The 60,948-nt window shown below is 39.2% G+C and overlaps 2 protein-coding genes across 3 annotated transcripts; one reads left to right on the plus strand and one right to left on the minus strand.

Moving 5' to 3' along the window:
• Positions 1-1,373: 1,373 nt before the first annotated feature.
• On the minus strand, positions 1,374-43,978 carry tspan15 (tetraspanin 15). The gene is made up of 8 exons (XM_037752682.1): positions 43,749-43,978; positions 32,675-32,860; positions 29,869-29,943; positions 24,400-24,495; positions 13,207-13,323; positions 9,585-9,635; positions 7,692-7,808; positions 1,374-4,193 (listed from the first exon to the last, which is right to left on the minus strand). Exons 1-8 carry the CDS (start codon positions 43,836-43,838, stop codon positions 4,032-4,034), a joined length of 894 nt encoding a protein of 297 aa, XP_037608610.1. The 5' UTR covers positions 43,839-43,978; the 3' UTR covers positions 1,374-4,031.
• Positions 43,979-49,213: 5,235 nt separating this feature from the next.
• tacr2 (tachykinin receptor 2) lies at positions 49,214-60,154 on the plus strand. 2 transcript variants are annotated; one of them, XM_037794570.1, is made up of 8 exons: positions 49,214-49,356; positions 50,069-50,224; positions 51,527-51,822; positions 57,143-57,337; positions 58,385-58,535; positions 58,771-58,890; positions 58,977-59,053; positions 59,129-60,154. In XM_037794570.1, exons 1-8 carry the CDS (start codon positions 49,327-49,329, stop codon positions 59,442-59,444), a joined length of 1,341 nt encoding a protein of 446 aa, XP_037650498.1. In that variant the 5' UTR covers positions 49,214-49,326; the 3' UTR covers positions 59,445-60,154. The 2 variants fall into 2 exon arrangements, with proteins under 2 accessions (XP_037650498.1, XP_037650506.1); XM_037794578.1 differs by having other exon boundaries at positions 49,220-49,356; positions 50,055-50,224.
• The last annotated feature ends 794 nt before the right edge of the window (positions 60,155-60,948 follow it).

A 60,948-nucleotide genomic window follows, 5' to 3' on the forward strand; every position in this document is an offset into this window, starting at 1 on the left:
AGGAGTAAAATATTAATAGGCTCCATCCAGCAGGAAGTCCTCAAAGCAGCAGGAGAAGCAGATACGAGTAGGAAAGACATAACACAACAGATAAACACCAAACCGCTGTACAAGCCCCAATCGTCAGAGTTCCCTCTTCTTTGCAACACAAGCTCCTCTAATGTGTGAAAGAGTTGAAGAACAGCGGCCAAGTAACGCTGAGACGACACACAGATAATGCCCGCGTATGAGAAGCACATGTTTTGCATGGTTTCTAAAGGAATCATATCAAAGCATAATCCGCCATAATTCAAGTGAAAATTCAAATCAGCAACTTGATTTGTTTCACATTTTTAATTCCCTGAATGGTCAAATTCTCATTCGCATAACGGATTGATTATTGAACACTGTTCACTTATGTTTTCAATGTGAAGTAGCAATGACATTTTGTTCTGATTTAACCCTTTGAACACTGCAATAGAAATAGTCCGCCAGTGCCTACATTGGTATTTTTGCTTATTGTGATCTTCAAATTCTTCATATCTCTAAAATATGTACAACCTTAACTAAAATGTTATATAGCCTAATTCAATAAACCATAATAATTGAAAAAAGTATAGAAACTGTGTAAAAAAAAACCAAAAAGAAAATTCTGATTTTTTTGTTCATAACATTTTACTTAATAAACACACAAACACATTGATCCAAAAGATTTCTAAATGTGGAAACATGAACAAATATTTCTTAACACTCCATAAGTTATTTGAACTATGCACACTTTTTAGTTTTTGAGATATGCTCATTTTTATGAGCAGATTGAGTGCAAAGGCGTTTAGTTTTGTTATGTTCTGCATGTAATGTAATTTGACGTCATCACGAGCGTACAACGTGATGACGTAAAAGACAGAAGCTTCAGTTTTCTGCTGCAAAAAGAACGAATGTTCTAGCTGTTATGGTTTTTATTTTACATTGATTTAAAGCTACCGTGCATTTCAAGATTTGTTTTATTCATAAAACTATGTTTTTCTGTTTCCTAACCTTTGTCTTTTTTGCCTTTGATGAACTTGACTTCACTGAATTATTTTACCATTAAAAACAAGAAGAGATCTTTAGCATTATAGACATGAGCTAGTAGAAATCTCTGAACAAATTAATTCCCTTTCTCTATTTTTTCATCTGTACTGTATTCATACTCTGACCTTTCACATATAAATTTACATACGTTTGCATGAAAGATTTAGAGACTGCGTGTGACTCCAGCCTGCTCTAGAAAATACTCAGTGTGATACTGTATCAGCCATCATTTATTTAACAGCCTCCCAACCCCCAAATATCCCTTTACAATAGGAAGCTCTATGTGCTTCAGTCAACTCAAAGATAAACAACACAACTCATTAAACAGCATTAAATCATTTTATTTTACACCCTGAACCAGGCAAAACAACTTGACAACATACTTCTTTCAATAAATGTGGTTTTGTGCGACTCAATGAACTGAAATGCATCAAACTTTGAAAAATCAAACTTTTAAAAACAGATGATGCAATTCCCAGTGAGGCCATTCATGTACTAAATGTATGCACTCATGTATAGCCCACGACAAATGATGGTTTACAGACGGGTGGTGTACTGAATGTCCTTGCAAACTAATAAAATAACTTTACATCTGTGTCCACATCTTATTCCTTTAAAGTGACACCATTGGCACTTGGTTGTAGATTATAGTGATAATTACAGAAAGATCATCATTTCAATCACTGAAATATTCTTTATATCATGTAACACTTCCATGCTGTACACTTTAAAGGCGTCACTGTATGGGATTTTTTTCTTTTGGTTATAAGTATTATATTTTATTAATGAGAAAACAGGCCATAAAATGTAAAGAGCACTTGTGTTTTCTATCAGAGCTGGGTCAATTCATTTCTAGCTTAAGAAAAAAAAAGATGAAACAAATTTATACTGCCAATTCCCCTGATAACCTGCTAAATGTGTGATGTCTCGTTAATTAGCCAGTCGTTTTAATTCGTCACTATTAGATATGTCTGATTTAATGAGGCGGACAAATTAAGGGACCTGGGTGGAAACAAAAAAGTCTTTACTTCCAAATCCATTACGCCATAAAACACAAAAACTCAGACATTTAACCAGCTAGAAACGGTCATACTTTATGTTGAATCTGACGTTTCCTGTTTACTGACACCAATAGAGATGCCTCAAAAAGCCTTAAAATCAGATGCTATGTGAATGCAGCCATACTGTAGGAGTGACGTAGGTAGTAACTGTAGCACATATTAAATAAACCCTTAACTAACGGATTATATACACATAACATAAACATGAAAAGACTCTTTTCTAATCGAGGCCTAACAGAACGAATCAGGGTGAGGAACAACCCAACAAGTTAGTAACGCTTTTCTGCAGCAAGATGAACATGAGCTGAATTCATTTAATCTGGATTATTAGATATTTGGCTCTGATATGTGACTAATGAGGATAAAGTCCTGGCGATCTCTATTCGACCCTTCAGTGCAAACAAGACGTGTAAACCTTGGTAAATTCTGTTTGGCCTTGCATCCTGTTGAATAGCGGTGATGACTGAAAAGAACCAACTTGAAATGTTTGAAAACATGTTTTAGCAGTGTTGTAAGTACAGTATAAACTAATATCATTAAGAACATAAGGCCACATAAAGACACAAATAAAGGGAGATTTGAATTAAAACATATCTACTTCAAAAAGAATACGTATTTGGTCTCAGTTTTAAACTTCATATCAAATCAAACAAAGTTCAGAAGCACATTAAATTCACATTATGCACTTGTGCAAGGGTTTTCTCTGTAAAACTAAAAACCACACTGGATTAAATGTTATAGGATGCTCTAATTTTATGGGTGGATAGAGGACGTACAAAGCACAGGACTGTATAGGTTGTGCTTCAAGTCACAAAGTTTTGTAACTTGAGGTATGCTCAGTGTTGAAAACATTTTGTCAGATTGATTAAAAAAAATAATGAAATCAGGTGGAATTGCATTGCGATGTTTTGTAGTTAGTAGTACATATATGTATAGGAGACAGGGTTGCTGTACTTAACAATAACCCTGCAGACATCCTCTTGTAGTGGCAGTGGCACAGCATTAGCATTCATCTTTCAAATCAATATAAAACTGATCATCTTGAAGCAGACTCTGGCTTTTTTCTCCTTAATTTTCTCTCTAGACCAGTAAATTGACTGAAGGCTCTGATGAAGAAAATGTGAGCATCATAGACACAAACACTTGTTGTGCTGGACACATCATGAAGGTTCAGCGAGCACTTGTGGTCATAAGGGGATGTGCAGGGTAGTACTATATAGAAACATATTATACAGGCTCAAATTTCAAAATAATATTTAGTCTCAAAGTATTTCCAGTTCTATATACAAATAAGGCAAAAATGTCAGATGAAAGAAAGAGTGTCTTAGCCTACAATATCTTGCATTGCAGTTTTTGGCAATAGTAGTGGTTGTATGGAGGAGCCGAGCAAAAAACAAACAATGAACACAGGTATAAAAGTAAGAAAAAAGTCAGTGCTGCATATTGTGGTCGTGTGATGGAACTGAACGGACTAATTTCATGTCATATTATAAAACCAGAAGCAAAAGTGGTTGTACTGGTTTATCCCTGAGACTCTCTTGGGCTAAAAGCTCCTCCTATCTAAACAAGCTCTTATTTCCCACTCATGCATTAGTACACTGTAGGCTAACACAGAAATTAATAATTAAGACCACAGTGGGCTCTGCAAACATTTTTTGTGTTGGTACATACAATAAAACTGAAAAAGGAACACTTGAATATCAAACTCTCAATAATCTGGTTGAACATTTCCTTCTTCCCAAAAATACAAAAAAACAAACGTTTCTTTCTCCACAGTTGAGTGAGCAGGTGGTAAACCCGCAGTTCAAATGCAGGCTCCCCATTGGCTGCAGCACTATCTGGATCGACTGGAGTGATTTAACCAACTCTGAGTGTTAGCTTGAGTCCATTTGCTGCTTTTTGTTTTTCCTCTCCCCATCAGATCTCTGGCATACACTTAAACCACTTGGCCATGTGGCTCTGCCTCTTGGCTGCTTGTTGACGTCTGCCGGAGTCCTGCGTGTCCATGTAGTGACCGTACTCACTGATGGCGTCCTCAACCCGAGTGACGTACAGCCAGCTGACTAACACACCAAAAAACTGGAGACAGAAAGAGAGAGGAAAAGCTAAGTATAGGAAGGGAGGTCACCACTGGGTGCTTCTCATTTGTCTTAATGTCTCCTTGTTTCCTTCTGTCTTGTGTCTTAATCCCTCCCACGTTAGACACGAGGAAGAGACGCAAGGAGAGGAATCGCTTTTAGAGAAATGAGATGCCTTTTCCTCTGAAGCGTTATCTGAAGTCAGTTTTTGATGACGAAGGCAGAGCTGAATCACCTGTGATCATAGACTGTATAAAATACGTACGTAGTCTCGGGGACATCACCCGTAGGTTTCTGAAGAACCGTTGTGAAGCTCAATGTGGGTGACTCCGGCCGTCGCCATCTTGGCAGTGACGACACAGCCTCAGTCACGACAAATCCAAAGAGGTGGATTGTCGGTGGAGCTGAGGCGGGCGAGCAGCTAGCGACCTGAGACGGCACCCATCTGTCATTCAAAGCGACCGTGCCCGCAATTATGCCAAACTCTAAGCCTTAATATAATTTAAACGGGTGAGTTATATAAAACTTAACCCTCCGAAAAGGGATATTAGCTATAGAGACCAAAACCGTTTTTTTCTACCAGGCTGTAAACATGTTTATTTCGGCTGTCAAGTTGGGCATTTTAACATGGGGGTCTATGGGGATTGACTCGCTTTTGGAGCCAGACTCAAGAGGCCATTTGAAGAACTGCAGTTTTTGGCTCTTCCACATTGGCTTCATTTCTCAGCACCGGAGGTTGCTGCTTGGTCTGCAGGTCTTAACAGCTCTGTATAACTTGGAGTCACCACTGAAGTGCAGTGGTGTAGTGACGTGCTCCAACATGCCAAAGGTGAATGTCAAATGTTTGCTTGTTTTCACTTAAATAACCAGCTTGACAAGCATCTGCACTATCATTAAAAACCTGTATTTTATATTTATATTGCAAAACTCAACTTGGTGGTTATATTGCACCAGAGTTGAATCTGTTATTTGTCCCGGTATAAAACTGACTACTAATAAAGTAGCGTGTCGGTCCAATAAAAGACTTCGGAGAAGGATGGTCTCTTGTGTTCTCGCTCAAGCCTCCCTGTTCCTCAATCGTCGCTCCTCCAAACAAAAATAAGTGAATTGGGACGTCCTTCACGATGGCGGGCCAGATTGATTTCCACAAAGAGTGAGGAGACATAAAATAAGGCAAATAAGAAGCACCCTACGTAAGGATGGGATGACAGCTTCTGCTTTCCTTTCCCAAACTCACAGCTCAGTGAAGTCCAACATGCTTATTAAAGTCAAGCACAATCTACATTCATAGCTGTCAGTGTGTGTCTGGAATTTGATGCAATATATGAGTTAAAATGAGATCTAAGAGAGCTTCTGCGTCCGTCACGCCCACATCCTCTAATGGATTTGTTAATAAAAAAAGCTGGCTATGGAGGGAAAGTGACAGATGTATAGTGGGAATGTATAATGTGTGTTTGGTGTCACAGTATCACAGTTTTTTAATGCAGAAAGTTTTGAAAAAAAACAAAAAAATAAGTAAAGCAAACCTAAATGAAATGGACCAGCATGTAAAGAATTTTGTGAATACTGAACTGCATATTTTATCACTGCTGATGCAGTGGAGTTGTCAGATGTACCCGAGGTGAAGCAATTTAATTTTTCCGCCACTTAGTCAACGGCATTGCTTGCCTGAATGTTTTATTTCAGGGTGCTGCTGATACTCCCGAACATACTGAAACTAAAGCTGCACTTGTTTAATCTCTGCCAGCTGTGAGAGTGTTTTTGGCAAATGTAACAAGTACAAAAGTTGTTTGGTGAAAGTCACAGGTACAAACAACACCTCTACCCTTTGAGTGTCGCAAAAAGTTCAGTTACAAGATGAAACAGGTCAGTTTTATATAACACGTGTTTGGGTAAGGAGATCAATACATTTGTGGGACAAGTGGGACATCTCAGTTGACTGTGTTGTGGGGACATAAATCTGCTTACACACTCACATTGTGGGGACTCGCCTCCCTTATGGGGACAAAATGCAAGTACCCACAATGTAAATCCTTAAATTTGGGGTTAAGACTTGGTAGGGTTGGGGTTAGGGTTGGGGTCAGCAACCTTTACTATCAAAAGAGCCATTTTACACAAAAAAATAAATATTAATCTGTCTGGAGCCGCAAAACATTTGAGCATTGTGATGAAGGTAACACAGTTTATAGTCTAGGTATATAAATTTAGTATATAAGTCCAATGCAGTGAGGGCCAAAGTGCAAATGTACGACGGAGTTTTAGGGCCACTTTGAGGGAAAAAAATCGGAGATTTCCAGAATAAAGTCGTAATATTACGAGAAAAAAGTCGTAATATTATGAGAATAAAGTCATACTATTAAGATAGAAAAGTCAGAAGTTTACGAGAAAAAAGTCGAAATATTACGAGAAAAAAGTCAAAACTTTACGAGAAAAAAGTTGTAATATTACGAGAAAAAAAATCGTAATATTACGGGGATAAAGTCATAACTTTACGAGAAAAAAAAGTCGTAATATTATGAGAATAAAGTCATACTATTACGATAGAAAAGTCAGAAGTTTACGAGAAAAAAAGTCGTAATATTACAAGAAAAAAGGAAAATAACACATAAAAATTACTACTTTAGAATATTATGACTTTATTCTCATAATATTACAACTTTGTTTCTCGTAAACCTATGACTTTATTCTTGTAATATTATGACTTTATTCTCGAAATCTGCGATTTTTTTTTCCTTCAATGTGGCCCTAATACTCCGTCGTACCATAGATCTACAACAATGATAAATAAAATTGAAAACGTAAACAAAAAAACAGTTATTAATTTCCACTAATCCACAGGAGAGGATCTAAAGAGCTGCATGTGACTCCGGAGCCGCAGGTTGGTGACCCCTGGGTTAGGGTTAGGGTTACGGTTAAGATGTAGTAGTTAAAGGGATAATTCAGGTGTTTTGAAGTGGGCTTGTATGAGGTACTTGAGGAAAACAGACAGGAGTACCGACACAGGAGCAAAGCAATGTACTGCTGTAGACGAGGACGGCAGAAAAACGTATTTTAGCCACCTAAAAGAAAGGCTCACCTAAAAAAAATTGATATCCGTTTAAAGCTGAAGTAGGCGAGATTTGAGCAAATATGACTGTTTTATTTTTATAAAACGGTCGCTATATCCTGATGTTCGTACATGAAACAGGTAACCTGAAAAAAAATCATGTGCCTCTGTGTCCTCCGGTGCTCCCTTTATAATCATCATCCAGAAGAACTCATCAGAAATGGACATTTCACTAAAAAGAGTTGTCCTTCAATCACCACATACGGAACAATAAAACTTATAAGGCTCTACAACGTAGTTGTTTTTCATCAGACTATATGTTCGTGATTTAGGTTTGAACCAAACACCAACAGACCACCTTTCCTCATATATGAGGAACAATTTGTGCTGAGCGTCAGGAATATTAAACTGCCTTAAGCAATGTTTTGTGTCTATATGTGTGTGTGTGCGTACCTGAGGTAGTAGGATCCCTAACAACAGTCCAGCCATGATCTTATAGTTGTCCATCAGCCAGTGGAAGAAAGCGTAAGTGCAGCCTCTGATATGGATGACTTGGACCAACTCCAAACGCTGCCAGACACAAATTACTGTTACTTCAGTTTTCACAGTTAGTAGTTAAAGTCAAACAAATGGTTATTAAAGTTGTTTTACTAGTTTAGTGAATTGCATGTGTCTAAAACAAGCAGCACATCATTGAACATATTCTGACTTATAATCCTACATTTCAAAATAAACATCATGTTTCACTTCATAAAATAACTGAAAAGGACCCGAACAGGGCCTGATCTCGACTCAGTCACTATAGTCGCTGTGTTGAATACACAACTATCTGACATTGCCACTTTAAAATTCAAAGCAAACTGCACTAAATATTTAAAACTGACATTAAAAGAGAGAAGCTCAGGAGATGAGAGGAGAGGAGGATCAGGAGATTTAACCTCTCTATCAACTTAATTCAGTCCAAAGGGGCTTTTTGGCATGGGAAACATACGTTTACAATACCTAGCAACTGTGACCTAAAAACAAAAATCTGATCCTCTCTCTAGGTTCCATGGTGGAAAGGAGGTCGTGTTGCTCTGGCTCTATCCATTTGGCGTGGAGAGGAGGTCGTGTAGCTCTGGCTCTATCTATTTGGCATGGAAAGTAAGTTGTGTTACTCTGGCTCTATCTATATGGCGTGGAGAGGAGGTCGTGTTGCTCTGGCTCTATCTATTTGGCATGGAGAGGAGGTCGTGTTGCTCTGGCTCTATCTATTTGGCGTGGAGAGGAGGTTGTGTTGCTCTGGGTATATCGATTTGGCGTGGAAAGGAAGTTGTGTTACTCTGGCTCTATCTATATGGCGTGGAGAGGAGGTTGTGTTGCTCTGGCTCTATCCATTTGGCGTGGAGAGGAGGTCGTGTGGCTCTGGCTCTATCTATTTGGCGTGGAGAGGAGGTTGTGTTGCTCTGGCTCTATCTGTTTGGCGTGGAGAGGAGGTTGTGTTGCTCTGGCTCTATCTATTTGGCATGGAGAGGAGGTTGTGTTGCTCTGGCTCTATCCATTTGGCGTGGAAAGGAGGTCGTGTTGCTCTGGCTCTATCTGTTTGGCGTGGAGAGGAGGTTGTGTTGCTCTGACTCTATCTATTTGGCGTGGAGAGGAGGTCGTGTTGCTCTGGCTCTATCCATTTGGCGTGGGGAGGAGGTTGTGTTGCTCTGGCTCTATCCATTTGGCGTGGAGAGGGGGTTGTGTTGCTCTGGCTCTATCCATTTGGCGTGGAGAGGAGGTTGTGTTGCTCTGACTCTATCTATATTGCATGGAGAGGAGGTTGTGTTGCTCTGGCTCTATCTGTTTGGCGTAGAGAGGAGGTTGTGTTGCTCTAGCTCTATCTGTTTGGCGTGGAGAGGAGGTTGTGTTGCTCTGGCTCTATCTGTTTGGCGACACCGGGAAGCTGCTTGACATCCTCCTGGATCCACCTTCTCACATATGTTCACATTATATGTATCATTTTTTGTCCTATGGATTGTCTATGTTGTATTTTCATTATGTTGTTACACTGTACACACAACATCCATTGCACGTCTGTCCATCCTTGAAGGGGGATCCCTCCTCTGTTGCTCTTCCTGAGGTTTCTTCCATTTTTTTCCCGGTTAAACGTTTTTTTTGAGGGGGGGAGTTTTTCTTTATCTTATGAGAAGGTCGCACTGTAACGGACAGAGGGTGTCGTATCCTGTACAGATTGTAAAGCCCCTTGAGGCAAATTTGTGATTTGGGGTTAGACAAATAAAATTAACTTGACTTGAGCTGCACTTTAATGAGACATCAGTCTTTTCTCAGTTCAGTCATGTAAGTGAGTCTTTGAGGTCTTACCGTTTTTGTCAACACCTGGTACCCACACAGAGTGTTGGCAACTTCATTAGGCTGGAGTGGAGAGAAGCAGAGAGAAGAGGTAGAAATAGTGTGTTAGAGATATAACATCCTTCAGCCTCAAGAGGAGTCAACAGCAGACAGAAGAAGGCAGATTTTTGGTCGAAATTTAATTTTAGCGGTGTAAACGTCAAATAGACCACCAGGGAAACGCACACAATGACACACATCATAACTGCCTCTGTCATGCACACAAAAACACACAGATGACTGTCCTGGACCACAAGACTCCTGACTCACCAGAGAAACTGTGGGTGTGTGACACTGAGCTAGACACTGACCACTATACTGTTGACTGTTGAAAGCTCGGCTGTAATGTGTGTGTGTGTGTGTGTGTGTGTATAAAAACTAAAAGTGTGTGTATGCGAGCAGGTGCCTTGTGACTTTGAGCTTGTGGTTTTCCATATTCAAATATTCAAATATATTCATAAATTCAAATGAGACGAGACAAACTGCCGATCTCTCGTGGCCGTCTGGCAGAGGACGAAGAGGAAGGGAGGTGTGATCACCCTTTTTTAAGTCATTACACACATTTTATTACCCGTATTAATCAAATTTGTTTTAGATTTTCAACAAGTTACCACGGTATTATGATTAGTCAAAGGAATGGGAGGGTAACTCACAATACCACACTGTCACTGACTGAAAAACGTTCTTCTATGATATATATCATCATGTGACAAAGATCAGTGTAGAGTTATGAGCTTGACTGCAGCAGTAGTTGTCTCTGCTCGATACATTTCAGGGAATCAAGGGGGAAAACTTTCAACTCTTCTGTCTGAGAAGAAACGTGATGCTCGATCAAGTGGAGTTAATTGCCGCTTCGTGTTAATATGAACATACAGACCTGCAATTACAGAGATAATTACAAAGATTATATGGTAGAAAACTGAATTTTTGAGCTACCATCGCCTGATTTTGACCAGTCGTTGGAGCCGATACTAATGAGTCATTGATAATATACAATGTATTGATGTGAACCTATATATCAACATTAGTGATGATCCGATACCATTTTTTCCACCGATTCCAATACTTGAACTTACGGTATTGGCCGACAGGAGTAACGATCAGATACCTGCGTGATTAAATAAATAGTTATTATTATTATTATTATTATTATTTAACAGCTGTTTACTACCGGCCATGTATGGATGTGATATGATTACAATCCTTTGTTTTACGGCCTGGCTCAGTTAAAACCCTTTGTAAAACATGAAGAAATACATTTTCAATTTCCGATAAAACAAATTGATTTTTTTCTGGATTAATAAATTGTCGATACCGAACAGAATTTTGGGCAGTATCGGACGCATTTCCGATATGGTGGCCTTCAGGTAACACAAAACCACGAAATGCTCTCTCTAGAGCCAGTGTTGGGTTTGTCCGTTCTGGGCTACTGTAGAAACATGTTGGACTCTGTGAAGAGGACCTGCTTCCGATGTAGATATGAAGGGCTCATTCTAAGCTAACAAAAACACAACGACTCTTATTTTCAAGTGATTATACACTAACGAAAACATAGTTATGAATATTATATTCCATTTCTGCTAATAGATCCCCCAAAATGTTACAAACTGTTCCTTTAATACTTCCAAGGCAAGAGTATTATGAATACATTTCTGTTTCAAGAGCAACCGTCCTCAGTCAGGTGCAACAAGACATGCGTTCTGCTTCGGAGAGCTTCGGTCATCTACCATGTTCAACGTCTCCGGCATACGTGGTGGTATGTTTCACCAGTCTTTCTCATTCTTCACTTAACATATGTCAAATTTAATTAATTCATTCATAAAAGAGAACCACAATAACTCTAATATGATAATTCTAGTCTCAATATAGTTATATGGATGATAATAAGTAAGGGTTAATGTACAGCGAGCCGGTCATTGTTGTGAAAGAATTCTCGACAGGGCGATGCTGCACACCGTGTTAGTGTGGGTTTTCTCTGGGTTCTCCGGCTTCCTCCCACAGTCCACAGACATGCATGTTACTGTAACTGTTGACTCTAAATTACCCGTAGGTGTGATTGTGAGCGTGTCTCTATATGTCAGCCCTGTGATAGACTGACGACCAGGGTGTACCCCGCCTTCGCCTAATGTCAGCTGGGATCGGCTCCAGCCCCCCCGCGACCCTGAATAGGATAAGCGGTTACGGATAATGGATGAATGTTTCCTTTACAGGTAACAGTAATGAGCCACACTGCAAGAACATCTTATACTATAACAGTGGAACGGATTATCAATTAACCTCGTTGTCACGAGTGACTCACAATAATGCAAAAATATAACTGAATAGCTCATAGCAATACTGTTGTGATTGAATTTAATATTGAGAACACATACATAATAAAAGGAGTATATAGGAGTAGTGGTTTCATGAGTCCAGCTATGAGACAGACTTCATCAAACTGTTGTCCGTCTGACTAAAACATTTCTGCGTGTTCTCTCTTTCCCTGTAAACTCTGGGGAGTGTAGGTGTATAAATTAAAGGGAGCACACGCTCTGTTTTGTGTGGGAGAAAATTGCCTGCGAGTGTGTCTGGCATAGCAAAGGCTTAATCACCATCATAAGGATGATGAGATGTATTTTAAACGTACCTCCACACTTATACAGCTATTACCATAATGACATACAAACTGAACCGATTGTTCAGGACTTCACAGACTCATTATAAATAAATAGAGTCAGGAACTTTAGGTAAAGTTACAGATGCTAGTATCTAACCCTGATCTTCAAAATAGTTAACACACGTATACAGTACAAGTATGAGGTGTCCCTCTCATGACAGGGTGTTAATGACAGGTGTAGTAGTTAATGATACAGGGTAGAACAAAATCAGACATTAACTATCATAATGACCGCAATACAGCACAAATTGCAGCAACTTCATAAAATATGCCACAAACATTCAATGGATTAGAATTGTGGCACTTACAGTGACAGCATGGTACTAGCAGTAATAATAAAACATGTTATAACACCTGAATTGAAGCTGTAATAGTCATATATTTGCTGCAATGTAATGCAATAGTAATAGTTTAGCAGTATTAGTGCAGAGAGGCGTAGAAATGGTTGTGATTGTTGTGGAATTTCTTTCACAGTTTAACTCATTGAGCAGGAAGGAAGAGGCACAGGAGCCCGTTGGTGTCTTATGGTGCCTTCAAATGGGGTCGTGTTTACCGCGTTTACGAGATGAGTCCATATGAACGCCCCTCTCTTGTGGTAAAGTAGAACGTTTCTGAAAGCTCCGAGTTCACGACTTGTGACGTGTTTGTTGACGTTGTCAGAAACGGAGGAGGCCATGATGATAGTTATTTTTCTGGTGCATAATAAGTCAATATATTGTAATTTTAGTTGTATATTGTTTTTCTGTGTAATTTTATAATATGTAAAATATATTGATATTCCCAACTGACTAATCTTTTCCCTCTGCCATTATGCCTTTGCATTTTCTGCATTATATTACCCACTTGCTTGCTAAATTGTTAGCCTCTGTGGCTTCTAGAGCAGGAGTCAGATTATAGTAATGATAATACTAATAGTAATGGTAATGGTTATATACCTACCTTTGTAGTAATGCAGCAGGTGTAAGGGACGCCGCAGGCCAATGGACCAGGTCCAGTACAGTTGTGGTACATGTTGACGGACCAGTCGGTGTACTGTTGACCTCCACAACACTTAAACTGCCACAGATGAGAAAGATGGCAGAGCAGAGACAAGCGCAGAAATTGGAAGAAGACAAAAAGAGAGATCAAGAGAGTGATGGAAGAGGATATGTAAGAAGAATAAGAGATAGAGAGAAGGGAGGCAGGGATGAGGGAGAGATAAAAAAGAAAGCAAACAACTTGATAAACAACATTTTTCAGATGCCAGTAATGTAACATTTTGGGATGAAATGAGCCATAATTAACAACAATTTGCATTAAATTATGAGTCTGTTTTATATGTATGTGTGTGTCTCTCTAACTTTGACAAAATCAGTGTGCAGGTGGTGGTAGAGCTGGGCGATATGGTTAAAATCAATATCATGATACTAGAATATACTGTAGTATAATATTATATTACAATATTATGATAACTTTTTTTCTGATATCAATATATCTCAATTTATTACATAACTTTGTTGAATCATCGATCGTGATTGGTCAATCACGTTTTCTTACGTCCTGTCATTTCTTTATAACAGACCCCTCCACTTTGTGTCAAAGTGCCGTATTGCCCTGTCGGGGTTTATTTCACAATAATGACCGGCTTGCTGTACATTATCCCTCACATATTATATTAAAATATCTGATATCAATATATATCTCAATATGGCAAATCAATCACAAACTTGTCACATGATAAAAAAATAATTATTATAATTTAAAACAACAACACATAATAAAACAACAGAAACAAAAATACATCTAAAAATACAGTTTTCAGAAGTTGTTATTCAGATTACATGCAAACAAATCAAGACTTTTGCAATTCAAGAAGCCTAAAGCCCCATTTGTCCTCTCACTCACATTAGAAATGAATTATTATTATTATTATTACTATTATTATTATTATTATTAATCAAATCAAAAAGTGTTCTACTAAAAAGCCTCTGCTACCGATCCTCCACAATCTCACTCTGAAAGCCTCACACACTGAAGTGTTTGCTCCTGAATCAATAACACTTGCAGCCCAAATCAACAAATTGATACCTGCACACAATAGTGTGACACCAACCAATTATTTCTCATTGCCCTCTATTTCAGCGATTACTGACAAACCCTGGAGAAAAGAAAATATTATGACTTCACGGGGAAAATAAAGGAGATTTGATAAGCTTTCTAGAGGACCTAATTATTATTGGTTTTGGCTGAGAGCTTTTGAGTCACATTGACTGAAGGCTGCTTCAGACAACTTCATTATCAGTTTTGACTAAGCGTTGCAGGGTTTGAAGGCTGTTCAGACGACTGTCCTGCAGGGTAATCGTGATAATATAAATGTTCATTTAATTATCATCAAAACATAACCTAAATAACCCTCTCATAGCAGCAGAAGCACTGGTGTAACAAATAGCATTAACGTGATGCAGCTGTTATTATTAGTCACACTTGTGTTGTGAAAAGTCTATTAATAGGATAGATATGACAACCGTCTGAGACCAAATGATTTTCAATAATTTAATAAAATAATGTCCCAATTGATATCACTCAAAATAAATTACACCGATCCTGTAATGCCCCATTCAGTAATAGATTTATATTTTCACGGGGGTAAACAGCGGCTGCATATCTGCCTCGGAGAGTAAACACTTGCAGAAACACCTGAAAGCCACACTATGAGCTCGGCTTCGTAGTCATTTACTGAGATAAATATTTGATTTGGGAGGCAGAAAGTTAGTTGGGAAGACAGTAAGAGAGAGAACAAATAGGACAAAAGGTCAGACAGTAAGAGAGGACGTGAATAAAGAGAGGATGAATAAATTAATACATATGAAGCTGCTCTTTGACATGATGCCAGTGTGCCAGGAAGTTACTTCCTCGTCTCGTTGGCGTGACTCCACAGAGCGCCGTTTATCCTGCACCGGGTCAGGACCCGAACGAGGGTCACGGGAAGGCAAAGCAATTATAATGTGATTAATGTCTGCAAGTGTTAGACGGTATAGGTCCAAAAACATCAGCCGACAACTTCACACTAAGTTGCGTGCCGCTGTACCGTATAATGCAATGCTGCAGTAAATCCCATCTTTGGGGAGATTGATTTTAAATCCTCATGAGACAAACCTAAAGGACCAATCTCTCAAAACACCTGTCAAAACCAATGAGACTGCAGGGGACGACTGAAAAGACTATAGAAATTCTCCTTGTCACTTTCAGATTTATTACTGGATTAAACAACAATTTGTTTACTGAAGTTACAACACAAATCAGATTTCATGCATTCATCTTCATCTCCGTCTCACTCAAATACGGTTTCTGTTGGATCCCAATCTGGTGCCACAGATGAACCTTTCTTTACCTTTTTATCTTTTATTTTTCCGGTGGTTTTCTATTGTCTTTTTCACTGTTGGATGACAACCATTCGTCAGAGGTCAATTACTGGGAGACAGTCCCGAGAGTCAGTCGTGTCTCTGAGTCTGAAGGAGTGACTGATTTTGAAGCCAACTGCCTAACTGACTGATGACCGGCTGTTCGCTGGCAAACTGGTTGACTGAGTGTCTAACTGGGTGGCTAATTGGCCAGCTGACTGCTCAAAGTGTGGGTCGCAATACAGAAGTCAGCTCGCCATGTGCTCCCTGCATTCATTGATACATGGCATCCATTAAGCAATGTTGCAACAGATCTTTCATGCGTGATTAGATTAACATTACTTTAATAGTTTTCCAAAGAGTGTCAAACTTCTCATTTACTACCGTTCTACATCCAACTGAAAAAAGACAATTCAACTGGAGGGCTGCATACCAGAACATTGACTTCTTCCTTCTGAGTCTCTGATTTCTGTGTTTTTCCTTTTCCAAAACAAACCTTTTAACCACTAGCTGATGCTCTCTGCAGTTATGTTGGGAGCTGTCTTCTTTCCTTCACAACCCAATCAGTCCAAAAAACAAACCACAATAAAAAGCTTACTGAAGTTACAGTGTCCAAACTGAAAAGGGCACATTTTATACAATCCTAACCTTTATTACCAGTAATACGATTGGACGGATATATCGGCTATCGGATTTTTTTTGGGCGATTTTTGTCACTTTACTTTGCTAATTTAATGGTCTGCCTCCGAAGAACAAGAGCTGTACAGCGGACAGAGAGAGAGACACAGCGGGGGTAAAAACAGCGTGTACGTTGACGATGAGTGTTAGTTGCTGCGCAGTGCTGCGTCGCTCGTGGCCAATTAGGACACGGTGTCATGGACATTATGTGCAAAAATAGATATTCAATAGTTAGAATATGTTTTTTTTTTAAGAACGAATATTCTTTCAAACAACTTTTGGTAATTTTTGACAGCCCTATAATGAACCAGCAGAAAACAAAAGAGTCTCAATGCTACAACTGATCGATCAATTGTAGGGTTGAGACCCTTTAGTTGAGGATGGAAACTATGCAGGTAATCGCAGGTTCTGGTTACAAATATATTCAAAGAGCAGGCTGTTGAATTTTATAGTAAGGAATTTGTTTTAGATAGATAGATAGATAGATAGATAGATAGATAGACAGCTTTATTGATCCCCGTGGGGAAATTCGATTGCCACTAAGTCAGTGGACACCCAGGTATTTATAGGACTGGACAATTTCAATCGACTGACCCTTGATTACCACTGGGGAGAGCTCCTCCTTCTTCCTTCTAAAATCAATAATCAGCTCTTTGGTCTTCACTTGAGCATCAGAGACTACAAAAATGTCAACATTTTGCGAAAGAAGGATTCATTTAAAAATGATTTATAATGAAAATAGCTGTTTGGTGGGCACATGACAACGTTTCTCTCAGCAGACAATACCAGCAGCGTGAGCGTACATAGAGTATCCTCTATTTCTCAAACCATCTGAACTGTAGAAAAAACACAATTCAATCTATTCCTGCAGACATTCCTCCACACGGTTTAATTTCCCTCCCTTAGGTTCATCTTTTGTCCCTCTCCTATTTCCTTTGTTTCCCCAACAGGAGTGTGGCGTTCACACATTCCCTGCTTTATTCCTTTCACAAATAAATAGTTCAGCACCTAAAAAACCCCAAAGGAACCTGTGCACTGAAACAATCACAAGGTTAATGCATTTGATAATTTGGTGGAAATGTATATTTTTGGTTGAATATGCTGACATTTGTGCATATCTACAGTGTCTCGCAATAAATAAAAATAAACATTTTTCTTGCCAGTAAATGTATTTTAACAGCTGACACCACCTTCAACATGTAAGAGTTTGAGATTGTAGTATCTGTACTGCTAAAGAAGGGCGTTGCTCCTGACTGCCTCATACTGATGAGCTAAAAAAAAATAAAAATCAGGCCAATGCTTCAGGACGGGGCATCATCATGTTCATGAGCATCACATTACCAATGAGGTCCTGTTTACACAAGGATTTATGATGTCTAAATCTATCAATTTGTGCAAACAAGATGTAATTCAAGGCTTCAATTTCATTAAATCGTTCGCATGTTGTGGTTTATTTGTGCGCACAAGATAAGTGTAAAGAGAACTAGCATGACCGACCAGCCTTTCCCCCCGAAGCAAGAAGTGAATGCAGTGCACCTGCTTCATCCACCAGTAACCATGACGTTTTCCAGGGCCCTCCAATTGATTAACTATAAAGTCGATAGCATCCTCCAAGTCATCAATATAATCCACAGGCTCTTAATATCCTCATTAATTGGCATTTACTAACAATAATCTCTTGCAAAGCAAGTTGTCAACATGTTTTGATAACTCATCCTCAAGCTAAAGTAAAGCTTAATTAAAGAGTCTATCTATAACTGCTTATCTACCACCAAGGACAAGTGTCTTAAGCAGGTGGCGGATGGAATGAATGACTTGTGCACTGCCAAAATTATCTAAATATTTAATTTAATTTAATTTAATTTCTGCCCAATTAATCAAAATGTGGGAATGATTTAATTAAATTGAGGTAACAAATGATATCTCGTGAGCATGAATTAGTAAATCATAGCCTTGATATATGTTTTTTTTCTCTTAATGGCCACTTTGTAATACTTAAATATAATAACACATTTTTTATGTATTTCTGCATATCTCTGCTTACCAAAACAGCACACATTTAATAAATGTACTAAAATACATCTCAAGTTAAATTCAAATTTAATCATATTCTCAATTAGTATGTTTAAATAATACACATTTTAGGAATGTATTTTTTAGAAATAGCACTAAAACCAACTTTACATTAGTAGAGGCATTATCTGTGGGAAATACACTTAAAGACAATTAAAAATGTTCTTAAAATTAGTGCAATTTTAGGTTAACTAAAATACAGTTTAAGTTAAATGTAGATTAAATCCTACTTGCTGTAAATATGTTGTAAAATTATATAAAATACACAAATTAAATATTACTTTTAAAAAGTAATAGAACATTTAGCAATGTATTCCACAATAGTGCACTTTTAATACAGTAAGTATGCTAATGTACTTGAGTTATATTGCTATGTTGATCTTCTTATTAGTAGTCCACTAAAAGTAGATTCACGTCATATTGATAACTTGTTGAATAAAATAATGTGGTTATAGAAATATACTGCAAGTATATCCACATAGTGGGAAAATATAGGACCAAACATTTACATGATAAGACGCCTTCAGAAGGTTTTATTAAACGCCTCCAATAACAGTCTATGTAGTTTCAACACATACTTGTCCACAAACTTGATGAATGCCAAAAATGATCATGCGACACTGAGATAGTAAGGCCCAGTAAGTATATTGTTGCAGTTCAAAAGGTACGTCATGTCTAATAAAATGGAAATGTCATGAAAATGTTTGATGTTGTATGAAATCCTTTAGGACTGGTTAGCTTACACTTTTAGCTTAACTACAGCTCTAAGTGTTAGAGATGCTCTATTGCAAAATCAATCTTCTGTTTTAAAAAGGACACAATGGACAAAATCAACCATTATGTAATCAAATCACTGACAGACTACTACTGCCACAGAATAAGTATGAACCTCATCATACAATGATACATCGCTGGAGGATAATGGTCTATTACAAGCTCTTGTGAAGAAAAGAGGCAGCAACAGTGGGTCTAATACAACCTGACCAAACAATCTATCTGTTCCCACCGATGTGAAGCCAGCCTCCTATCTGATGGGTGGACTCACTTTGAAGAACAAACGGATCAATCAGGGCTTCTGTAGGTGTAATAGCTGAAGCAGGTGTCAATAACAATCAGAGTGACTGATTTGTTCTTCACCTATCCATTTAAAGTAACTTTAATAACACCATACTTCGATTCTGTTCATTTTGTTGGTTTCACCCTTACATATACCTGTGGTTACATATTTCTACCAATTCCTGTTTCATACTCATGTGTCAGTCAGGTGGTTATACATGAATTACGAAAGAAGCCGTTGTTTTTACCCTGTGACTCATCACAGAGGCTAAATGTTTGAGTAACTGTAAACAGAAAACCAATGCATGTGTTCTAGTTTCACCCATAGATTGGGATCGGTTTTATCTGGTTCTCGGTGCGCTCTACAATGAAAAGATGTATGATTATCACATAAAACCAGTGGGCAACCTCCGGGGCTGAGAAGTGAAGCCAATGCTGAAGTGCCTTAAACTTGCATTCTTTCTAATAGCCAGCAGGGGGCGACTCCTCTGGTTGCAAAAAGATCCAGATTGTATAGAAGTTTATGAGAAACTGACCCCACTTCTCACTTTATTTATTGAGTTTACGGTCTCTGATACACGAAAATGAACTAAATGGACTTTATTTCTGTAAAAAAAAGCAAAACGACGATGGGTACGTAATGTAATCAGTGTGTGCCCATCCACCGTGTAACACCGATAACACAACTACCGCAGCAAGCCTAGTCGCTACCACGGCGTTGTCCGGTCTAAGAGTTGTCCATGTTTTCATCTTACAACTTTAATTTCATCAGTTACTGTGTGTAGGGCGTATTAATGTGTTTTGGTGTATTCTTCTACTTTCCTTTGTTTGTTTTTATTGCATTTTCTGTAAATCATCATATACACATACAACTTGTTTCTGTATGCATTTTAAGGTAAAGCACATTGAATTTACTTCTAATATTAAAAGATGTTGTGTAAATACAATTGCTTTGCCTTGCTTTGCCTAAATGCCACCAATGCCTCCTCTGATGAATCCAAAATGAACTTATAAATATGCATGATCATTTTTGTGTCAAACAACCACACAGCGCTGAGGAAATGGAGTCAGTGTCTGTCCAAATGACTGAATGGCTTTGTTGTTTGCACTGCTGCAAGACCTCTTGATAATAAACCACAAAACCCTGATGTGACGGCTGTGACAACACTGAACGCTGTAAATTCTGATAAAAAAAAAAATGGTCTGAAATATTTGAGCTGTGTGGCGTTTTTGTGGATTCCCTGAAAATAGCAGTTTCTTGCAATAAGACATCGCAGTAGTTAATATTAGGATTACCTCATAATGTAATTGTGAGCACACAGAAGGCCCTCACTATCTTCCCAGGGTTGAATAAATTGGTGGAATAAATGTCAGGTTTCTGTTAAAATATGGAGGCAAAGTGGATGGAAAGGTCAGCTTGACATGAAGTTAATAAACGGTTATAATATGACCTGTCGCTAAGCTACAGATTTGTGTTGTGGCTCCAGGATGAGATTTGGAGGTGCTCGTCAGATTGTCAATTTAGGAAAGTGTCACGGTCACAGCTTGTCTCATTGGCTGCCAGTCACAACACTAATGACTCTGTCAAGAAGGCGTGTCTTTTTGTGGAGACCATTATTGATGAGACATAATGGATGATAACGCTCATCTCTGGAGTATCTTTGTTTATTTTCTGTTTGCGTCTATTTGTTTGCCTAAATGAACTGAAACTGACTCGAGGAGAGGACTGAGCTGGTCAAACCAGGCAAGTGCGTGCAATGCTTTGTGGACAAGAGGGGGGACGGCAGAAGGCAAGTCAAGCTGACCGAGGTTCAGTTTAAAGCTGGGGACACACCAAGCTGAAGAACTAGAGGGAACGAAGGCCACCAGCTGCGTCGCCTCATGTTTACACAGATTGATTAAACTTTACTAGGACATGGAAATAAAATATTGGAATTCTTAATTTGTGTGGTGTTCCCCTTTAAAGTTGCCGGTTTGCGGGTCGAGTTTGGGTGGTTAATTAATGCATATTTCTGCGGGTTGAGTGGTGTTGATCTACTCTCATATTGGGACGGTTAGGTGCGGGTATTAAAAAACCATGACCCGCGCATCACTACTTGATAGGCTTTGAGTGTGAGCATCTCAGAATTGGCATATTTCAATATGTTTGGTTTAATAAATAGTCTAATCGTTTTGTTTGTATAACTGCTGGTGCATCCCCTTGCGACAGCTTCGACAACTCGTTCTGTTTTAGGAAATCATATGAATATGGTCAAGTGTAAGCTGGTTAGCTTTGAGTCTGCTGTTATCATTTAAATATAAAATAATATGGTTACAAATTGAATATGCTGCAAATAGCGTCAACCAAGATTTTCTTTGGGTGACTACAGCCCTAGACTGTGGCGACATTCAAGCCATTGTCTTTACAAACGCAGATAAATCCACAAAGTCCTTCATGTGTGGAAACAGCCTCAATCCCCACTAAGGTTTTCTGATTGTTTCTTCCTCCAAGTCCTCCAGGAGAACACTTAAATCATTCCTATAGCAGCACACTTGAGCCAACCAACAGCTTTACACCATGATAGGATAAATACTGTGGAAGAAGCCAAATGGCTTTCTACCATTACTGAGGCACTGTTTGTTGTTATCAGAGTAAACAGGTCAGAGAGCCAACGAGTTAAGATCTTCAAGAAATCACATCACAGGATAAACATAAAAAATCTGCTGCCAAAGCCAGCTGGCCTTCTTTTGTTTGGAGTGATAATGAAGTGGAACTGCTTATAAAGGTAATAAACTACTGCAAGTTTGCCAAAGTTGATGAGAACCTCAAAATAAATATGGCAAAGTCATTTTCTTACTGAAATTTTGAACTGTACATGAATATCTTTTGAAATCTCTCCAGCAACAACAACTATTCCTGGCAGCACTGAAACGACTGACACAGATGGCAGAGTCTCTTGATCAATCAAGGGTGCTTTCACACTTTACCTGTTTGGTTCAGTAAAACAAATTCAGCTCCATTTGTCCGTTGTTCATACTAAGAAACTAATATAAAGGCTAGAATTGGACCGCCTTTGCAGACTGGACATCAAACATCAACTGAGGCAGGTGCTTGCTAAACAACCAAATTACCTTCCACACAACAAGAGCCAAGTAACTGCTTTTGGGCCTTCAAGCAGCCAAAATATCATTCAATCAAGACACATTGCTGCTCCGCTGGTAGTGTTGCTGGTCACTCTGCACATTCCTCAATAGCATGTGGCATGTAGCCTGCAGACTGCCGGATCGTTTGTCTTTTCTCTTCTGTTAATCAGTGGGGTTTGCTGCAGGCTTCTTCTTAATTTCAATGAGAGATCAGTTTTCTGCCCCCCGGACACGGCAGTGGTTAAAAAGTTGGTAATGAGGTCTTCAGCTTCAGGCTGTGTTTGGCCTTGTTCACACCTGGTATTAACATGCGTCCTCAGTGATCGGATCACAAGTGTACAGCTTTAACTACATCTGTTCACACCTGGTATTAGAATGCGTCTCCACATGCGTCTTCAGTGGCCACCTGTGATCCGATCTCACTTCCCCGCTCTATATGCAAATAAACACGTAGTAAACACATGGCTAATACAGCAGCCGTTGTGACGTAATATTACATGAATGTCAGGAGTAATATCCTCCATATTAGTGAATTCTGGTACATTGTATTAACATCAAAATAAAAGGTTATTGTACCGGCGGTCCTCGGTGCCCTCCGCGCCGCCGATGCCGGCACCGCTGCTTTTGCCAGACAACAGCGGGACACAGCGCTCCAGAGAGCGGGGAGAAGAGAGAACAGGCGGGCGGGCGTATGTATGATAATAATGCACTTCCTGTCTACATACAGTAGAGCACAGAGGCCGTTTCCTCACTGACAAGCGCCCGTGTCTGCCTGTTTATTCACCTGAGGGGCGCGGTGATCCCACAGAACAAGGCTGGACATCAGATGAGTATGCGGTCCTTAATGTGGCCAGGATGCATTCGCGTAAACACTGCTGAGAGAATGTGGTCATATGTGGCCCAGACCACCTCTGAATGTGGTCTGAAAGATCTGATCTCAATGCATCCTCAATGTGTCTTGAGTGTGTTCACACCTGTACTTAAAGCTGTCCACTTGTGATCGGATCACTGAGGACGCATGTTAATACCAGGTGTGAACAGGGCCTGTGTGGCTGTGATGTACTCTGGGAGCAGGTGCAGTGTGAAGGTTCTGCACAGCTCTCCGATTACTTTGGAAACAACTTGTTGGGATCATCCAAGATCACTACAAATCCTGACTGGACCCAACTTGTTATGCTAAACAGGTGTGTTGTGTGTACTATATCTGATAAGCTCATACGGACCTTTCAACCCTGTCACCTGTTCAATGTGTCCTTATACAACGGTTTGAATGATATCTTACAAAAAGTTATTCCTCATTTTTCATGCGTTTTCCTACGAATACGCACATGTCAGTTTATGCTTGTTACATGCATACAGTCTTTTCCAAATAAACTTCCGTCTTCACAGGAAACATCTTGGTCAGGTTTAGGCAACAAAAATATTTAGACAGGTTTAAGAAAAGATTGTGATTTTACAATAACACAAGGGGTGGTGTAACTTAACTACAGAAGTTATGTCACAAATAAATCAACGCTGACTTCTAGTTTCACACGTGGTACTAACACCAGCCTCCTGGTTGAAAGTCTGGTGTTTTTTTGACCCACCCATCCACCCCGACCTCCTCCCCAAATGGAGTTTGTTGCTTTTTTATACTTCTACCATGGTTTGTACTTCCTGGTTCACAATTACGTGGATTACATAAAAATTGATTTCATGGGATATATATGATTACGGTGCATTACATTTCGTAGGTATAGCTACAAATGGTGTATGAGAACAGCCTTCACTTGTTCAACAGGAATGTTCAAATGACAGAAAACTATGAGTGACGTAACCTTACCTTCTCCTGCACGAAGTCCATGATGTTTTTGAAGTCCAGGTCATCGTAGTAGTTCACTATGCCTCTTCGGATGTTCTTGTTCAGTAAGTCCACCGTCTGTAAGAGAAAAACGAACACAAGAGAAACAGTTTGTGTGTGTTAATGGGATAAAAGAGAGTCATGTTACCACATTTCCACGACAGCTGATCTACAATCAATGTGTCAGACCGGCAGCTCTACAGAGGAAATGCTCTGATTAGTCAAGGTGACTGATCCACTGAACTGGAATATTAAAATATGACAGTCTGACAGCTCACATCTGTCAGTCACAATCTGGTGCAGTGGGGTCACATTAGGTTAATGCACTAGTCCATCCGGAGGCTACAATAAATATTTGCAACTTGGAACTCCACTAAGTAGACTCATGAAGGGCTTTTTAGAGAACTAATCATTTATTTCACTTCACTCTTTGTTTGGGATACATTATTTATATTTCATTGGAGATGGGGGCTTACCCCCTTCAGGCTTGTCGATGCTCCGTCATTTCTCGCTTTAAACCAACGATTATTAAGGCTTGAGACTGTTCCCTCCCTTCATGAATGTCACAGAGATTAATTTCTTTTCTTCCTCCTTTGAACGTATCAGGTTTTCAAGGTAAATCTTTAGGGACAAGGCCGCTGCCACATTTAAACCACATTACAATAAGCAGATGTATTGGAGACTTGGAGTTAATCTACTGAGGAGTTTCCCTTTGAAACAGAAGATACTGGACCATTATTAAATAAGTCATCTTAAACAAAGTGTTCATGGAAATGAGGCGCCGAAGAGAAGAAGGCGTCTTTCTAGAAATATACTTATACGGGAAATTAACTGAAATCTTATTCAAATGCATTGCCTTATCTTTTTTAATTTCAAAGTAAATGTGACACCAGTAAAATAAAGATGTGACATATTAGAAGCTTGTTTTTTTTATTATATTTTAAAAAAAAAAAACTGCCATTAACACACTGAGATGTACAACTGTTATGTTGAAAATTTGGATTTTCTTTTGGCAAAAAGGCATAAACATTAAAATGCACCACACAATATTACTGAAACAAGTTATTCCAAGACAGGCGATTATTATGTCTAATGTAATAGTCATGTAAATGAGATGATTGAAAGCATTAAAAAAGAGGTGTAAAGACAGACTGATAATCAAGCTTTTCCCCTCAGAGCCACATTAAGATATTCATGAATGACAAGACAACTGATAAAGAATGAAATGTAATGAACATCTCTGTAGAGAACTGTCATAATCATACTCATTTGGCTCTGTAATCATGGATCACGGTCGCATGACCACATTAGCACCTCCTCACTCCTCAAGGTGTGATTTTTTTTCTTTGTAAAGTCTAATGACCCAATAAATCCATTCTTTACAGAATATACATAAAAGGTTTTCATCTGACAAATGTAATATGAGGCACTTTGATGCTTCGTGCATCGTCGGTTGTAATATGATCTTCATGTAAATGAGATGAAGATAAAACCATTTAGAGAGACAAATTGCTAAATTTGGCTTTAGTTTTATTATGTTCACGACTTTTACAAATGACTTCCATAAAAAACACAAATGAAAGAGACAAAACAAGAAAAAAGTTCATGATGATGAGTAGTTATTCAACACACTGGGCTAATTTAGCTGCAGCAGGCGCATTAAAATCTGATAAAAAGTTTATGATGATGAAGGGTACAGTGGCTCTCCTACTCGTTTGGATGCAAATTAAAGTCGGTTGGTGTAGAGCAGCAGGCACAGAGTTGCCGGATTTTGAAGGATTGCAGCCAAAAGGCAGGCTGACCTCTCCCTAGTTTGAGAGCTCGGTCAAACTGACACACTGATAGCAGCACACAGCAGCCACTGCACACAACAGAGGAGAGACAGAGGAACAGGGGAACTCACAGCGATGTAACAAACCCGTTCTCATCCGTCACATACGGCCGCAAATCATCTAAAGGGGGACTTGTGCCCATTGATGTATAGCCTAATGCTTGTGCCTTGCTTGGTATCAGAAGCCGAAGGGCGTGACAAAGCGGTGATATTTGACCACCTGAACGGGCTGCACACCCTGCGCGCTGTTATTGGCCCCACGTGGGTCCTAAAGGCTGTTTGCAGACGCCCAGAAGAGTCCAGACTAAAGCAAAATAAGAAGAAATGAGAAAATACAGGCAGAGGGCTGCAGGATCTCTGAAGAAACAGACCACCACACACATCTAGTGGGGCATAAGTGATGATTGAGAGGGATTATTTTTCTATCAGTCTATACATTGTTTTTTAGGAAATGGTTGCATATTATACCTATTAAGCAGTTTCATGGAGTTATGTGTGTTAAAGAATCATGATAAGAAAAAAATCATTTGATTTCACTCCTATAAAGAATCTACTAAAGGAGGTCACCTATTATAGGCACTATTTGTCTTGTGCTTACCAACAATTTTTGACGTGTACAGCAGTTGATGATAATAAAATAACATAAAGCTGCAACGATTAACTGATCAATTTTTTTTATTAATCGCCTACTATTTTGAAAATCAATTTGTTGAATTAATTAATTTATAATTTATTTTTATTTAAATTTATTTATTTTATAATTTATTTTTATTTAAATTTATTTAATTATTTTTTGTTTGTTTTACTTTTTAATTGATTTTAATCGGTTTGAGTATTTTTTTTAAGAAAAGAAAAAGTCAAAATTCTCTGATTCTCGCTTCTTAAATGAATATATTCTGGTTTCTTTACTCCTCTATGACAGTAAACTGAATATCTTTTGAGTTGTGGACAAAACAAGACATTTGACGACGTCATCTTGGGCTTTGGGAAACACTGATCGACATTTATCACCATTTTCTGACATTTTATAGACCAAGCAACTAATCGATTAATCAAGAAAATAATCTACAGATTAATCATCAATGAAAATAATACTTAATTGCAGCCCTAAAATAATACTGGCATTATGATTTGAGAATTTTGGCCACAAAATTTTAAGTAAAGTATATTTGTATGACAGTAAGTTGGAGTTTATAACATACACACTTGCTTTGCATTAAAAGGTGAATTACTGACCAACAATCTAAAACTGATTCTCTACCAAAAAAGCACAGAAAAATGTCCATGTGTTGATATCTTTGATGAGCGGTGAGTTAGCACCGTCACTGGTGACAAAGGAAGCACCTGTGAAGAGGCAGCAGGAATAGTTTGGCTTACATTAAAAGTAGATTTACAACAACGGAGTTCATTGTAGTTCCAATAAAACGGCAAATGAGAGTGTTTTTCACTGGCAGCCGGTCTAGACTCCACATTCAATGTGTCAGTCATTTAAAATGTCTAATCAATAGATAGCTTCCAGTCTTTATACGTCAGGGTTATTTAGGGTCCCTAGGTCACGTTAAAGTCATTCATTCCTGTCTTTTTTCCCCCCAAAGCATTGTTCATGATTGCAACCTGAGGAAGCAGCTGGTCTGGTCACCACCGCATAAAAACAACCAGTCATACTGTGTTAGTATGCACGGGAACATTATTGGATATTATTGGAGGGAGGGAAATGAGATCAAAAACTGAAGACAGAGATAGGAAGCAAGACAATGGGAGAAACAAAGGAAGGATGCCAGAGGAGGATTAGGAGAAAAGAGATATTAGAAGACAGAGAAGAAAGAAAGATACAGAAACACAAAGACGGGTCAGAGAAGCAGAACGTTTCATCAGCGTACTGATATCATTTAAATGATAAACAGATCAGTTCTGTGATTATACCGTCCTTATACCATTTACTGACTAGAAATATGAGAAGATTTAAATGTGGTGTAACTGAAGTCTCCATTTAATGAAAGATATTATAGTATATCAGCTTATTAACTTGTCTAAAATATGCCATTTGGGTTTTATAAATGAGAATCATAATGACATAAATGTACTTTTATTTACTCTAACCCACTAAATCCTGCTATTTTCTATTAAGTGTAATGTAATGTAGTTGGTCATGGTTCATTCAGTCATTGTTCTGCCCTGAGTGCGTTTAAAATGCTGAAAAAAGACCAAGTTGACTGTTAAAAATGTGTTTGTATTGTTATTCTCAGAAAAGATTGTTGAGCCTGGAAAGCTGGAAAGATAGTGTAAACAGGAAGCGGGTAACAGGAAGTAGGAAGTATAGAGGAGACCTGAAAACAGAGAAAGAACATGGGTGCAGTTGTATAGCTTCTCATGTTGAATCCAGTGTAATCCTGCATATGAATCCCTCAGAAAGCAATGGCTGTAAGTGATATATGTTCTTTACATGTTTGAGAGTTGATATTGATGACTTTGATGGGCATTTTTCTAAGATTTGTACAAATGTAATAACTTTGTGTTAATGCTCATAAGACAACTTTACCGCTTATACTTACCTGTTACATACCTATTGAATTTATAAGTTAATGGTAGGTTATTTATATTTACCTGTTTTTGTAATAGCAGTTCATTAAGTACATCTTTTGTATTTTCTTTTCTAGTTTCACTCCAATTCGATGTGTCATGCTGACTTGACCTGCTGTAAAAGAAGTCATTAAAGGAGCAAGCACGCTCACTTCCTGGCTCTTGAAAAGGAGTTTGGCTGGCTGTTTATTTATGTTAACACTTTGGAAGTAAAACACATACAGAGAACAGCACAGTCATACTACCTTGTGTTGTTAAAAGAGACAATGGGCCTCATGCAGGAAACGAAACATGAGTGTCATAAAATCAAATTTAGATTATTATATGTTTTAGAGTAATTATAATGATTGGGTTATTAAATTTGTGGGCTAAATAAATACTATTTGTCCACTAATGCAAATTAAGACTATAAAACCCTTGGATGATATTGCGTGGGTTACATAGATGCTTCTTGAATTTCCTGTAAACGACAGTACTGACGCTCTAGAAAATCACATGTTTACTTTGTTTAAGTTGTTTTAAGTTTTATCTATCTATCCATCCATCCATCTTATCTTATTTGACTTTTTCTTTTTCTTCCAGCATTTTTTTCTCTCCAATTCTTGGGCATGTGCCAGAACATTTGCACACAGCACATGCCATATAATGTTTAGGGGACGTTACCTATGCTATTAATAAACAATCGGCCACACACCTCCGATGATTCATCATTCAGCACACAAGAGCAGATTTGGATGGTGGAGAACGTTCGGTGCATCTGGAGTTAACTTCTCTTATTTTTCTTTAAATTAAGAGAAAATTAAGCGGAATTTAAGAGGATGTTGCTGCATGAGGACCACTGTGATTGGTGCATGTCAATCATACTGAGACCAAACAAGAACCAAATGAAACAATACTAATCAGATTTATTTTGATAATGATAATCAGTATGTCAGTGTCAGTTTACTGCTGCATAAAGCTCTGGTTGTTATCCTGCTTCCACACTACCTGCTGTGTGTTTCTAAATGTCAGGTTATAGATCGACACCTTGGGCGACTCACCTGGTTGCGGAACGCCAGCGCCAATATTCCTCCCAGCAGCTCCAGGATCAGACACACAGCCAGGGTGTACATGAACTGTTAACAAACAGGAAACAGAAAGGAAGAGTCATTACACACTTCAAATCTAAATATGTATCCATATCTTTTTGGAGCTACAGTTATCAACAAACTTAGATACAGTGAAATCAGGCTTTCCACCACTATATCTCTGAACAGTTTGGATGCATACCAAGTCTTTTCTGCATCCGGCAACAACTGTAGTTGTTTAGTCCTAGATTTGTAGTAATGTCTGTCTTCATTTATTCACCCCCTTTTCTTTGCACCCCTGCATTTGTCATTAGCATAAAAGGGAAAGCATAATGCCGCCATGCCCCAAGTAAACTGCTGTTCAACATGAAATGATTCTTGACAGCAGAAACTATTCTATACCTGCACATAACTGTAGAGACAAATTCATATGATGGCGCAAACTTTTACCTGTGTCCTGTCTACCGTATAAACATTAAAATGCACCAGATGCAGATATTATGAAGAAAGTTATTCCAAAACAGGCGATTATTATGTCTAATGTAAAAGTCATGTAAATGAGATGATTGAAAGCATTAAAAAGAGGAGAAAAGACGGACTGATGCTCAAGCTTTTCTCCTCAGAGCCATATTAAGATATTCATGAGTGACAAGAAAACTGTAATATAATGAACATCTCAGTAGAGAACTGTCATAATCATACCCATTTGGCTCATAATCATGGATCACGGTCGCATGACCACATCAGCACCTCCTCACTCCTTTTTTTTTTAGTAAAAAGTCTAATGACCCAACAAATTAGTTCTGTGACTTCAATAACTATGAATAAAATGTTGACTTTACAGTTTAAAAGGTTTTCATCTGACAAAAACTATATGAGGCACTTTAATGCTTCATGCATTGTCAGTTGTAACATGATTTTCATGTAAATGAGATGAAGATAAAACCATTTTAAAAAAAGAGGACAAACTGCCAAATTTGGCTCTAGTTTTATTATGTTCACTACTTTTACAAATGACTTCCAGAAAAAAACACAAATGTAAAGACAAAACATGAAAAAGTTCATGATGCGTTGTTATTCAACAGACTGCACTAATTCAGCTGCAGCAGGCGCGTTAATATCTGATAATGAAAAGTTTAGCAGCAACAATGATGATGATGAGGGGTTCAGTGGCTCTCCTCACTTGGATGCAAATTTAAAGCAGTTTCATGCAGTTGTGCTTACCAACACTTTTTTATGTTTATAGCAGCTGATGATAAACATATAATACTGACATTATGATTTGAGAATTTTGGTCACAAAATTCAAACCACCCACTTTTATTCACAGATTAAACACAAATCTTGTCCCTCATAAATATTATTGTGAGCTGTAGTTCACTCATGAACCTGTTTTATTAACAGCAACAAGCAGAGTATCACTTTACACTCACACGAGGAGGAAACTGTCTCTGATAGGGCACACTCATGGTCTAAAACCTCTGCTATAATAAATGCATGTGAAACTATGGGAGCATATCAGAATACACTGTAGAACCCACTCAAACACAATGTCACTAACATCGCAGGAAGACGCGTCACCATGAGACTTTAGGTAACCAGGGGTCCACCTACAACATGGTCACTTACATGATATGCAGGTGAAACATCTCATGGCCAGTCAAGTGATTTATCACCCTCCATCTTCAACCTCTAATATACTGTTTCATTTTAAATGTTGCCAGGAAACAGCTTATCATTTTCTATCAGGTACTGCTATTAGCCAACAAGACAACAGGAAATTAACCCATTTAGTATATTTGAGTTTGCAGCATTGAAGTGGTCCATAGGAATCTGTTCACAGTGGGCTACCTCCGGGTCTGAGAAGTGAAGTCAATGCTTAAGTGCCTTAAACTTGCATTATTTCTAATAGCCAGCAGGGGGCGACTCCTCTGGCTGCAAAAAGAAGTCAGATTGTATAGAAGTCTATGAGAAAATCTCAATCGCTAGTTTCAAGTCTTCTTCAATACAGCATGATGTTCATTTAGTAAATTATGGTCCCATTTAGAGTCAAACAGACCATAAAGGAGGGTATGCTTTAGGGCGTGGCTACCTTGTGATTGACAGGTCGCTGCCACGACGTTGTCCGGTCTGGGAGTTGTCCGTGTTTTCGTCTTAAAACTTTAACCCTTTCACAGTGTGTTTTCAGTTCATGAAAGTTAATTATAACCTTTTTGGTCGCTTAAAAATGTCTTATTCAGCGTTCGGATGTACTTAACTCCACCTTCTCGTGTCACTGACGGTTGCAAATAACCAAGATGGCAACGGCCAAATGCCAAGATGGCACAAACCAATGGGTGACATCACGGTGACTGCGTCCACTTCTTATATACAGTCTGTGGTTCTTCATTTGCACATTATCAGCCTTTTCCCATTTACAACACTTTCACACCTTGTTTTATAGTGAAGCAACTATAACTAGTCTGAAGAACTGGCCATTAATACCAATTCACACCAGAGAAGCACTGTTATACTGCAGCTACAGGTTTATGTTTTTTACAGATTTTATATTGTTTCAAACAGGGCTTTATTGGAACAAAAAATATTATAAATATTAACATAACTAATGCTGCTTTGTTAATTAGAAAATGAACACAGTGAAAGCACACATTGTTCTTAAAGTATGTCATTATAAAAAAACAAAGAATAGAGAACATTTACAGACAACTCCTAAGTATCCTGGAAGCCACTTTGTTTGTTAAAAAAAAGATGAATTACTTTGCTCACAGCACAACACTCACCACTTTCAGTAGGGTTATATTATCCCTCAGTGAACCCACGACTCCGATGAGTGAAACAAAGAACATGATGATTCCCAGAAGGATCAGGATTATAGCCGGGGCCAAAAACACTCCCTCCAGTGTCTTGTAGCGTTGTCGCTCCACCTCAGCATAGATGCCAATGGCCAGGATGAAGCCGCCTATTAACTGGAAACACAACGGGGAGCAGTTAGGATTAGTCATCAGCTTGAACGTGATGGGAAACAAGCAGGTGTCTGAATTCATACAATTTCACACTCAGCAGACAGAAGCCAAAACTTAATGATTTCTTCACTTTGGTCCAGACTGAAATATCTCAACAATTATTAGATGGTGTGAATGATTAGAACTTTTCCCCAACTTTTAGTTTGGCCGCACTTTGCCACGGAATTAAACGGCCGCAGCTTGCTGAGCTCGGGAGCAGCCCCCGCAGCTTTTCATAGACATTACATTACACATTACAAGCATTCGTCTAAGTACATGACAGACACACACACACACACACCCTCATTGCATTTTTGTCTCCAACATAATTTGATAATCAATTCAAGTCTGATTGTAGAATTGTTCAATGCTGTGAAGCAGATAATTGTCTAGACTGTGTATATACACACACTTCTAACACTACGTCTTTGTGATTCTTTCTCTTTCAATCCTTCAGTTTTAGGTTTTCTGTATCCATAGATTTTTTAAACAGAATTATCTTGAACATCAAAACACTATATCAGTCTTCAATAACAACAGGTAGAAACGGTCTTTATGTCTTCTCTTCTGTGCTCAAATGGCATCACAATTCTCTTTTCAACAAAACTAGAAAGAACAACTTCGACGTTCTGAGAAAAGGTCATATACTGTACATTAAAATCGCCCCTATAATGATGGTGTCGTGGCTGTTCTGGTGTTCAAACAGCAGTGTAGCCTTCACTGATCTGTCTAATTTGGTTTTGTGCTACAGAAACAAAAGTAGTCTCAACAAGTATGGTATAGCTGCTAATGGATGCTAATTGCAGGCTTTCTTCTCAGCGCAGCCACAAGTGACTGAACATTAAGGTCTCTGTTTGATAAGTGTACTGGTTGGTTTTAATTAGCCTGGGTTGCATGGTGAGATATTCAGTATGAGTTTGCAGCTAAAGACCTGAAGAAAAACCTCTAAGCCGCAGCCGAGCAGCTACATACTGCTCCCGACTAACTGGAGGATACATCACATCAACGCTCATTTACATAGAAATTTAAATTGTTAATCCGATCCTTTCTCAAAAGGTCAGTTTAATTAGATTGTAATAAACCCTTTCATTTAAGGACCACCATCTGGCAGATGTAATAATTGTTTCACACTGACGTTGTTAACACTGACAAGACAGATTGAGACAGAAGCTCGATTCTTCAGTCAAAAATAATTTGCTAACTATCCAGTCCAGTGTTTTGTGCCGCCGTTGCCCATCTTCATTAACATACATCAAAGCTGCATCTGCAATCCGCATTACATTAACATCTGGAAGCAGATAATTATGTAATCAGCAACAGCAACTGTCACTGCCTACCGGGGACGTTATGAGAGTGAAGAAGAAAAGCTTTAAGGGTCAGATCACCCAAATTACAGTCCTAATATTATCTATCCATGCAGAGTTTTGGTTGCGTCTGAAATATCTAATGGTGAGTGAATTTTAATTTGTGTTGCTCACAGTATTGTAAACAATGTCACACCAAGTCCGTATTTTTTGTATGCATTTTTTAAATCCTTCATCCGATAAAGGTTACGCACAGAAACCTTGCAGACTGAGACAGGTGCGTTTTATTATTCTATTTTTTGTGAAAATTTGCATTATAAGACAAATCTGATATAATTACGTGGGTGCAATGGGTAGCGCTTGTCCAAAACAGGGCTAATGAATGAATGACATTTGCCTATAGAGCACAATCACTGTCTACTCTTTCGTACACCCTCTGTTTTGCAACCATCCCTGATTCTAAGCTGTTCTGCAATCACCTGCCACAATCTATCTTTACATTCTGCATCTCTGAATTGTTTTATTTCTTAGTAAAGTGCTTTGTGCAGGGAGCACAGATTGTTTATCATGCCGTTTTGGATGATGATGTTTGCACAGACGGTGGCTTTGAGTGGTTAAACAACCCTCTTTTCCTTTTGACGGATACGGAAAAAAAACGCAGAAAATCAAACCTCTTCCGAAAACGGACTAAAGTTGAGTAAGAGTCGATAATTTCAGATGAAAATTATGGACTTGGTGTGCAAAGACCTTTACTCAGGATAATCCAAACACCTCGCTGTGAACCGCACTCAATAGAATTACTTTTTACTTAAGACAGAATAAAAGTTTGGATGATAACTGATCAGTGATGAAACAGTCCGTCCATCTGCAACACAGCAGTTAACAGTGACATGCAGTCTGCTAAACTGCAAGGACGAACTGCAAACTCTCTGTTAAGTACTATGTAAACACATTATCAACAGGCCGTGCACTCATACACTCAAGTCTCATGATGCTTCATGGTTGAGGATAACTGTATTTCTACTCTTGATCTTAAAAGGAGTTGTGAGGGCCGAAAGGTTAACAAAAAAATTTAAAATTATGTTGAAGCAGGATGTTTGCAACAGATTTTACTTCTCCCTTTTAATGTATGCGTAGAAAATAAAAACGACATGACCGCAAAGTTAAATGACCAAGTGTGTCCCTATAATGACTTGAGCTCCGGGCAAATCTAAAATTAAAAAGGCCACTTACAGATTCAATTACATGGCACATGAGCAAATGTAGGACTGTAATGTGATCAGGCAGCTGAAGCAGTAACTGGCCAAACACCAATGACCTATTTATAGTACTGTAAATTATTATTATTTTTTTTATCCTTTAGTGAGGGTCGAGAGTCTGAAATTTACAACATCCACCTTTCATGTACAATCACACAAGTATACAGTCACCTGGAAGCTGCTAAACACAACACTTTCTTTAAATGAAAACAAGTTTAATAGAAACTTGGGTTTTATTTTCGTTCTGGCCATAATTTGTAATGGTTATGATTGATAACACGGTTTGCATGAAAGTAACTGCTGGGATCAAATAGGACCAAAGGAGCGACACAGACATGAGTTAGGTTGTAAACAAGCTGACAGTTTTGCAGCCGTTTGATTATCTAAACCACTTTATTTGTAGGTCAAACTGGGTACCTCAGCATGATGTTCATTTAGTAAATGATGGACCCATTTAGAGTCTAATAGACCACAAAGCAGGGGATGCTTTAGGGCGTTGCTACCTTGTGATGACAGGTCGCTACCACAGCGGTGTCCGGGCTGGGTGTTGTCAATGTTTTTGTCTTACAACTTTAACCCTTTCACAGTGTGTTTTCAGGTCCTGAAAGTTAATTATAACATTTTTGGTCGCCTGAAAACATCAGCGTTCGGTTGTACTTAGGTCCACCCTCTCGTGCCACAGCCGGTTGCAAATTACCAAGATAGAGACGGCCAAAATGACGAACTCGAGGCTTCAAAATGGCAGTCCACCCGCAAATGGGTAACGTCACGGTGTATACGTCCACTTTTTTTATACAGTCTATCATTAACACTCCACACCAGCAGTCATTCAAAACAATTAAAAAAATTCAGTCTCCATTTTTTGATTGAAGCAAAGATGACTTCCAACATACGCACGCACGCGCTTCAGTAAAAAATGGAGACTGAATTTTTTTAATAAGTGGACGTATACACCGTGAAGTCACCCATTGGCGAGAAAGATGTTAGCTGTCGCAGACCGTTAGATCACAGCATGTTGCTACTGCAAACACCTCATTCTTTGACACGTTTGTTGCTAATGACTGTCTACCTCCCCACGATTGATCTTCACAGCTTTTCCAAATTAAGACAGGCATGTCAGTGAAGAAGAGGAGAGGAGGAAGGAAGGAAGGAGGATGGAAAGAAAAGGAGTGTTTTTACATTAGTAGTCATCTGTGAGATCTGAAGATCCAAGTGCTGTTTATAATCCACCATAATGTCTTTCCCTTAAATGTCCCTGCTTGCTGTCTGTTATGGTGTCTTGCTGCCGGCTGGTCGCATGCCCACCCTGAACTTCAATTCAGCCAAGAGGAGAGGGCGCACTTAGAGCCATAAACAGAGCCCCTTTCTAAATGTCTTTGTAAAGATGATCATGAGTGAGCTGCAGATGACTTAGTGACAATATCAGGGCATTAAGCCAAGGTTAAGTTGTATTATATAACCCATTACACTCTACTGAAACAATTTCACAGTGCTATTAGTGTGCTTGACTAACTGCATACATTGCATTGCTGAAACTCAGATAAAATCAACCAGGCTACAAGCTGCAGACAAAGGATTGAATGCACTTATACAAGGACTCTGTAGGACTGTGACTTTGTCCTCAGAGCATCAGTGGTAAAATAGAATAATTGATATAATACTAGAAAATAGTAATCAACTAAATATGCATTGAAATGGTAGACTGGAAATACAGTATGTATCATTGTTTCTTCTTTAAATTACAAAAAAAATATGGCTTCATAAATAAATTCACAAATTGGTTTTGAGAAAGGCTTGTTTTGTTTTTTCCTGTCATATCACATCTCTCAATTCAGTTGTCGGCTGCTTTACAATTTCACACAAACTAATTTGAACAAGAATCATCTATGATTTAAAGATACCCAAGTTTAATTCAAACATGTGTAGCCAATGTGCATCATTAACAATGAAAGTCGAGCTGACAGACGAATAACCGTAGCTCATTGACTCTAACTTTTGTATTTTGTTGCCGACGACATGTGGAAGTATGCGAGGGAGGCTCTGAACACTGAGGATAGTGAATGACCAATCAGAGCTCATGTTACTTCTAAGTGGGTTGTTGGCAATTATCAAATTTGAATGTGGCAAATCAAATACTTTCACATTAGATTATGGGAACAGCAGTAGAAGCAGTAGAAAAATAGCATATGAGGAGAAATGCTGGGTCTTTAACAGTTGTTTAGATTATGATCAGGAGTTAATCACATGCACATAGATATTTTTCAATAAAAGTGGCCTCATTATGTGTGTGGAGAATCCTGCAAAGCGGTGATGTACGTCCCTGTGTGACTGGTGGCGGCTGCGCAGCCATCGGCCACTATTAGAGCCCAATTCCACCGATGACGATTTTTGTTTGTACAAGTTTCTAAAACGTCCTATCGGCATCAATTAATCAGCCAAACAAATTAATCAGTCAACCTCTACATTTAACGCCAGTAAAGGTTGCTGGTATGTCAAGGACTGAATATGTAGTGATTGCCCCACACAACAACAACTGTTGTTTAGTTAGTAAGGCACAAAGTCCCAAATTGACCCAGAGCACAGTGTAATTACAACTGCTGATGAGTGGTCAAAAGTCAAAGACCAGCGTTACACTGTGTGCATGTGTTTTAGTGTGTATCAGTATGAGCCACTGTCAAATGAAGTGTGCTCAACTCCCACTGGGTAAATAAAGGTTAAGAAAAGCAGATAACCTCCTACAGCAGACTGAAGTGAAATCAACCCACAGGAAGTTGCTGAAATCACAGATGTGTCTTCAAAACACAGAAGCTCCAGTTGCTTCTGCATTAACATACATACAGCAACAACTTACTTCCTCATACTTTGCTTTTTTAGTAGTTTTTCTACTGTAACACACTTGATCACACAGTACAAAGCTGGATTAGATTAAGTCATTGTCCTTGTGTGACTGAAATTTTCCACTATGAGCAGGAAATAACTCCTGTACATTGTTCCCACAACATATGCTATTTTGCTTGGCTGTTTGCAGCGTCAGCAGCTGATTTCCAGCACATGGGCATCCTGTCATGTGTATGAGAAACAGGTCATTTAATTAAAAAAAGGAGGAATAAATAAAAATCTAAACGCAAGAAAGTAAGAGCCAATAATACTTGTACAGCCTCCTTTTTAGGTAGATTAAAAGATTAGTGGATTTATGAGAAAGCAAAGGTCTGAGGTTGAAAACATGCCACTGAAACGTTAATGGGCGACACAAACCTCCCAATAAATAACTACCAGAGAACTTGACCACTGCTGCCCATAACGCTGCCAGCATTTGTTGTTTCCACCTATAATAACAAGAAATGTGGGAACATCATGCAGTCAATTAAAAATATGTTTTAATTACTTCCTCACACCTGTTTAATGAAACATTATGGCAGACAACTGTTGGTGCTGATTTGAATAAAACACCATTTAATGCTGTATGTGTGAACATTTGCTACTGTCAACGTTTCCTGGAGGATGCATCAATATGATCCAAACTGTTCTTTATTCTTAACTGTATCACGCTGAGATAAACCACATTCCTCAGAGACAGCGTGTGGTGAGAATGTCTCTTTAACATGACTGAATCAACAAGCCGTAGGAGCAAAGTAAATATAACTTGTTAATCTGTTTCACCTCTCCTATCAAGGCAGCATTCATTCTCCATAATAAACCCATTACGGACTCGCTCTGCCTCACCATCCCACTCTTTCTCCCCATGAATAAACGTTTCAGAAATGTCTCACAGAGGAAACAAATACGTGATTTTTCTTTCTACTGTAAGTGTTGTGTCAATCAGCCATCTGTCCTCGCAAATGTGCCATGTTGTCTATGAGAGAGAGCAGCTGCGGGGATTGGCTGTGTCGCACAAAAACCTTTATTCTTTAAAAAAACGGACATAATGTGAGCCATCAGAGGAGCTTGTTTCAGTTATAACAAGACATTTGTTGAAATAGGTGTCATCACCAGAAATTATACGTCTTTAAGTTAGTGCCTTTAAAAAATAAACTGATACAAGTAAATTATAATTATTAACGCATTTCACCCTTGTTTGGACAAATTGCAGCATCTTAGAACATAATAAAGCACTAAACCACAAAGATGTGTAACTGTTAGGCTGCAAAGGGTCTCTAACAATCAAATTTAGACCCTCTAAAGTTATTGATATGAAGTTGCCTCTACTGCTAAGATAATGTTAGTTTTTAGTTGAGCTATTATTTACTTACTGATCCATCCGTTGGACAAAGAGTGCCCTTCCGGGGACACTTCACCGCTCTACTGGAAACACTTAAAAGATGGAGTCTAAACCGCTGTGAATGTAAACCGCACACTATTCATAGTATTCAGTCACATGACTGGCACGGAGCCACGCAGGCCAAAACATCGTTCCAACATGGAAGCTGTCACTGGGCACTCCGTAGTGCTACCGCACAAGCCTGTCAAAGTTTTATCTTTTACAACCCACAAGTGTCTAGATCAGCTCTCAAAAGAGGAAAAACAAAGATATATATTAGGGCTGTCAAAGTTAGCGCGATAATAACGTGTTCAGGCAAATTCGTTTTTGTTCAGTTTTTAAGCTTGAGTGAAGATATTGGTATCATATGAAACTAGAAAACCGAAGGAATGGACCATGTCTACTAGCTTTTGGCGAGCAAAAACTGGCATGGCAATTTTCAAAGGGTTTCCTTGACCTCAAGATATGTGAATGAAAATGGATCCTATGGGTACCCACGAGTCTCCCCTTTACAGACATGCCCACTTTATGATAATCACATGAAGTTTGGGGCAAGTCATAGTCAAGTCAGCACACTGACACACTGACAGCTGTTGTTGCCTGTTGGGCTGCAGTTTAACATGTTATGGTTTGAGCATATTTTTTATGCTAAATGCAGTACCTGTGAGCGTTTCTGGACAATATTTGTCATTATTTTGTTTTGTGAATTGATTTCCAATAATAAATATATACATACATTTGCATAAAGCAAGTATATTTGCCCACTCCCATGTTGATAAGAGTATTATAGAAACACAACCGAGGCTTGTCTTCTTTTCGGTTTGTGCATCAAATTGAACAACAACTATCTAACATTTTGGCTAGTGTTGTAAAAGCTGAGCTGTTGTTGGCGGTTGTGGTTTATCCCTCCAGGTGGGCATTCCCATAATAATAATAATAATAAAAAATGTGGCTTTTATAGCGCTTTTCAGGAACTCAAAGACGCTTAACAATATAAACGGGAAGCGGTGGGAGACAAACAGCAGACAAACGACACACAGGCGCACACTCATACACAAACACACACAGACAAATGGGTAATGGTGGGGGACTAGGAGTAGGCGGAGGAGAAGAGATGGGTGTTGAGGCGGGACTGAAATAGTGAGAGGGATTCAGAGTCTCTGATGTCTTATGGGAGGGACTTCCAGAGCCTGGGAGCTGCCGTGGAGAATGCTCTCCAGCTCTCCAGCCCACAGGGCCGTGACGTCCCGTGAAAACAATGAATACATCAGACCGGCAATACATCATCCAGATTTGGCTCGCATGACCACGCCCCCTTTTGGGGGAAAACAATCCCGTGTCCCTCATAGACGGTTACAGCGTAAACAGAAGAACATGTTTCCAAAGTTGTACTTTAAACAAACCGGTAATAGTAATAACGCTATGCTGAAGAGTTGCTGTGTAGTTGGTTTCACCAGCAATAAATCCAAAAACGTTGATCTCTGATTTTGTTCCCCTGCCGTGTCCTAAAAAGATATAATAGTCAGTGGGACTTTATGGATTCTGCGCTCCCGTTTGGGGAAAAGAAACTCGCTGTCACAGGAGAGAAAATGACGTAAAGCTGTTTTGTAGTAGATTAACCGAGGCTTTCACATTGAGATTTGAGGCACATACGATACATGAATATTCACTGTCAGTGTTGTAAATCACTAAATGATGCCGGTGACAGTGACTTGCATGGCTAGCTAACATTAGCTTGAGTGTGAGGTTGCTGCAGTAATAGAGTCAATACATTAACGTCATAGCAGCATCAGACCTTCGTCTCCAACTAAATCTCAGCCTATAGATCAAACAGATGTCTCAACGTGTTGTCGGTTATTTACAGACAACACATAGCCTAATATGATTCAATCAAATATGTATAGAAGTCTGGAAAAGCAATATCCGGCCACTGTGTGGGACGGGAGAAGACTGAAGCGGCGATCAACCTTCATCTAGTAAAGTGTCAGTAGGCAGTATATTTTTGGCATCATTGGGCAAAAATTCCATAATAACCTCTCAGCATATTGTAATTGTAATATAGACTTCTGCACCTCCTCATGGCTCTGTTTTCGAGCTAACGGCTGTTAGCCGCCGAGTTAACGCGCTCTGCTTGTGTAAACATAGCGGCGGTGGATGAGAGACGGCGGACAGAGCAGATTGAAAAGTTGCTTTCCTTCATGTTTAACCGTTTCATCGTGTTTATGCTTGTTGAACAGGTGTAATAACGTATCTTGGCTTTACACAAGTTTTATTGCACTTACAGCAACGAGCGTAGCGTCAACTCGTCTCTCCACCGCGGCCTCTCTGATCAGCTGTTCCGTGAATGCGCTGTGTGTGTGTTGATGTGTGTGGAGCTCCGACACAGAAGCTTGCAATTGGTTCAATTTCCGCGAGGGCAGACCAGATTTTACTTTACATGTGTTGAACACCAAGAGGCTGCAGCTTCAGCCCCGGAGCCGGTTGTACCTATTACGCCGTGATATCGCGATTTAATTTTTCATCTCAACGATGCGTATCGTCACGTTTTTATATCACGATATTTCGTGCCACGATATTTCGTCACACCCCTACCAATCACAGGTCATTTCATTGAGAGAGTGTTCCTATTGGCTGTGCTCCGGTCAGGTGACTGGAACTTGGCGTTCCTTCAACAGATTTCACAATGGCGGTGGCGTCACAAACTTTCTCATTTTACAGCTAAACAGTACACTACAAGATGATTCTGAAGACATTTGAGGCGAGAAATAGGCATTAACGTAACATAATATTGATTCATATTTGATCAGCGCTGCCTAGTTTGACCGTTTGATCGGAGTTCGCGAGTGATTAACAGCCGACTCTCATAGACGGCAGCTAGACAGCGGATCTCAGATCAGCTCTTACTGCTTGTTTTCCTCCGGTATGTGAAATCTTGCAGATGCCGTTAGGAGCACTGGAGGACACCAGAGGACACAGAGGAACATAATTTTTATCAGGTTACCTGTTTCATGTACTACTGTCACGATATAGCGACCGTTTTATAAAAAAAAACTTTTTTTAAATCATATTTGCTCCAATCTCGCCTTCTTCAGCTTTAAGGTATCGTAAACACTCAGGTTGAGGCAAGGTCGCAAAATAATTATTGGACATGGACATGACTGACAAACAATCGTTTGTATATCAGAGATGAATGCGTACGAACTTTGTCAAAATTACAGTCCAAACATAAGTCAAATTGCATTGATATATATGGTATCTTCAGTTTTCTATCCCCTAAAAGGGGGCGCGGCATTGACTTTTTTCGGTATGAGCTATGAAGTCTGATGTGTTAATGTTCTATCTCTTTAAAAAATAAAAGAGAACCAGAAAAAAAATAAGCTGAAAACTTCCCTGAATATGAAAACTTGATGCTAAACCATGCAGTTATGTTACTTGGTAAGATATCTGAACAATAGACCTGCAATTACTGTCATTTAGAGCAATTTAATGCTTTTTCACTTCTCTTACATAATGTACTGAAATCTTTTGTTGCTGATCTGTCATCTTGTGGCCCACACACACGTGACTCATGTCTGACCACAGCAGGACACGACAATAAAAATACAGCCTATACTGTTCCTCTTTCCTTTTCTCTTTATCTGCTCTCTGTTGTGTTTACCCAGTAACATTATGATTCAGGTGAGAGCAGGGTAAAGGTGCACAGAGGAAGGTGTGGCCACATAGCAGACAGACAAAGTGTCAAAGGTATGAGAGCCTGCAGAATCCCATTATACTCCACAGGTAACAACACACCTGTCGCTTCTAAAACTACACATCAAAACTGAACACTGCAATCTGAAAACACAGGATGAAATGTCAGAAATGTTCTTGCAATGATCTATTCATACTTCTTTCTATGGAGCATTACAGCACACACACACACACACACCCTGTCTGTCTGTCTGTCTGTCTGTCTGTCTGCCTGTCTGTCTGTCTGCCTCCTCGAGCCTGGGAATATCTGTTAAAACACACTTTAGGTTCTGGTTACTCACCCACCAGATGATGCCATAAGCGAACAGGAGGAACTTGAGGAAGATGTAGGAGCAGCGGTGGCAGTATCGGGTCTCGTCGTGTCGGGACATCGTGTCAGACTTCAGACTTCAGACTGAGGACAGTTTGACTACAGCGGCTCTCTCTGTGAGCTGTTGACACACTAACACACTTCCTGGTTGTCATCGTCACCACACCTGGGAGCGCACGCTGCTGGTGTGATGGATGGGTGGGGCGTTCACGGGCTGTGGGAAACTGATGATTACAGACAGAGAGGGAGTTTTACCATCTAGACAAACCCAGTATAAACTAGGGGTTTGCAACCAGCCCCTCTCCAGTGGCTCCCTGTGGATTTTTTAAAAAAATAGAGGAAATGAATAACTGTTTTTTTGTTTGAATTTTCTTTTTTATTTATCATTGTTGTAGGTTTATGGTATGACTATTGGTACGAGTATTAGGGCCACATTGAGGGTAAAAAAGTTGTAATATTAGGAGCATAAAGTCGTAGTATTATGAGAATAAAGTCATAATATTATAAAGTAGTAATTTTACGTGTTATTTTCTTTTTTCTCGTAAAGTTCTGATTTTTTTCTCGTAAAGTTATGACTTTATTCTCGTAACATTACGACTTTTTTTCTCGTAAAGTTATGATTTTATTCTCGTAATATTACGACTTTTTTTCTCGTAAAGTTATGACTTTCTTCTCGTAACATTACGACTTTTTTTCTCGTAAAGTTATGATTATATTCTCGTAACATTACGACTTTTTTTCTCGTAAAGTTATGATTTTATTCTCGTTATATTACGACTTTTTTTCTCGTAAAGTTATGACTTTATTCTCGTTATATTACAACTTTTTTCTCGTAATATTATGACTTTATTCTCGAAATCAGAGCTGTCCTGGGATCTGCTGTCTAGCCGGCTGTTAATCACTCACGAACTCCGACCAAACGGTCAAACTAGACAGCGCTGATCAAATATTAATCAATATTCTTTTACTGTAATGCCTATTTCTCTCCACAAATGACTTCAGAAACATCTTGTAGTGTACTGTTTAGCTGTAAAATGAGAAAGTTTGTGACCCGGCAGCCAGGTTGAGATCTCTTTGGGAACACCATGTTCTGGTCACATGACTCACCGGAGCACAGCCAATAGGAACGCTCTCTCTCTGAAATGACCTGTGATTGGTCAAAGTCTCCCGTCACTGGCTAGATTTTCTAAAGCCTGAAAACAGAGCCATGAGGTGCAGAGGTCTAGTTATCACTCAGAACACTTTTATTACAATATGCCGAAAGGTTATTATGGAATTTTCGTGCAATGATGCCAAAAATCTACTGCCTACTGACACTTATATGGATTAGCTAACAATAACGACCGTTAGCTGGCTCCTGTCTGATGTTACAGAAGCAAACGTTTTGTAAAGATGTAGCTAACATGAACTTGAACAGTTGATAATGTGAAAAATGCTTAAAGGAAAATGTGATATGATAGTACTAATTTTTAATAATTACCTAATAATTGACTGAATCCCACCATATTGAAGGACAGACCGGTGATCCATGAACCGGAAGCAGTGACTTTAACGTATTTAACAGTTTTTCACCCAAATCTTTGGGGGAAAAAAAGAAAATCGTAGATCATAACATTTTGAATATAAAACAACTCATTGAAACCGGTTGAGAAATGTAGAAGTCATAGTGCTTTTTATCTAGAGAAACGACAGCTCCCCCGTTCACTTGTATAGGGTTACAGACCAGCCTTGCAAGGTCCAATATGGCGCTCACGTTGACGTGCGAACCAGGAGTCAATGTGGCGTCTATGAGTTTACCACGTTAAAACTTTTATAGGCTATGTTCATTGAGTTTTTCGAATGATTGATTGGTTGGATGATCGCTGAACAACAACATTGATCTGAATGCCTCAGGGGCATATCCAGGAATTACAGGCTCATTGCACTTCCTCCTCTTTTCCTTTATTAAAAAAAAAAATAAAAGTCTCAGTGAGATTCGGTTATAAGCCTCTTTTTGAAAGATTTGGCCAATAAGACAGCATAAAAACAGTACAGCAACATAATGTAACACTGACTTTCCCTCCTCTACAGCTAGGTTACATGTGGATTCAGGAATTTGTCAAAAAGTGATAAATGATAAGCATGCTTTATTTATTTAAAAAGTTTAAAAAAAAAGTTTGTCTTGTGGTTATAAATGTGTATTTGTCTTTATACAAACAAAATGCCAACTGACTTGTGTTGCCAATGAATATACAGTATATGTGAGATGCTGATACATTAATTTTAAAATGCATGGGCCTCAGATTAAGTGTGTAATCGTGGCAGAAACATGAAAGGCATACACAATTTTATCTCTGCTTTATTAAGCAAGGTCTTTATAGCTTTCCTTGGTCTAACATAGCAACTAAGCAGCACATTATGGATTACACAGTAACAAACGTGTAACTTTGCCCCCTAGTGGTGAAGTACAGCAGAGAGACCATACAGGGTGTCAGGACTGGATCACCTCCAGGACACGGCCCTTGAATCCTTGAGAGAACTTGCCAAAATCTGGACTTTGGAGCCTCTGAAGTAGATCTTCTGAGTTTACTACCACTGCTTTTGTTTGAGGTCTCAATGCAGCGCCAGCTTTGTTAAGCATCATTGATCACCACACACAGCTCAGAAATGTAAAGCTGATCATCTTTAACTGTTAAATCAATTAAAGACTTCAAAATCACACATGCAAACTAACTTTTATTGTCTACACATCACCATAAAAATGTGTTTTTGAGAAGATTTTCAATGATAGGACTGCCCTCAAGCTAAAAGTGTGAACCGTGGACCACATGGCCAACCATCGCCCTTAGTGTTTGCAGTGCGTCCAGCCTCATTGGCACTAGTCGACCCTTATCAGCAGCCATTCAGCCGATAAAGTGTGTTATAAGTGGGAGCTGTCTGAGAGGCTGATTAGTTTGGTTATTCCTTATTTCGTATTTCCTTTTTCACCTCCACCTTTCCTTGTCTTCATCCACAAGTAAAAGAGCTTTGCCTGATGAAACCAGCGCAAAGTAAAGCAATCTAGATCAGTTTCAGGTTTTATCAGAGATATTCTTAATTTGCATTCATGAGAATATCACAATACAGTTTAATCAGATTGAATTTGGCACAAACATGTCTGCTTTTGTTTGTCTTTCAGTGATGTTTTTCTGCACAAGGAACACAGACGGCTGACTATAGTATGTGCAAAAATGTTCATGCATGTCAGTGGTAAGATGTTTGAAATGTGCTCAGGTGCAACATTTAACAGAAGATGTGAGAAAGTGTTAGTCGATGCAGCTGTCTGTCTTTGTTTGTGCTAGTTCAGGGTAGACAGGATGTGTTCCAGTCCTTTCTCATTGATGTTAGTACCTGGACAGTCACCACTCAGGCTTAGATTCACTCAGGAGACCACACATGTTATGTACACTTACACCAGCTTGGTAGAAACTGTTCATTCCCCTGCCTGTACCCTTCAACGTGCCCTTCGCCAGGCCCTGCTGGCCAATAAGGACTTGTGGTATGTGAAACTACACACATGCAGTGCGTACTGTACACACACGACAGAGAAAAGACAGAAGTCAGCAGGCTCTACCTCTATCTGTTCTTTGAACACATAGAGTATTTCCCCTGAGAGGGAGGGAGAGTCACACAGAGCAGGAGAGAGCAGAGACACAAATGTGAGGACAATAACAGACAACAAAGGGGTACTTACTGTTGGTGAGAATAAAAGCAATAATGAGCAAGAATATATATAATAGTAACTTACTGTTATTACTTTTCTCGTGCATTGTGTTGCTTTTATTCTCACCTCTCACCTATCTGTCTTAGTAGAAGCCATTACACATTGAAAGCACAAAGCTAGCTACAATCTGCGTTGTAGAGAAACACAATTAAAGTTACTGCAATGACCACACATCAGTACTTTGCAGAAATGTGAACATTGTAAAAGTACAGCAAGTGTACATATGAGTGTCCTTCGTGCAGCACCTTATGGTGATAAGTGGCCGAGTTTGAAAAAGTACATATTTACACTGTATATCTCTTTTTAAACACACGTGCATTGATGCAGTGCATGTGTTTGAAGAAATACCAGAACAATGGCAAGACTTTGACCAAGTTCCCTGTGTGTATTATGCCCTTTTGCATGCACTCAAATCATAATACTTTCATTTATTTTCCCATTATTTTTAAAAACCAGCAGCACATAAACACTGACTCATACAATCTTTGTGAAGACATTTCAGTGTTTTGTCATGTTTCAGATGCCACAGCTCTAACTAGAAGGTGGAATGTAAGTATTATTTTGAGGTACTTGTACTTTATTTGATTATTTCCATTTTCTGCTACTTTATACTTCTACTTCACTACATTTCAGAGGGAAATAATGTACTTTTTACTCCATTACATTTATTTTTACTACTTACCTTGCAGATTCAGATAAGTTATGACGTATTAAAATAATTGTTTATTGATATTGGGAGGAAGTTCACAAACTTCCATGCAGCATATTAAGTAATTAAAATTAGCCCCACCTTTACCAGGTTCAACATTAAAGTGATGAACACATTAATGCTTCAATAATTATAACACAGTAATATATATTATTCTGATGAGGGCCATTCTATTTGATGAGTACGTTTTACTTTCGGTACTGTAAGTATATTTTGATGCTGAGGCTTTTGTACTTTTCCGTAAGTGAAATTTGGAATGCATGACTTTTGGGAGGGTGGTATTTCTACACTGTTGTATTGCTACTTTTAGTTAGAAGATCTGAGTACTTCTTCCACCACTGACTAGAAGTATACAGCAGTTTTTCTAAATGTGTGAAATCCAATAAATGCAAACACAGAGCTGTACTTTGCAGGTACTTTGGCATTGATTATGAGCCCCATTTTCAACTCTGTACAGTATCTCCCTCAGTTCATCTCAAACAACCTGTGGGAAGCACTGCATTTAATTCAGACATCAAGAAAATCACTCATTGCAGCACCTCCTTGCTTTTTTTACGGAGAGTTTATTGAATGTGTGTGATCTGTGTAGCTCTCTTTAATATTTTTTTTTTTTTCAAACCATGTCTTTATGTAGCTCTCTCCATTTCCCATCCAAACTGTCAGCCTCCTGCTGATTTGGTCTCTGTTTCAATCTACTCACCTCTCTCTTATGAAGTCGTGAACATGCCTTCATTTTCATTCATCTCTCTCTCTCTCTCTCTCTCTCTCTCTCTTTCTCTCTGTCTCTCTCTCTCTCTCTCTCTGTAGATGGAGGTGGCGCAGCTCCACGCGCACAGTCTCGTGCCTGCCTGCCTGCCTGTCAGTCAGTTCCTCTCAGTCACTCTCAGCAGTTTGTACCATAATCAGCTAGTTACACATTCCTGCAGAGAGAGAAAGAGTGTGTGCATGTGTGTGTCAGAGAGAGAGAGAGAGAGAGACAGAGAGAGAGAGAGAGAGAGAGAGAGAGAGTAAAGATGCCCTGATGGATTATTGGATGCACCTGGTTGTCCATTACGCATAAGGAGTCTAATTTACGGACATTATGGATTGGACAAATTGATGTTAAAACTGACAGCTCAACAGCGAGAGGTAAGCCAGATGAAAGTAATAAACTGACAGAGATTTTGTATTATTTTTTTGTACAGAACATCTTGCACTGGAGAATTCATCCCTTGTGCTGGAGGCTGTTGCGCACTGCAGCCAGAAACCAATCATTGTGTGTGTGTGCCAAATGCCCATGATGCATGTTGGCTGATGAATGTATTTGTATTAGAGACAGTTATTATATTTTCAATCAAATATGGGCTGAAACAAAGTTAATTTTTATTTTTTTTGTTAATTAAAACAACATAACATGTGCTACTGTGAGATTAGGCTATCAGTAGATGTGGAAGTGGCCATAACAGTGATATGATGTATGATTATTAACTAAGGCGACTCTCAGTGAGCCAAATGCTCTCAAGGTGTAATTTAATACTTGCTTTAAAATCTGAAATGCATATGTTTCAGGGTTCAAAAACTTTAAAATATAATGAAATATCTGCTAACCAAATTGAACACACAGCAAGGCTTTTACAACAGTTTATAGCAAATTCCTAGTGTATACCTCTTACACCTGGCAATTAACTCGATTCTGATTCTTCAGATTCTGATTCTGATTCTGATTATATGAACTGCATGAGATTTATATTTTGGGTGACTCAACAGCCTTTAAGAAGGACATGGAAGATGGAAGATCACAGGAGGTTAAATGACTTACTGTAAATCTCTCATTATGCATATATAAGGTTTGTGTCACCAGGTGAACAGGGAGAAGAATATGGACGTCGAGGGTGATATTCAGCACAAAGAAAGAGACATGGAGGGAACTTCACTGCCGTTTTCAGTGACCACCGACTGGCTGGAGGACGGAGGCAATGAGACGATTGGGAATCAGTTCCAGCAGCCGGACTGGCAGGTGAGAGATGTTACTGGTTGATGTTACTGGTTGATGTTAGTGGTTGATGTGACTGGTTGATGTTACTGGTTGATGTTAGTGGTTGATGTTACTGATTAATGTTCCTGGTTGATGTTACTGGTTGATGTTACTGGTTGATGTTACTGGTTAATGTTCCTGGTTGATGTTACTGGTTGATGTTACTGGTTGATGTTCCTGGTTGATGTTGGTTGATGTCACTGGTTGATGTCACTGGTTGATATTCCTGGTTGATGTTACTGGTTGATGTTACTGGTTGACGTTACTGGTTGACGTCACTGGTTGATGTCACTGGTTGATATTCCTGGTTGGTGTTACTGGTTGATGTTACTGGTTGATGTCACTGGTTGACGTCACTGGTTGACATTCCTGGTTGACGTTACTGGTTGATGTCAATGGTTGATGTCACTGGTTGACGTCACTGGTTGACGTTCCTGGTTGATGTTACTGGTTGATGTTACTGGTTGATGTCACTGGTTGATGTCACTGGTTGATGTCACCGGTTGATGTCACCGGTTGACGTCCCTGGTTGATGTTACTGGTTGATGTTACTGGTTGATGGCACTGGTTGATGTCACTGGTTGACGTTACTGGTTGATGTTCCTGGTTGATGTTACTGGTTGATGTCACTGGTTGACGTTACTGGTTGATGTTCCTGGTTGATGTTACTGGTTGATGTCACTGGTTGATGTTACTGGTTGATGTTCCTGGTTGATGTTACTGGTTGATGTTACTGGTTGATGTCACTGGTTGATGTTACTGGTTGACGTTACTGGTTGATGTTACTGGTTGATGTTACTGGTTGATGGTTGATGTTACCAGTTGATGTTACAGGTTGATGTTACTGGTTGATTTCAGGGCCAGCTCATTCTTACTGCCTGTGATCTAGTAGTATTAATATTTGTGTCTGGAAATTAGCTGAATCTGGTACAATATGTCTCTCCTCTCCTCTCCTCTTCTCTCCTCTACCTCTTTTTTCCTTTCCTCCTTTCTCCTCCTCTCTCCTCTCCTCTCCTCTTTCCTCTACCTCTTTCTTCCTCTCCTCTCCTCTCCTCTCCTCTCCTCTTCTCTCCTCTCCTCTACCTCTTTTTTCCTCTCCTCTCCTCTCCTCTCCCCATCTCTCCTCTTTCCTCTACCTCTTTTTTTCTCTCTCCTCTCCTCTCCTCCTCTCTCTACCTCTTTTTTTCCTTTCCTCCTCTCTCCTCCTCTCTCCTCTCCTCTCCTCTTTCCTCTACCTCTTTCTTCCTCTCCTCTCCTCTCCTCTCCTCTCCTCTCCTCTCTCAGGTGGCTCTGTGGGCTATAGCCTACTCCCTCATCATCCTGGTGTCCATCACTGGTAATGTCACAGTGATTTGGATTATTCTCGCTCACAGACGCATGAGGACTGTAACCAACTACTTCATCGTCAACCTGGCCTTCTCTGACGTTTCCATGGCAACCTTCAACACTCTTTTTAACTTCGTCTATGCGCTTCACAATGACTGGTACTTTGGCCTGGGCTACTGCCGATTTCAGAACTTCTTCCCCATCACAGCCATGTTTTCATCGATATACTCGATGGCTGCCATCGCAGTGGACAGGTAAGAAAGCTCTCTTATAAAATGTGCAAACACCATAAGCCATAAACTTGAACTATTCAGTGTTTCTCAAAGCTAAATCACATTACAGTTGGGTGGATGCTCTCATCCAAAACTGCCGAAAATTAACCTAAGCACCAAGAAACTGTTTAGTAGCCGAAACTTGACATTAATGGGAGGACTAATCCTCATCTCCTGTAACCTCCCATTTAGGAGCTGCATTATGCAAACAGTAAAAAGTGGATGGATGACCACTTACTGAAACAGTCAACTCAGCAGTGTTGAAACCAAGTTGCATTTGCTAATAACCTACTTAAAGATGGGGTTGGTAGTGTTGTTCAAAAACATTTGATCCCAACAGCAATCGATAAATCAAATGCTCTGACAAAAAAAAAAAAAATCCAGTATCTCCGGCTACCTGCCTGTCTACATCCCTGCTCAACCCGTTGTCACTCCCAACTCATCAAATACCGCCGTTTTGTAAGTGCCCCTCAGCATCGGAAACCAATGCCCGGAGGCACCCTTTAGCAACAGTATGTGACGAACCGGGCTTTCAACTAACTCCAATGTAAACCCACCCGTGGCGTTATGCGAAGGTCGGACAAGTGATGTAGTATTAATATCGTGAGAGTCCATTTAAGGTGGGCGGGGTGGTGGATGGGTCAAACAAATACAAGACTTTCAACCAGGAGACCGGTGTTCGTGTTCTGTGTGAAACTAAAAGTAACGTTGACTTATTTTGTCATGTCAGTTTTTAGTCACGTGACTTGTCAGTATCGTCAGTCCTGTGAGTCCCACGAGTCACTAGTCAGAGAAGTTAACGTCAACCACGACCGGTTCCTAACCCTGCCTAAATGGTTGTGTTGCCTAAACCTAATTTCCTGTGAAAACCGAAGTACATTTTGAAAAGACACTATGTATGTAACGAGCGAATATTGATACGCCATCCCTGGTCCGTCCAAAAGTAACACTAGAGGGCTACCCCGGTGGGCACTGACCAAGCAGCGGTATTTGACGACTTGGGTGTGAGAATGTGTTGCATTGCCTGACTGCCTGACTGCATGCACTCACTGTGCGTCACCAGAGTCTTTCACAAGCTGCTAGCTTGACAGCAGTGAGTACTAACAATAGCCATGTTCATTGTTTACATTCATAATCATTTTGGGGGAGTGGCTTTGGAGGGAGTCCTGAAGCGACAGACTGTCGGTAAGTGTTGCTAACTTGGCGACTTTCTCGCTAGATTTAGTGACTTTTGGAGCTAGTGCTGCTAGCTACTTTAATTGGAAAAGAGTTGACAACACTGGGCTCGGTGTTTTAGTTGGATAATTTTTAAAAACGAGCGTACTCTTGCTAGTTCCTCAACATTACCAACCCTACCTTTAACTGCTGCATCATTACACCATCTGCATTTTATATCTGTAATGTCTCTTTCTTTCTTTAAATGATGGTGTATAAATGTTGTAACATACTGGTTGATAAGTACAAAATATCCTCAACTACTCGTACTACCATGTATTTTGGTCTTTAATGGCAGATACGGGCTGGCCCACTACAATATTTTTCATCAGTTAATCAGTCAGTCAGGCTTTTGTCATTTGAGGTTGCACAGCAACTCCTTGTGAAATTACCATTCGTTCAGATACATGAGAATCACTTGATATCAGCAGCAGCAGAAACTGTACACTCAGTACAGAGGAAATGCTGAAGGAGATATGGGTCAACAAGCAGCAGTGATACAGATGTCATTAATGCTTATTGGAGCATGAACGGTCAGTCTGTTCTTAGTCTGGAGTGTCTAATGCAATACAACACAACATCCCTGCAATAAATACAGTATTAATGAAGCTGATGTTCATTCTTAAGGCTGTGGTTAGACGTGGTGTTGTATAAAACTGCATTGCATTGATAGATGTTTCTAATGTTTTGTCATACATGGAGTACAAAATGTTAATACAATTCAGTGGAATAAAACACCATCACTGATTAAATGTACACCTTTCTGACACAGTGTTCAACACAAACTGAACATTATAAACTTCACAAAGACAGGATTTATTGCTTTTAGGTGGAAGGACCCATATTCAGACTCAGGAGAATGCAAGTGGAAATTTCTTACCGAGGACTACCGAGCTAAGTACAAAAGAAAATGATTACTCTCAATGCAAAGCAGAAGCTGCAGAAAAAAACTAAAACAACTGAGAGGCTGAAAATACTCAGACTATCTGTTTGTCTACGGCAAAGTATACAACATATATAACTAGGCAATGAGCTACAACATACTGACGATCAGCCCACAACTTACATAGACTACTGATGAGGATCCTCCACGGGTGTGCTCTCAGCAGGAGTCCACTGACGACATTGCACACAGGTGTGCTACTCCACCCATGGAGAGCAGTCAACTAGAGAGAGAGAGAAACAAAACACACCAGGCACAAAACAATCATACTAAAAGGAGAGTTAACAAATAAATAGAATACACACTCACACAGGGGCTCATGGGGGTGGGATTGTGACAATTAGACTGCATTTGATTAGTCGATTTGTTGATTTAATTGACAGATCAGGCACCCGATTCGACTGTTGTCAGGCCATTAAATAGGCGTTATCAGTTGCTACTGTATAAGCACCATAGGTGTGGATCATTAGAGGCCTACTACGTTGTAAAAAGTGAAAGTGAAACTTAAAAGCAACACGTTCTAACACATTGTAAAACTGAATGTAAGGCTTTTTTGGTTTTGGCAACAAAATTCCAACTTCTTCTTCTTCTCTTTGGTTTCACACAGGAAACAAACTCCAGTCTCCTGGGTGAAAACCCTGTTTTGTTTTGTGTCCCATCCATCGTCCCCAACCTCCACCTCTTATGGAGTTTCACTCTATCTACTACAGCGCCTGACTTCCACTTCTGCTCCTTTCAAAATTACTACAGTCGCTAGAGCTCGCTGTCGTCTTCTTTTAGAACTTCTTTCAGTGATCTATCATGTGAATAGATGATAAAACCTACTAGTGAGTGTAGTAGGCCCCTATTGACCCACATCTAGCGACTGATAACGCCTATTTAATAGTCTGACAACAGTCTAATCGGCTGGATCTGTAAGTTTTTCCACAAAGAATCTCACAAAAGCACCACTTTAAATCTTGTGTTTACCAGAGATGTGCTCATAAGTTCTTAGAAATCATTCAGCATGAAAACGCATACAAAACAATTAATTGACTAAAGAAATCTAAGTCGACTAATACCAAAACGACCGAGCATTTCATTATTCTCTGCTTGCATGACATATTAATACGTGGCTCAGATGTAGTGATGAATTAGCCGTATGCTAGTATCAGACCAGGTGTAACATCTGCTTATAGCTCGATTATTCCTCCTCATTACTTTCCAATTTGTGGCATCATTTTTCTTTAGCGTCACCATGCAGCTATAGCAGCAAGCAGCAAACAATTAATCACATGTTAAACAGATAAACAATGAAACATAATCTGCATTCATAAAATGATTCTCTGCCACCTCCACCTCCCCTTTACAGGTGGGTCTGATGTGACATGTGACAAATGTTACAACCAAAACAGGTTGAAGAGTGAACTGAGAATGAAAATGAGAAGTGAGAGTTAAAGTTGTGTAATGTAAAAGACCTGAAAGTGTTTTACACAAGAGAGCCAGATTAACTGATCACATGATACAGCATTCTTCTCTCTTATTTACAGATTATTTGTGTCACTTGTACACTTTAGGGTTCACTTACATGGTGATAAATTCACTTTTTTTCTTTTCATTTATGCTCCACTTACTGAGCTAGTGCTGCTAGCTACTTTCATTGGAAAATAGTTGGCAACACTGCGCTCGGTGTTTTAGTCAGATAATTTTTTTAATCTAGCGTACTCTTGCTAGTTCCTCAACATTACCAACCCTACCTTTAACTGCTGCACTGACTGTAATACAATACAACAGAATAAAATAAGAAAAATGACAATGAAATCGCATTTTTAATGCAAATAATTTCATGTAAGATCACACAGTTTTCACTGTGATCTTGTGTTTCACTGTCGGTCCTGAATAATTCAAATGAATGATTCATAGTATTTTCCCTATAATGGTGATAATACTGAGTAATGTTGTTAAGCAAATGAATGTTGCATAAGATTCACGACTGATTGCCAGGCAGCACGGTTATTATTTTGTATTTATTATCATTATTCGTTACCACACAACTTCTCCTGCCATCAGTGGACAAACTATGTTGACACACCAGAGGGCACTATTTCTTTTCAATATAGTCCATTTTACATCTTCATGCATAAATGTTCTTGTTCTTGCACATCAGATATGCAAATAGACACAGTAGCTTTTGTCCATTATCAGTTATATGGCACATAAATGATCAGCAAGTCTTCAGTCGTTCACTCTTGAAAATTAACTCATTTGGTTAAAAGGATTCCTCTGATTCCATAAAACCAGATATATAGATCAGATATATTTCAAGTTTGATGATAAATCGTAATCGTTATACTCTTTGTAAGTTCATTGCATTTAGTTTCTGCCACACAGACGTGTAGGGAAGGATAAAATATTGTGATTTTATTACTTTGGCAGATGGCCAGGACAGAACCAGAGGCCGACAGATAGACACAAACATACAGTAAATAAATCAAATGCAGGTTTATTTATGAAGAAGCCTCTGCTTCTTTGCTATATAACTCTCAAACTACCCAGAGAAATAATTTACATACCACACTAAATATAGAGCTGGTCACTTTTTGCAGTGGGATCTTTCTGTGGAGGAGACCTTTCATTAAGCCGATCACCTCCACTAAAGCATTTCATTAACATTTCACTCAGAGTCAGTGCCTCCATTTTCAAATGAAAGCACCAATTGATTTAAAGGTGATGGAGCCTTCATTCATCGTCAGTAGATTGAAGTACAGGATATTTAGCTATAAAGCTTTTTAGGTTGAGAATAACGCGTGTTCAGGATGATGGATGAAAAGGAAAGGCACCCCAGAGGAAACCACATTTTCTTTTTCATATCATTTAATATAAATACTGTGTATTGATAAATGATTTTGTTGGAAGAACAATCAACAAGAACTTTGTAATCACCTTGAGTGAAGAGATTTAAAATCCTTATTTCACAGCTAATGGTTTGATGGATGAGTGGCTAGATTTTCTCATTAAAAGAGAGCTTCACTTTTAACCATCCGTGGGACAGAAGCTCCTTTATAGAGTCTCTCTGGTTTCTTTACGCTTCTTGCTGTGGGTTAAACATCAGATTTATGTGTAAAAGATAGATATGAATGAACAAACCTTTTTATCTTCTTCCAGGTACATGGCCATCATCCACCCTCTGAAGCCCCGCCTCTCCTCCACCTCTACGAAGGTTGTGATCGCCGTCATTTGGATCGTAGCGATCTTACTGGCTTTCCCTCAGTGCTACTACAGCGTGACAATATTTTACTACCCCAGAACCGTGTGCCTGGTCGACTGGCCTGACGACTATGGAGGAACACATCAACTAAGGTGAAAGAACAAGATTAATAATGAAAAACAAAACACATATAGACATACAGACAGTGACATTTACAACAAGGCAGATTTGTAATATAAAACAACAAGTTATCAACATAAAGTTACTGTCTGTATGATTGATACACTTACTATTAAAGAGGACCTATTATGCTTTTGTGCTTTTTCCTTTCCTTTAGTGTGTTATATAGTTTTTTGTGCATGTAAAAGGTCTGCAAAGTTACAAAGACCAAAGTCCACGCCAAAGAGAGTTACTCTCTCCACAGAAACACTGCTCCTGAACTGCCTGAAACGCCTTGATTAAAGTCCCGCCTTTTATTCCGTAACGTGGTGATGTCACCAAGTAACACATTTGCATAATACCTGACTAGCAGCTAGTTTGGCACGCCCTCAAACAAAGCTAGTTAGAGCGAAGCTGGAGCGGGAACCGAAGAGTTTGGTTCGGTTGACCAATCATAACTGAGTGGGCCAGCTGACCAATGCAGAATAAAGTAAAAAACTAAAATAAAGTATTTTTTAAAGCATGAAAAATGCATGAAAATGAGCATAATATGTCCTCTTTAAGGGATTTATAAGGTGACAATGCAAATCAGTACACAAGAAATTATTATAATGCCCAAATTTCTAAAAATGTGCGACAGTGAGGCTCACAGTGCTAAACTTGTGTGAGTATACATAATATGAATGGTACAGTCGGTATATATTGATGTTTTGTGTCCACTGGTTTGTCTTTTTAGGACCCAACGTTTGATACCTTCTTTACTGAAAAATTCAGAACAAAAACTTTTTACTAATGACTTACTAACAGTTGTAATTGCAGGTTTGATTGACTTTTATAAAGGGTTAGGATGTTTTCCCCATTTTATAAGCTGTCAAGTCTTCACTTTGAAATGTTGGTAAGGCAGTAAATGGGGTTGGTTTCGTAGTAAAGTAAGCTATTTTGGCAGAGGACCCTGCAATAAAACTTCACAATATATGAAACCATTAAACAATCAGCAACAATCTCTCTTTCTCTCTCTCTCTCCCTCTCTCCTTCTGTAGTTACCAGTTTGCAGTGATATTGCTGATCTACTTGCTCCCTCTACTGGTGATGCTGGTGACCTACAGTATAGTGGGCCAATCGTTGTGGGGCGGGCACATCCCTGGAGAGGCGACGGACCATTATCATAGCCAGATAACAGCCAAGAGAAAGGTCACACACTTTTTCTACTTTCATCAACTATAAAAAAAAAAAGAAGAAAAGTGAGGGTGCACGTCAAAAGCCCGGACTGGCTTTTGACGTGCACCCTCACTTTTTATTAAAATACTCAGATACTCAGAATACTCGGAACCTGGGCTAAGTTTAGCATATTGAACTGAACTATTAGACTAGAATTTAAAATATGGCAATATTGGCCTACTTGTCCTCTCTCTGTGATGTCTCATAGGTGGTGAAGATGATGGTTGTCGTGGTGGTGACCTTTGCCCTGTGCTGGTTGCCCTACCACATCTACTTCATACTGGGATCATTTAACAGAGACATTTATAAACAACACTACATTCAACAGGTTAGCAGCTGCTTTTTTGCTTCTTATTAATTGTTTTTAATCTGATGCATTTATTTACTGGGCATCATGTTTCCTCTCTTTGTCAGGTGTATCTGTCCATATTCTGGCTGGCGATGAGTTCGACCATGTACAATCCTATCATTTACTGCTGTCTAAACCAAAGGTAAAAGACATATTCAAACCCAGAAACTCCTCAAAACTCGAGGCAGTAAACCAACTATCCCTTCTCTTTCTGCAGGTTTCGTGCTGGTTTCCGTCACGCATTTGCTTGGTGTCCCTTCATCAAAGTGTCGGAGGAGGACAGGATGGAGCTGCAGCACACGCACACCTTCAGAGTCACCATGACGCGCAGCCACCGCAAAGACAGTTCAATCGCACACACCTCCATCAAAACAAACAACACCTTCGGCACAAACGTGGCCATCAGCGGTGAGCTAAACACAGAGAGAGAGGCCTGCATGCAGCTAAAAAAACAGGCATCACTGAAAACATACAGCACGCACAACAAGAGGCCGGACGATACAAAATCCCCCGCTGCCAAACTGATGCAGTGACGACTGAATCAAATGATAATGGGGACATGCTCGATGGAAAAGCAACAGGGGTTTGTCTACAGCAACAGAGCTGATAATAAATAGACAATAAAGACAAAGGGTAGCCTGCTGACAAACAGAGTGGAGCAAACATTCATCCATGTGGAAAACCTTGAAACAAAGAGTTATTGGATCTGGCTTGAGACTAATTACCTTTTTCGTTAAAGAAGAATATAAAGGAATGTGAATATGTTGATGGATGTGCCAAAGTGGTCATATGAACATGTGAAAATAGTCATATATGAAGAAACTACACCTGCATACTGGACAACAAGATTGTTAATGGGAAAGTCCGTAGATAAATACATCCATCATTCATTTCTTTTACTGAAGCCCATGCTCCTTCCTCCTCCCACATCCTTTCTTCCATCACTGACTTTTTTTCTATTTCACCTTTGGAGAAAAGCTGTTAACTGTGGATATATTTGTGTAACTGTGGAGTTTTTGTGTGGTTACTGATTTTCAACACTATAGAATGGATGAGCAGTCCATTGGCATCAGCACCAAGCCTTAATAATGTTCTTTTTGTGTGTTTTCTTCTTTTTATTGCCAAAGACATGGGACTTTCTTTTTTTTTAATTGGCTTTTTCTCAAAGGGGCATTTTCTATTTAATTTATTTTCTTCACCAATTATAATGCACAAAGTGATAATTAAAGCCATTCATTGGTAACTCAGTTTAGCTTTGGCATTCAAAATTAGCACCAAAGTGCAGGTTAGCTCCTGTAGTTAGTGTAGGATCAGCCATATCGATGACCTTGTTATAATGAAAGACTTTATGAAGGCAACATCTCTGCAGTTAACTGCAAAAGTGCAAACGTTAACTTAAAGGAACAGTGTGTAATCCACTGGCAGAAACGGAATATAATATTAATAAGTATGTTTTCCTACCTGAAAATAAGAATCGTTGTGTTTTCGTTAGCTCAGAATAAACCGTTTATATCTCTATATGGAGCGGGTGCTCTTCACGGAGTCCACCATGTTTTCAGTAGCCCAGAATGGATAAACCAAAAATTGGCTCTAGAGAGAGCATTTCACATTTTTACGTTTTCGCGTCAGCCACCGTAGTTCTTCTACACGCTTGGCGCACGGGAGAAGTTTCAGTTGGTTGTAATCTGCAACCTCACCGCTAGATGCCGTCAAATCCTACACACTGCACCTCTAAGGTTAAATTCCAACTTGCTAAACATATTGAATGACCAGACATAGAATTTACTATTTATACTATAACACAGGATGTAACATGTAGCAGCAGGGCCAATATGGACTGACTGGAGTAGAGATATAAAGTACATACTGCAGCTGCCCTTACAAAGCACGTACTGTTGCATGCAGTATGCATACAATTGAGACATACTACTTTGTCATAACATTGCGCCTTGAATTTTCACCCTCTTGCTCATATATCCGCTGTGCAGAGGATTGTGGGTCAGAATAGCCAGAAAAGCATGCTGGCTTGCATACTGC

Source organism: Sebastes umbrosus, chromosome 2 (assembly GCF_015220745.1).
Source record: "Sebastes umbrosus isolate fSebUmb1 chromosome 2, fSebUmb1.pri, whole genome shotgun sequence".
NCBI classification, from domain to species: Eukaryota; Metazoa; Chordata; class Actinopteri; order Perciformes; family Sebastidae; genus Sebastes; species Sebastes umbrosus.

What these genes read in the sequence shown, in the direction of transcription:
- tspan15 (XM_037752682.1), bottom strand. Translation starts at nt 43,838, where the DNA reads ATGTCCCGACACGACGAGACCCGATACTGCCACCGCTGCTCCTACATC. An exon ending in ATATAACCCTACTGAAAGTG is followed by an intron (nt 29,944 to 32,674) that starts GTGAGTGTTGTG and finishes GTTTGTTAACAG; the next exon opens with TTCATGTACACCCTGGCTGT. An exon ending in CGCTGGCGTTCCGCAACCAG is followed by an intron (nt 24,496 to 29,868) that starts GTGAGTCGCCCA and finishes TTTCTCTTACAG; the next exon opens with ACGGTGGACTTACTGAACAA.
- tacr2 (XM_037794570.1), top strand. Translation starts at nt 49,327, where the DNA reads ATGTTAAAACTGACAGCTCAACAGCGAGAG. An exon ending in TCCAGCAGCCGGACTGGCAG is followed by an intron (nt 50,225 to 51,526) that starts GTGAGAGATGTT and finishes CTCCTCTCTCAG; the next exon opens with GTGGCTCTGTGGGCTATAGC. An exon ending in GCTGCCATCGCAGTGGACAG is followed by an intron (nt 51,823 to 57,142) that starts GTAAGAAAGCTC and finishes ATCTTCTTCCAG; the next exon opens with GTACATGGCCATCATCCACC.